This window comes from Xenopus laevis, chromosome 2L (genome assembly GCF_017654675.1).
Source record: "Xenopus laevis strain J_2021 chromosome 2L, Xenopus_laevis_v10.1, whole genome shotgun sequence".
In the NCBI taxonomy this organism is placed as follows: Eukaryota; Metazoa; Chordata; class Amphibia; order Anura; family Pipidae; genus Xenopus; species Xenopus laevis.
In genome coordinates, this window is record NC_054373.1 from 13,967,091 (window position 1) to 14,027,395 (window position 60,305).

Genomic DNA, 60,305 nt, shown 5'->3' on the forward strand with positions numbered 1-60,305 from the left:
CGATCGATCGAAGGATTTTTCGTTCGATCGAATGATTAAATCCTTCGAATCGAACGATTCGAAGGATTTTAATCCAACGATCGAAGGAAAATCCTTCGATCAAAAAATCACAGGCAAGCCTATGGGGACCTTCCCCATAGGCTAACATTGACTTCGGTAGGTTTTATCTACCGAAGTAGGTGGTCGAAGTATTTTTTAAAGAGACAGTACTTCGATTATCGAATGGTCGAATAGTCGAACGATTTTTACTTCGGATCGTTCGAATCGTTCGAATTAGATCGAATTAGATCGAATTTAACCAATTCGATGGTCGAAGTACCCAAAAAATACTTCGAAATTCGAAGTTTTTTTAATTCGAATCCTTCACTCGAGCTTCATGAATCGGCCCCTTAATATAATATTTATCTCCCATGGATGAACATTGCTAAAATGGTCATTTATTTCAGCGGTTCTCGATTCTCTGATCGTGGCATACAATTTTTCTTAACTGACATAACCTGGTCGATGTAGAATTAAAGAACCAATCAGCCAGGCCTCCTCTTCTTGCTTCTGTAACTGCAGCACAATCTGCTGAGCAAAACTCTTCTGGACTATCAGCACAGCCCCAAGGCCACAGTTAAAGTTGAAGACCATCTCCTGTTCTGACAGGGCACCTTCTTTGTACACCCAAGAGTAGATTGTTGGTATCCTCCAACAGAGAGCATCTGAAAGAACACAATATCCTATATTCTGCTCTGTTATGTTCAATCAATAATCAAAATTATACAAACATTAGGTTGCATCTTAATATGGATTCAACTATTTTTCTTAAATGGTCTTCCTCTTAAAGGGCATGTAAAGGCAAAAAAATAAAATCCCATTTTTACTTTCTTTAATGAAATCTAACCCTATCTCCAATATACTTTAATTAAAAAATGTGTACCATTTTTATAAGAAACCTGACTGTATGCAGTGAAATTCTCCCTTCATTTACTGCTGTGGATAGGAATTGTCAGACGGTCCCTAACTGCTCTGCAGGGAAACAATCATACTTATGAACAGCAGGGGGAGCCCCCGCCTTACTTCCCAGCCATGCAGAACTCAAACAGCTTTGTTTGTTTGCCGCACCCCAGTCCAGTAAGGATCAATAAGTGGACAGGTCCAAAATATATGGAAAAGGGAGCCTTTGTCTATATCACATCTCCAACATCTGTCACTGGTGTTTGGATATATATGTTTCAGTCTGGCCGGGGTAAAGTACCACTGTGATATTATTTTGTAATTGGTCTCCTGTATTCTACAGCACCTAGAACTCTTAAATAACTTGGTCATGATATCTCCAAGCTGGTCATCTTGAAAATGAATATCTAGATCTGAGGCCCACAAGTCAATAAATGAGGGGGTAGCAGAGGTATGCGATTGGCATAGAATTTTATATACTTGTGAGATAATATGAATGGGGAAGTTCCGCTGAACATAAGGATTCATATGGAGTCTGACTTCTACCCAATACGGAAGCACCGCCCAGACTATGAAAAAAGTGCTTTATTTGCGCAAATTTCAGATGATCAAGTGTCGAGAAGGGTTTAACAGATTGAAATGCGTCTTTATCAATGAACTCTCCCTTTTCGAGGAAATTAAATTGTAGGTTGTCTTCAACCAGCCAGTGTGAAAAATACTTCGGCTGTTGGCTTATTGAGAATGCCGGGTTATTAATTATCGGCATAAGTGGAGAGGGAAATTGCGTTAATTTAAACTTTTGGCGGCAGCGATCCCAGATCGAGAGAGAGTATGTGGAAGCAAGGGGTGATCTGTGTGTTGAATGCACCTGTGTCTCGCATCTAACTATGACAAATGTAGTAGGTAACTGAAAGTGTCCTGCTGTTCTATCTCGACCCACAATTTGGAATCTAACTGGTGAGAACAATCCATAATTCGACCCAACACTGTTGCATAGTAGTAAATATAATGCATGTAGTATTGCAGAATCTGCTCACATTTATGGGTGGTGCTCTATTTGGGAACCTTGCTGCAATCTTTGGTATCCGTAATCCATACACTCATAGAAAATCAGATTGCACACACATGAGTTTCTATGAGTATATGCATAGTAGTAAAGCCTGCAATCGGGAAGAGATACTCCTCCTTGCTTCTTAGTCTTCATGAGAGTTTTATAGCTTAATCTACTCTTTTTATTTTGCCATATATATTTAGTAATAACAGGTTGCAGAGAAGCTAACATCTGTTCTGGCACTGGTAGGGGGAGGGCTTGGAAGAGGTATAAAATACGAGGGACAATATTCATTTTGATAACATTCATTCTGCCAAACCATGAGAGGGGTTTATCAATCCAAGAATCGAGGTCTCTGTTAATGGTTGTCAGGAGCTCCCTCAGATTTCCCGGCATCCATTTATCGTAATTGTTTGCCTGTTTTGATAATTTATGATGATCCCTAAGCAGCCCAGGCCACACTGAGCATGTGCACAGTCTTGGTCTTGCAAAGATGTTTAACAAAGTTACAAGATGGTGACCCCCTGTGGCCAACTTTGAAAGCATAAATCATTTGTTTGATTAGGCTTGTGGTGCAGTAAGTTATGTTTATGTTTAGTCAGCGCCGATTCTGACTAAGGAGCCGCCTGAGGTGGCTCCTGCAATGCCGCCCCCCCTCACCAACTTACGTGTCGGGAGGGGAGGCAGAAACACTATTGTGGAGAGCGCAATAGCGCTCTCTCACAATAGTACAGCCGAATTTCCGGTTCAAAAAACGGAAATTCGGCTCTTAAAGGTGCAGGAGCGGCTTTTTGCCGCCCCTGGAATCCTTTCAGGCGCTGCCGCCTGAGGCGAGCAGCGCAGCCCGCCTCATTGGCGGCGCGCCCCTGTGTTTAGTATACAAAATACTGCCTTATTCTCTTTTAGACTTGCCCTTTAAGAATAACTATATGATTTTTCTATATGAATGTATTGTCAGAATTATCTCTAATATATATATATATATATATATATATATATATATATATATATATATATATATATATATATATATATATAAATTATAGGTAACAATTCCAATTTCAGGAAGCGAATCATAAAAACATTTAAAGTAGCTTTCAATTAATCTAAATTATGTTACAGTAATAGGCTGAACCAGATTATTTAGCTTTTTGCTTGTATTTCTAAATCAGTTTTACTGCTTACCTACTATTACTCCAAGTGATTGTGGAAGGACTTGTTGAAAACTTCTCATTAGCCCCCCTTCAGTAATAGGAGCAAAGGCTCTGATGTACCCAGACTGGACAATTGAAAGCAGCATATTACTGTAGGCAAGGGATGGGTTCAGTATCATATCTCCTGGAAAGAGAAACAAACTTGTCTTAGACATTCTTCTTCATGCATAAAGGTAAATTGCAGTTACCCATCATCCAGTTCTGAGGTTCACTGAGCTGCAGGTGTGTGTGCTTTTGCTAACAGATATTAAATAACCCTAAATAAAATTTAAGAATTCACTTTAAATATGAGGTCTCGCATTTACTGGCCATCAAGTAACCAAATATGTTAAGGTTATTTATAGCTCTTGTGATTTTGGCAATCCTCATCCTTAATCATTCGCCTGCTCATGATGACATTAAGACAGAGGTTACAAAACTGTGTGGGTGTCCCTGCTCAAGAGCTCCCGAAAGGGGTCCAAGTCTGAAGACCAGTTAGGTTGAAATTTAGGGTGGCCTGATATGTAAAGCAGGTGTTGTGGTGATTACCTCCATCTTTGGTTTTAGCCCAGTGTTTCTAAAACTTTTGCCTTATGATCTGGTTTGGGCATTATTTTAGCTTTACAAAATTCACTTAGGACCAATTGGAAGAACTGGTGTGACAAGAAAGGATTTAGTAATTCAATCTTCATTCTTGAAGTGAGAAATAAGCATTGTACCCCAAGTTTGCTCTCCTCTCCCCACTGGCAACAACGAGGAGTAGTCAAGTGAACATTTTTTCATGATCTTTCCTATAAGTCCAGTATTACAACAGTGCACTCCAGATGCACGTAGCCCAATGATCAAGTCTCCGGCTTTCATTCTATCCAGCTTGGGAAGTTTATGATCTTGTTCTACTATTCCCACTGCACATCCGCTCAGAGTGTAGCTGCCCTCAGGATACACATCAGGCAAATTGGCAACTTCTCTTTCTGTGGGAAAGCAAGAGTGCACTTTTTTAAATTAGATAGCATTTTCCTACATATTTAGCAAAAAAATTATTTTAGAACAATGGGAACAAAAAATTGGAATAAAAACAAAAATATGTATACAGTACACAGTAAATATAACATTAGGTCTATATACAGTACAGGCTATGGTTAAACAAATTTTAATTGTCCTTGGATATGAAAGGCTATATTTGATGGTGCCTTGTTCACTACAAACTGTATCAAAAATCTGTTTGGATTCACCTCAGTTTGCAATGAAAATGTATGTTATGTACAGAAATATCATTATAAGAACAAATCTATTGTCAAAGAAACACATTCAGGAGTTTCTTACCTAATAATCTGCTGCCAGATGTTTTACAAGCTTCAGATAATCCAGTTTTTATTGAGTTAGCTATATCAGAATCAAGCTTTCCACAAGCTATATAGGGCATGAAGAAGAGAGTATTTGCTCCCTGAGCTAAAATATCATTCATGCACATTGTCACCAGCCCCTGGGCCACTTTGCTGTGCTGACTTCTTGTTCTGGCAATCTAAGATGAAACAAAGGCTGAATGGAGCAAGGAAAGCATCAGTAGGTATCTTGTCCCTGTATAGTCTTTTTATTCACGTTGGGCACATTTATAGTGGTGCTTGAAAGATTGTAAACCCTTTTGAATTCAATATATCTGCATAAATATAACAAAAAACACAATATTTGTAAAACAAGTCCTACAACTAGAAAATGAGAGCCCAATTAAACAAACACTATGCTTGTTCATTGAGGAAAATAATCCAAATTTACCTACATGTGTCTGGCAAGAGTATGAGAACCTCAATGATTTGTAGTGCATTTAAAGGGATTATTAGAGTCCCCTTCAAATGAAGTATTTAAAGAACAAAAATGAACAGAAATCTGTCTCTGTCTAATTCTGTTTTTAACAACACAGGTTTGTGGCAGAGTGTCATGGCTTGAACAAAGTAGATTGTTGAGGACCTATAAAACAGTTATTGATGCTTAGCAGACTGGAAAAGGCACTGTCATGCAGATTGTATAAAGTTCAACATCATTGTGTTCTTCCCCAGGAAGATCACAACAAGACTAGGCATGTAATGTTAGATCTGAAGAAGGCAGAGCCACTTTAAGGTACCAGTGGGCTCAAGGCAGAAATTTGATTGGTGGCCCCCACTTGAACATTATAAGGCACACAATAAGAAACCGTCTGTGTTTACTGACATGGCCAACAGTCGTAAGAATGCATAAACAATAACCACACCACAAATGTAAACCTGTAAAATTAAGATGGCTTCATTGTATAGCTCTACCAGAGGGGAAGCTTCAGTGGGGGCCTATTTTGGAGTACCTCCTCTACCCCTCTGATGGCAGCCTAGGGTAGGAACCTACCACCCTTCTCCTCAAACCAACCTGCAACCCACACAGCCAGATTTATAGATGTAAAACTCACACAGGCATTTTTATTGATGACCAACCCACACAGCCGGATATATACATGTACAACTCACACAGCCAGATTTATTGATGTACAGCCCACACAGCCAGATTAATAGATGTTCAACCAACACAGCCAGATTTATAGATGTACAACTCACACAGCCAGATTTATAGATTTACAACCAACACAGCCAGATTTATAGATGTTCAACCAACACTGCCAGATTTATAGATGTACAGCCCACACTGCCACATTTATAGATGTACAACCAACACAGCTAGATTTATAGATGTACAACCAACACAGCCAGATTTATAGATGTACAACCCACACAGCCAGATTTATAGATGTACAACCAACACAGCCAGATTTATAGATGTACAACCAACACAGCCAGATTTATAGATGTACAACCAACACAGCCAGATTTATAGATGTACAACCAACACAGCCAGATTTATAGATGTACAACCAACACAGCCAGATTTATAGATGTACAACCAACACAGCCAGATTTATAGATGTACAACCCACACCGCCAGATTTATAGATGTACAACCCACACAGCCAGATTTGCAGTGGTTGGATCATCAAGGTTCTACCAGAAACAGACAGCACAGAGACCACTGACTGCCTAAACTAATCCTTTACTAATGCATTACATGGGGGGGGGGATGATATAGAATTTGTGGGCTGCCACAGGTTTTTGTAGGGTGGCCTGGGAAAGTTGCATTACCTCACTGATCTGAGAATAATACAATGCATGTTTTGGAATGATCAAAAAGTCAAAGTCCAGGGCTTAATCCTATAGAAATATTGTAGAAGGAGCTGAAGCGGGAGTTCATACAAAAAATCCCACCATCAACCCTGAGTTGAAGCTGTTCTATGAGGAGGATTGGGCTAAAATTGTTCCAAATTGATGTGCATACCAGTTACTAAAAGAAAAAGTTCACATGTTGCCACTCAAATATGTGTAACCTTGGTTCATCTTCTTTGATAAATAAATGAGCAAACATTATGGGGCCGATTCATTAACTTCGAGTGAAGGATTCGAAGTAAAAAAACTTTTCGAAGTGTTTTTTGGGCTACTTCGACCATCGAATGGGCTAGTTCGACCTTCGACTACGACTACGACTTCGAATCGAAGGATTCGAAGTAAAAATCGTTCAACTATTCGACCATTCGATAGTCGAAGTACTGTCTCTTTAAAAAAAACTTCAACCCCCTAGTTCGGCAGATAAAAGCTACCGAAGTCAATGTTAGCCTATGGGGAAGGTCCCCATAGGCTTGCCTAAGTTTTTTTGATCGAAGGATATTCCTTCGATCGTTGGATTCAAATCCTTCGAATCGTTCGATCGAAGGAATAATCCTTCGATCTTACGATCGCAGAATTTGCGCTAAATCCTTCGACTTCGATATTCGAAGTCGAAGGATTTCAATTCCTAGTCGAATATCGAGGGTTAATTAACCCTCGATATTCGACCCTTGATGAATCGGCCCCTTAGTTTTTAATTCATTGGGTTCTCATTATCTAGTTTTATGATCTTGGTTTAGGACATATTCTTGTTGAAATATTAAATTCTAACGGTTAACACAGATCCAGGCAACACTGCAATTGTGTTTATTCTCACCTATTATCATATTTCTTGGTATACATACTTATAGTTATGGAGTTAAAGAGTGCTCTTACAAGACAGACAGGGAAAGAATGGCACAAATGTGTACACGTGGACATCAGGAACTGCTGTGGGAAGCTGCAACAGAGGGTTCAAGAATGATTTGGGGATTTGTTACCTTTATTTTAGCTTCTGCGCTATTAGTGGTGCATACCAACACGGAATCCTTGTACTGACTTGCGTTTAGCGGTAGGTAACCACATTTCTGTCTGAAAGCTGAGGTTTGTACTGTGAATTATAAAAACATATCAAGAAGCCTTCCCAAGACTATAAGCCACATTCTTGCTTCTTTTAACTCAAGTCTCAGGATGCCACAAAATTGCGGGTTATGATAAATTCATATATCCCCTCATTTAATATCTGTTATACGGATTACCAATCCAATAGTTTCCTTGGAGTTTTGCATACATAGGGCGAAAATCAACTCTAAAACTTGGCAAAAAATCTCCATCAATTCAGTATCTCTGGCACCTAAAATCTGTATGTATCACATCTAGTCTTTGTGTATCACATCAAACATTTGTAGTTACTCACTCCAGTTACAGACATGCATTTACTGTATGTGACTTTTTATCCTAGAGTTAATCCTAGAGTCTTTATCATAGAATTGCCACTAGGATTATTCTTTACAAATTCCATTTGCTTTATCGTTGATAGAGCCTCTGACACTGCCTGGGGCCAATGGAGCAGAGCAGAGAGCATTACATTTGCAGAATACAAAAAAAAGAGAAACCCATTACCAGTCTTCCCACTTTGCTGTGCATCTAAATGGACTTCGCTGATCTTTGGGGCAGTGACTGTATAATCAGGTTTTCGTCTGTCCCTTGGGCTAAAGATTTGGGGAGACAAATGCAATGAGTGGTCAACAATGTTCTACAACAAGGGTGGGTATATGGAGATTTCACTTCTCCCCAAGATTGTTAAACTACAGCTTCCAACATCAGTTTTAATGGGTGCTTAGAGCAGTAAATCAGCCACATCTGTAAAATTACGCACAGAGTTTGCTCCAGGTCTGAAGCTGACCTTTTCCCTGTTAAATATATATAATATTAATTCAAAAAAATCAATAATTCACAACCTCCATCTCTGTCCATATAAAGACAACTGCACATATCAAGCTATTCAAGCCAATGAATTGCAATTGAATCTAGAATGAGTTTATTAATATCTAACTGGCTCAGGAATGAGTACAACTTACTGTGTTTCCAGTGTTCTGATGGAACCAGCGGCTGACTTACTTACTTCTGTTCTGTTAAAGCAAATGCAACACAGGACTGTAGCACCTCCAAGCTCATGTCATTCTGTATAAGAGGCCCTAAAACAACAAATCGGTGCAGGGTGTAATAACCTGGGTAATATTTCATCAGTACATCTGCCTATGAGAAACTAAGGATTCTTGTGTTAGAGATCCTGGCACCAGAAATTAAACATGTTTTAATATCTATCATAACAAATATCTTTGTGTGGTATTTGTAACTGTGCCATAAAATGATTTGCCCAATGCATTTACATTTCCCATCTGATCCCCCATGTTCTTCTTTGACGTAGCTGCCATATTTGTGCAGCAGTAGTCTGTAAGCATTAAAAACTAGAACTGGCAGGTTGACAAGAGACAGGCAAGTTGGCAAATCAGCCACATTTAGAAACTTGAAGTAACAATTACTTATCCTATCAGCAAAAATCAACATGATCAACATGACTTATAGATAACTTTTAGGGGGTTATTTTTTAAAAACACTATGTCCAAAAGGATGTGAGGATCTCCAAAAATGAAAAGACAAATAAAAAGTAGAAAAATGTGTTAGGACATAAGGACCTAACGCGTTTCGTGCCTGTTGGGGCACTTACTCATAGGCTCTATATCTCTATAGAGCCTATGAGTAAGTGCCCCAACAGGCACGAAACGCGTTAGTTCCTTATGTCCTAATACATTTTTCTACTTTTTATATTTGTCTTTTCCTTTTTGGAGATCCTCACATCCTTTTGGACATAAGTGTTTTTGGTTTTTGCACCTTGGGACTGAGGTGAACTGTGAGTGTTTTCTCCCTTATTATTTTTCCTATTATATTTTGGTATCTGTATTCACTTAACACTTATTTGTTGAGCGGTACCTTAGATATTCCTTGTTATGTGGCAGTTGCACAAACCAAAGTACTTTCGGTTATTTTTTAAAGTCTGAATGCCAAAAACTTAAAAAAATTCGGAATTCAGATTTTTTTGTGAAAAAAAAACCACTAATTTTTCGGGATTTATTATAACCCGAGGATCGAAAAAGTCAGAATCTGAAAATCCTCAGACCTGCCAAGGTTGTATATAAGTCAATGGGAGAATTCCTGAAGATATCCTGATCTGCACTGGGCTTTGTGGGATAATCCAAAGATTTAGTGGTTTTGGGGCAAAAATTCGAAAAAAAATCTGAGTTTTTGGGCGGAAAATCTGAAAAATTTGTATGATTCTATTTTTTCACTTTTTTTTTTTTGTTTTTTCCCGCACTGGAAATTTTCGGGAAAATGTATTGATAAATAAGGGGTACAAGACGGCTATGGACCTCCCCATTGACCCTGGGATGGCACTCTTATCAATACCTCCTCCACAAACCATTATTGTGCGGAAGGCATTGGTTGCTTTCGCCCTAACGGCGGCCAGATCAGTTATTCCCAGATATTGGAAACAGAGTATTACTCCGCCCGTAGGGGACTGGATAAAGGAACTTAATTCTATCATGCGCAATGAAGAATTGCTCTCTTATTCAAACAAAACACAGGACAACTTTGTCCGTACATGGTCGAAGTGGATCGTATTTAGAGAATCCCCTGAATATACTGCTATGCTTGTCAGTTGACTGTGTAATCTGTTTCTCTGTCCCTCTCACTGTATGCCCAGGACAGCACAGGGTGACCTTGAGATAATTCATAAGATGTTACATATTCGGGTTTAGCGTACCCCCTCGTTTGCTGAGAGGGGAATCAATGGTATTGTGTTGGAACTGTGTCCCCCCCCTCCCCTTGTTATTGATGTATAGCGTGCATACATGACTCTACTTCAAGGAATATGGTTAAAACTTTCTGTACTCATTGCTATGGAAATTGTATAAGTGATTAAGACTACACTTCGATTTTTACCTTGCAAATGTGATAATGCATGATTGATACTCTCAGGTTATGTATGCATGTAACTCTTCCATATCAATCTTGATGTTCATTGTGTGTACTTTGTATTTCAAAAACGGAAAATAAAGAATATATAAAAAAAAAAATAAGGGGTACAAATATGGGAAAATAATCTGAGAAGCTCTATTAACACTGGAAGCAGGGTACAAGGTGTTATTCCACTGGTACACGACTCCTGCTCGAATAGCTAGGATTTACCCACATGCTAATAGCAATTGTTTTAGAGGCTGTTATCTTGCAGGAACCATGTACCATATCTGGTGGACTTGCCCAAGAGTGGTAAGGTTCTGCATCAGGATTTATACCATGATTTTTTCCATCTTATATATAAACTTGAAAATAGAACCATGTGTTGCCCTCCTGGGAGCAGTCCCGGAAGGGGTATGTATCTAAGACTCAAGGTCGCTTGTTGAATACTATTCTTTTGGCAGCCAGACAAGTATGGAAACTGCCATATTTGGGTAAAAACTAAAATAGATTGGATTTTCTCTAATAAAAAAACTAACTAGTATTCATTTAGATAAATACCATACCTTTTGCTTAAATTGGAAGCCATGGATAGATAATAGGCATCTTGGCTCTCTACCAAGTCATCTTTAAGGGCTAGTCCACACGGGGAGATAGCGACGCGTTTGCGGTCGCGGCGACAAAGCGCCGCGACAGTCGCCGCGACCGGCGCAGGCGACAGTTTTGTATGGGCGCCTATGTAAAAACGCCTGTGCTAACCACACGAGGCGATGCGCTTTTCAACAGTCGCCTGAAAAAGCCTGGCGAGGCATTTTCAGGCGACTGTTGAAAAGCGCATCGCCTCGTGTGGTTAGCACAGGCGTTTTTACATAGGCGCCCATACAAAACTGTCGCCGGTCGCGGCGACTGTCGCGGCGCTTTGTCGCCGCGACCGCAATCGCGTCGCTATCTCCCCGTGTGGAATAGCCCTTATCCTTATAAATGTGGATGTCATGGGAATGCTTCCGTGTATCTAGAAGGTAAGGTTGGCCTCTCGAAAATCTGTCCCTTTCGAGTTTAGGATTAAAACTAAATATATTAAGTACCGCTTTCCTTACCCATTTATGGCTAGCACTGTGATCCCAAGATAGAATTTTGTTTTTCATTTTATTTCCTTTTTTTTGTATTATTTTATTGTATTTTCTTTGTATTTCATTGTTAATATTTAGAAACCAGAAAGAAAAAAGATACCCCATATAGTCCCTAATTGAGGTTAAGATGTAAACCTCAATTAATATTTTCAGACAGACCAATGAATTAATTCCCAATCAATTCACTAATGTCATTACATAAGTAAACACCTCATTTGATTAATTTAATTATTCTAAAAAGAGGTATTATTGTTCTTTCATAAACGTAATGACTAAAGTGCTGAGTGCATTATAATTAAATATTTGACTATTAATTAAATCAAATCTAGAAGAAATTAATAGCTAGTATAAATTAAATAAATAGCAGTGATTCTTAGAGAGGAATTTTTTAACTTTTATATACGAGAAAGAACAAAAGTGCAAAGTGCTTATAGTAAATAGAAAAATACCCCCCACAAATTAATGTATAGTTGAAAAAAATGCTATTTGCTTCTTAAATTAATTTAAATGACCTATAATTAATCAATTTAAGCAATTAATGAGCTACAAAAATAAACTGTATATCACCATTAAAGGGATCCTGTCATCGGAAAAGATGTTTTTTCAAAACACATCAGTTAATAGTGCTACTCCAGAATTCTGCACTGAAATCCATTTCTCAAAAGAGCAAACAGATTTTTTTATATTCAATTTTGAAATCTGACATGGGGCTAGACATTTTGTCAATTTCCCAGCTGCCCCTGGTCATGTGACTTGTGCCTGCACTTTAGGAGAGAAATGCTTTCTGGCAGGCTGCTGTTTTTCCTTCTCAATGTAACTGAATTTGTCTCAGTGGGACATGGATTTTTACTATTGAGTGTTGTTCTTAGATCTACCAGGCAGCTGTTATCTTGTGTTAGGGAGCTGCTATCTGGTTACCTTCCCATTGTTCTTTTGTTTGGCTGCTAGGGGGGGGAGGGAGAGTGATTGAAGTTTATCAGAGCACAAGTCACATGACTTGGGGCAGCTGGGCAATTGACAAAATGTCTAGCCCCATGTCAGATTTCAAAATTCTCTTTTGAGAAACGGATTTCAGTGCAGAATTCTGCTGGAGCAGCACTATTAACTGATTCATTTTGAATTTTTTTCCCCATGACAGTATCCCTTTAATATTTACTTTGTTATAAAACAATGTGTCTTATGAGTTAATGTCAACAATATATATAAGAACTGAGAAACATGTATGTTATCTGTACATTCAGATTTGCAGAATTGTCTCCACTGTGAACTATATGGTGTTCATTTTTTGTTCTCCTGACTGACACATTAATAAAAATATTGAAAAAGATAAATAAGAGGAACTAACCCATGTGGATTTGGTCGGAGTTTCAGAAAAGATTGAGATATTTTCAGATTTTGATAAATAACCTCCTCAATGTACATTAATATTGTGAAGAGTAGTTTTTTAGTGTCAGTGTGGGAGGTGTTCATTACTAAATATGCATAGTCAACAATGTCCCTCCCTTTGTTTACAAGAAGCTTAAACCAGCCATTACCATCCTGTTTTTCCCCTGCCATTGTGCCAGAACTGTGCCTCGGAGCATTAAAGAGGCATAACTCTTGTGACCAGACAGGTAAGTGCTGATGAAGATGGCCATCGATGGTTGCTTGCATCACTTCATACAGATCTGTTTCCAGTAGAGGCAGAAGAACCTGCATACAGATATTGTCATTTTATATAGTCCTAAATTTGTTTTACCATATCAGTCAACAGTGAGGAGATATTAGTTCTAGGACTGACAAACTCCCCCTTTTAAACTACCGTATATACTCGTGTATAAGCCGACCCGTGTATAAGCCGAGGTACCTAATTTACCTAAGAAAACTGGAAAAATGTATTGACTCGTGTATAAGCCTAGGGGCCCCATGTCAGATTTCAAAATGTGAATGTGACCCGGCCACAACAATTGGGGGACACTGGGCAGGTACCTGTTAAAGGGTCCTCTGTCTACCCCTATTTCATGTTTGCTTCCCTCTGCCACTTCCCCCCCCTGCCCTCCCCATCTGTCGCTCTCCCCATCTGTCGCTCTCCCCACCCCGGCCCTCACGTCTGCTGCTCTTCCCTCTGTCACAGTAAAACGTGACCCGGCCCCAGCAGGACTGTCTGTGACTGACTGTGTCGCCGCCCGGAGCAGGTCCAGGAGCTCCGGGCGGCGCGTCCTTCCCTGCTGGCGTTCGCTCCCAAAATGGCGGCGCCCATGGGGCCGCGGAAGGAGGTATGACCCGCGTATAAGCCGAGTTTGAGTTTTTCAGCACATTTTGGGTGCTGAAAAACTCGGCTTATACGCGAGTATATACGGTAGACCCAAATAAATCTGCTTTGGCTATTTATATATCAATATTTCATGCCTGCGTAGAACACAAAGGTGTCTGTATTATGCATCAAAATAATTTGCTTATTGGTTGCGCAAAATATGAAATCAGTCTAGTTTAGTGGGATAAGTTTAGTTTAGTGGGATAACTCTGTACTGCTAAAAATTCAGCAGGTGAAATCCTGTTTGAGAAAACTGTATCATTAGAGTTGAGAGAAATATCCCTAGAGGCAGAATCCTGGACAGAATACCCCCCAATAAATCTGAAAAATGGTTTCTACCCTCCATTGTTAAGGTGGCCATACACTGAGAGATCCGCTCGTTTGGCAATGTTGTCAAACGAGTGGATCTCTCCCCGATATGCCCACCTTGAGGTGGGCAATATCAGGCTGATCCGATCGTGGGCCCTAGGGCCCAACGATTGGATCCTAACGAATAGCAATGGGCGGTCGGATAGCGGGACCGCAGCAACGAATAGATGCGGCCGCGATCCGACTGGATTTTTTGTCCCATCCGATCGAGATCTGGCCGACTTTCGGCCAAATCTCGATCGGTGAAGCCCCATACACGGGCCAATAAGCTGCCGACACGGTCTGTCGGCAGCTTTTATCGGCCCGTGTATGGCCACCTTAAATTACTGAGAAGGATGTTTCATTATTTAAACTCTTTAAAGGGCAAGTCAACACCAAAATAAACATTTGCCCAATAAAATAAAACATAATTCTGAGCAACTTTGCAAAATACATTCATTACAAATTTTCTGTGTTTTTTTTAAGTTGTTTGTATATGTATTGCTATTTAAATCAGTGTTTGTCCATTTCTATTCTCTGCACTGGTGGTTTAGACTGTTGATACAATGTAAGACAAGGCAGCTGATTTTGCAACATTGTTTAAACAGAAACAACCAAAAGTTAAGCAAATGCTGCTCTTAATAGCAAATGTTTTTACAAATAGCTTTAATAGAACTGGAAATATATAATAAATGTATATTGAGAAGATAAAGTGTTTTTAATTAATTATATTCATCAATGAATTGTTTTTCTATGGGCGTGTGATTAATGAAGCAATTAATGCTTGTTGTAACAATATAACGTAAATGAAACCAGCACTGGCAATTTAATTGAATGTTTTTTTTTTGTTCCACTATAATTAATTACACAACTAATGAATTACATTAATGTGACACTTCATTAATCTAACGCAATTGTTGAAAGGTATTGCTCGGCACATTGTCAGTGATAATCAATTAAGAATTAGGTAATATCTGAGAGTGTGGAGGTTTACTATCTTTTCCTTCTCCTTCCTTCAATAAATGTATATTGGAAAGTTACTTTGAATTGAGTTTTCTTATATTAGGCAATTTTTTTTATTTTGGGTTGACTTGCCCTTTAAAGCAAACATAGACCCTTGAAAAAAACTAACTAATATAAATTGCTTAGAGTGCTCTTCTGGTTTGTTATTTATATTTATTTTTTCTACTTTTCAAGATATTAGCAGTTTTACATTTCTTACCTGACTTTCATGCTCTTGAAATGTACATTTGAGCCCAAGAACAATAGGGCCCTGTCCTGTAAGCATTATTTTGGCACCAAGTACCCCTGGTATTTAAGCACAACAATATATATTAGTGGAAATGAATCAAGGAGGTTCCATTACATTTGGATAAATTTCATTGACATTTGATGCAATATTGATTTTTATATATATATCCATGTCTACTGCCAGATCAGACTAGCCAAAAAAAGTATAGAGTATAGAGGGCAGATTAATCAAGGGTAGAAGTGAAAATTCTAAAATTTAATTTTGAGCTAATTGTGTGTTCACACTTTCACCTGCATAGGATATTCCTTCCTTCTTCAAAGCACCAGCCACTTGCGGTAGAACTGTATCCCGAACCTTCTTTAATAAAGGCACAGAGACCTAAAAATACACCTATATTACAAATAGTACAGGATGCTGAAAACATTAGATATTGTTTTCCTATTTAAACTGAGATTTATGGTGCATCTTATGTTGTTGTATGGGGGAACAATATACAATACTTGCTGCTATGGCTTCTAAGTACAAAGATTTTCTCAAGTCATGGTTACTTGAGACTTTGAGATGTTTTTAGCAGAGGGGCAAAACAGGATTTTTTTTAAAGAAATGTTGATTCCCCATTTTTATACAAATTCCTCCATTCTTATTTATAGTTCCTCAACAAGAACGTATACATTAAATCTGCATTAGTCTCACCATCTTGTACTACTGCCGCTTCCTCTGTGAGCTCTGGACTGCTGATAACCCCTTTAGGGTTCAGCATTTTATCAGGACCCCCCATTAGATTAAAACAATATGAACAACTGTTGTATTGGCCATTAAATATAGTGATATGCAGGCGAGCCCGATACCCGAAAACCTGTGGTCAGACGGATTCGGGCCAACCTTGCACTATTCTTCGCGGGTGGCTGCCAAGGGAGGGCGGGTTAGGGTCGGGTGTGGGTCGGGGTTTACCCGCAGGCTGGGTTCAGGTCGACCTCGCACTCTTCTTTGCGGATGGCGGACGGGTCGAGCTCTTCTCCTGCTCTCCCGCCCGCCACCGTCAAATGCTGGCTCCCGACTTCCGGGTTCTTCTTTTATAGATGCTGCATCTGCTCACTCCACCCCTTTTGTGACATCATCGGTGGGGTTGGTATAAAAGGAACCAGGAAGTCGTATGTGGGTGGGAACGGGCTAAGGGAGGGTGGGTTAGGGTCGGGTGCGGGTCTGGGAAACCCTGACCCGCACATCACTTATTCAATAGCTCTGTAGGGCACTCACTAAGGGGTTATTTATTAAAATGTGAATGTTAAAATCTCGAGAAATTCGAGTTTTTTTCACTAGAAAACTATAATTTTTGAGGAAAAAAAAAAACTTGAATTTTTCAAAATTTATTATACCCCAATGCTGCAAAAAGCCCGAATCCGAAAAATCCATCATCTCAAACTTATCAAGGTCCTGTGTAAGTCACTGGGAGAGGCACCTATCTCAATTTGACGTTTTCGTGGTCTGTGCTGGTTTTAGACAGATAATCCGACTTGAAAAAATACCTGAAAAATTCAAGCAATTCGGGAAAAACCCCGAAAAATTTTAGCAATTTGGATATTTGCTTAATTTTATTGAGTTTTTCCTCAATCCATGTAGAGTTTTTATTATTAATAAATGAGCTAATATTAGGCATGGCAGTTTGGTTGTGTTTATTTTAAAATAAAATATGAAATAAATTTGGATTTTAGTAAATAACCCACTAAGGGGCCCATTCACTAAGTTCGAGTGAAGGAATAGAATAAAAAATACTTCGAATTTCGAAGTATTTTTTTGACTACTTCGACCATCGAATTGGCTACTTTGACCTTCGAATCGAACGATTTGAACTAAAAATCGTTCGACTATTCGACCATTCGATAGTCGAAGTACTGTCTCTTTAAGAAAAAACTTCGACCCCCTAGTTCGCCACCTAAAAGCTACCGAAGTTAGCCTATGGGGAAGGTCCCCATAGGCTTTCCAAGTTTTTTCTGATCGAAGGATAATCCTTCGATCGATGGATTAAAATCCTTCGAATCGTTTGATTCGAAGGATTTAATCGTTCGATCGAACGATTATTCCTTTGATCGTTCGATCGAACAAATTGCGCAAAATGCTTCGACTTCGATATTGGAAGTCGAAGGATTTTAATTCGCCAGTCGAATATCGAGGGTTAATTAACCCTCGATATTCGACCCTTAATACATCTGCCCCTAAGTGTAGGTCTCAGCCTAAATGGACAGGGTTTGCTGATAAAATGATCTAGGAAAGCAAATAGGCATTTCCCACTGATCTCAGCTCTGTATACCGTAGGTACAACCACATAAGTGCTAAAACGTAATGTACATGCATTCTAGTATTATATATTATTATACATGTAAAGCTGCATCCTTACCAGGGGTTCTGGGTAATTTTCCTGCATTTCTGTTCCTTGTGAAACTTGAGATACATCTCTTTTATGGTACTGGAGCTCAACAGGTGGCATTGAGGCCAATGATGTGCCATCAGTAAAAGCCAAGCACTAAAAGACAATTTGTAGAGCTATTTGCTAATTTACATTTATTATATGGACATTACATACATTATGGGCACAATGTTTTGGCTCTCCCATATATATATATATATATATATATATATATATATATATATATATATATATATATATATATATATATATATATATATATATATATATATACATATATATATATACATATATATATACATATATATATATATATATATATATATATATATATATATATATATATGTATATATATATATTGTATAATACAAGAAAATAAATTATAATAATATAATCATTAACATAATTAATAACTTTAGTGAGCTTAGGGCACATAACTCTACATTACTGAACACTGCCAACCTACTGAAAATTCCACTCCTTCCAGGCGCTCTTCAACTATGAAGGTTTCCATTGGGATGCCAATATTCCAGGTGTCCTGTAAGGTATAAATGTTTGTTAAATACCCAACTCCTCTGCTTGGATCCGGCAACCAACACAATGGTTGAAACACAGTAGATATCTATAGATGGACCCCACCTCACAGTAGTGTAGCGTAGAAGGAGATACTTTACATGTGTGAGCTGCTGTACTGCTCGGCAGGCCCCATCTTTGTCACTAGATATACGGAGCTTTCTTCCTGATGCTGAGGAGCATGGCTTTACCACCAGGGCAGGGAAGTCTGCACTTCATCAGAAACAGAAGACAGGACTTGCTTCAGATTGAAAACCCCCTATTCACTTATTTCATATAAAGGTCCACTTTAATAAGTGGGTAGAATTTGCAAAAATGATGGGGCAGATTTATCAAAATTCAATTCGGTAATTCTCAGACAATTAAGGGGGTTACTTACTAAAATCAGAATTTATCTCATATTTTATTTAAAAAAAACCATGACCTGATTTTAGCTTATTTATTATTCAATTTAAAATAAAATAAATGTAATCAGTTTGCTGAAAAACTTAAAAAAAATCATTGAAAACCCGAATCACCTGAATTTTTCTGGCTTTTTTCCAAATAGCTCAGATTTTTCAGGTTTTTTTCCGGAATTGCTCAATTTTCTGTTGAAAAAATTAGATTTTTTTCCAGATTTCACAATTTGACCATTATTAAATAAACCCCTTACTTAACCTTGGTTGGTATCAATCCAACTGGCTGATCCATTCGATTTCACACCAGTTTGATAAATATTGATCAGTATCAATATTTATAATTTCCAGAACCTTTGTGATTCATCTTTTGCAAAAGTACAAATATAACTTCTGGTCTGGGATGTTAAAGGGATCCTGTCATCGGAAAACATGTTTTTTTTCAAAACGCATCAGTTAATAGTGCTACTCCAGCAGAATTCTGCACTGAAATCCATTTCTCAAAAGAGCAAACAGATTTTTTTATATTCAATTTTGAAATCTGACATGGGGCTAGACATTTTGTCAATTTCCCAGCTGCCCCTGGTCATGTGACTTGTGCCTGCACTTCAGGAGAGAAATGCTTTCTGGCAGGCTGCTGTTTTTCCTTCTCAATGTAACTGAATGTGTCTCAGTGGGACATGGGTTTTTACTATTGAGTGTTGTTCTTAGATCTACCAGGCAGCTGTTATCTTGTGTTAGGGAGCTGCTATCTGGTTACCTTCCCATTGTTCTTTTGTTTGGCTGCTGGGGGGGAAAAGGGAGGGGGTGATATCAGTCCAACTTGCAGTACAGCAGTAAAGAGTGATTGAAGTTTATCAGAGCACAAGTCACATGACTTGGGGCAGCTGGGAAATTGACAATATGTCTAGCCCCATGTCAGATTTCAAAATTAAATGTAAAAAAATCTGTTTGCTCTTTTGAGAAATTGATTTCAGTGCAGAATTCTGCTGGAGCAGCACTATTAACTGATTAATTTTGAAAACATTTTTTTTACCCATGACAGTATCCCTTTAAAGGATCGGTCACTAGTCCAATTAAGTCCAATGAATCCATTGGAGTTAATCTAAAGTGATTCTGTTCAGTAAGATAGATCCTTATATTGTTATTGGATGCATATTTTAGGGGGTTATTTACTAAACTCTGAATGCAAAAATAACGATTTTTTTTTAAAATAAAATCAGACTTTTAAAAAATCATTAATTTTTTAAAATTTATTAAACCCCCAAGGATGGAAAAGTCTGAATCTGAAAATCCGGCACCTCAGACCTGTCGAGGTTGCATATAAGTCAATGGAAGACGTCCCAATGATTTTTTGATGTGCGCTAGGTTTCGTGCAATACCCCAAAGTTTGCTGGTGAAAATTCCTAAAAAATAATCATGAAAATTGTGAAAATCTGATTTTTTTTTTTTTCCTGCAAAGCAAATTTTTGGAAAAATTTAATAATAAATAATCATAAAAAACCTTGGCAGATTTGATCGAAGTTTGTAGCAGAAAATATTGAGATAAATTCGAATTTTAATAAATAACCCCCTTAATAAATCAGCCTCTTTATAACACAATGTTGGTAAGTCAACAAACAATTTACTTACTAGGTGATAAAGCTACAGGCATCATGAGGATTAGTGAATGACTTCCCTTGTGCCGTTGGAATGTGATGTTGGTTCATAAAATCTCTAGCAAAACTCTTACGTGCTTCCAGCTGAGCTGCCTTTGCTGTGGGTCCAAAGCACCTCACTCCGGCTGCAGTCAAACTATCAAGTATTCCTAACATGAAAAATGTAGGGAGGATTAACAATATCCACCCTCCTCTCTAATAAAATTAAATATGCACTAAATAATTAGTCTATATAGTAATGTAGTCTATGCTCAAGCAAAGGCTACAAAATGGGTGACCCCACTTCAAAATTGAATATGGAATATACTTGACTGATCCATTCAGAGCTGCACCTATGGTTTCTGCTATGCCAGACCCTTATATAAGAACCATATTGGCCAATGAACTATTGACTATTCATTATTTATACAGTTGAACAGCTGACAGGCAGAGATAGGGGAACCAAGTGATTTCTGGTCTCCAGAAGAATTTAGGAGTGCAGGTATAGCACCAGGTTTACTTTTCTATCTGTCATGTTCTTCCTCCTCACAGAGCTCAATGTATCTTACCAGCAGCAAGAAGGGAAAATTGACTAACCACCACCAGCGTGATATTGTGGTCTATGCAGAACTGCTTTAATATGTTAGGGTTGCTGATTAGCACATCTGTAGAAAGTAAAATAAAAGCATTTTTAGGGTATTAATACATTCAAACAGCATCTGATACTTACAATAAAAACAGTACACTGTGCATTGCTTTATTTCACCTTGTGAACCATTAAAAGGGATGCACCAAATCCTGGATTCAGTTTGGGATTCGTCTGAATCCAAGCTATTTTTATCGGGATTCGGATTCAGCCAAATCAAAGAGCCTGGTTGAACCGAATTCGAAACCTTTATAACTTTTAAAAAGCTTTACCCATGTGCCGTATTTTACAGTACAGAAGAAGGGTTTGGATTCAGTTCAGTATTTGGCTAAATGCTTAACCCTATATTCTGGGATTCAGCCAAACTAGGGTGTCCACCTTTCACTAGTCCGCACTGGGGTGGGCCGATTGCATCACGGACAGGGTGAGTGCTGCCACCGAGGAGGGGCTATGATGTGGCGATTGGCTGATCGCCCTGTCAATCGAGGGGGGTCCTGCCAATTTAAGATTGGACTGTGCTTAAAAAACAACTAAAAAAGCCAGCACAGTTCTGGAAAATCATTCTTTGGACAGATGAAACCAAGATCAACCTCTACCAGAATGATGGCAAGAAAAAAGTCTGGAGAAGTTGTGGAGCAGCTGATGATCCAAAGCATAGCACATGATGTATAAAACATTTGGGAGGCAGTGTGATGGCTTGGGTGTGCATGGCTGCCAGTGGCACTGGGACACTAGTGTTTATCCATCATGTGACACAGGACAGAAGCACAAGAATGAATTCTGAGCTGTTCAGAGACACTGTCTACTCGGATCCAGCTAAATATAGTCACATTGATTGGGAGGCGTTTCATAATGACATAAAACATACAGCCAAAGCAACCCAGGAGTTTATTAAAGCAAAGGAGTGGAATATTCTTGAATGGCCAAGTCAGTCACCTGATCTGAACCCAATTGAGCTTCATTTCACTTGTTGAAGACTAAACTTGGGACAGAAAGGCCCACAAACAAACAGCAACTGAAAGCCGCTACAGTAAAGTCCTGGCAGAGCATTAAAAAGGAGGAAACCCAGAATCTGGTGATGTCCATGAGTTCAAGACTTCAGGCTGTCATTGCCAGCAAAGGGTTTTCAATCGAGTATTAGAAATGAACATTTTATTTTCAGTTTTTTAATTTGTTCAATTGCTTTTGTGCCCCTGAGATGAAGTGATTGTGTTAAAAAAAGGCTTTAGTTCCTCACATTTTTACCCAATCGTTTTGTTCAACCCACTGAATTAAAGCTGAAAGTCTGCAGTTCAACTGCATCGGAGTTGTTTCATTTAAAATTCATTGTGGTAATGTACAGAACCAAAATTAGAAGAAAAAAAAGTTGTCTCTGCCCAAATTTTTATGAACTTAACTTTTTACTCAAGCATGAATTCAATCTATCCTATCCTACACTTTCGGGTAAGACGTGTTATTTAGGCTCATAGATTAAAGGAGAAGGAAAGCTCCAAGACAGTTCATTGCCAACATATTAGCCACAATAGTGCAAGCCAGAAAGCTATATTTATTCTGCAGAATGCTTTACCATACCTAAGTAAACAGCTCTAGACACTGTCTCTATTTGTTTAGGATAGCAGCTGCCATATAACCTTGGTGTGACATCACTTCCTGCCTGAGTCTCTCCCTGCTAATTTACAGCTCTGAGCTCAGATTACAGCAGGGATGGGAGGAGGGAGGGGGAGAGGAGCAAACTGAGCATGCTCATGCCCTGCCCTGGAGGTTTCAGCTGAAAACAGGAAGTCTGATACAGAAGCCCATGAGTACACAATAGAAGAAAAGAAATTAGGTGTTTCTTTTGACAGAGGACTCAGAGCAGCATTACTCTGAGGGTTTACTGGTGTATTTATATAGACCTTTCTAAAAAAACTTACTTAATTTTAGCCTTTCCTTCTCCTTTAAGAACACCTATTTCAATAATACAGCAAACTCCTTCCCCAAAGAATGATTCTATACATTGTAATTCTGAATGTAGGCATAGAGGATATGCTTCCATTACACGTTAGTGCCATCAGCCATTGACATTAACATATTTTGACAAAAACGCAAGTACAAGAACATATACAATGAAGAGAAAGGGGCATTTCAGACCTGAGTTAGTGATTTTCTCATTGTTGGTAGTCCCAGCATTCCCTGGAGCAACTAGAACCTGTTTAACCCTGGTAGACTGGGCCAGCTTTTGGGCCAGGACCTGCTCTCTGGTTCCACCCCCAACCACCAGAACTTTGTCACTCATAGCTCTGTGAACAAAACAATGATAAAACTGTTACTCAGAAATAGGACACACGGCTGCTGAATATGCTCCTACTTAGAACTTGTTACTAAGAGAGGTTCTAAACCAGTTTTGGGTTGAAGCTTAGTTTAGGTGTAGACACCTTGCTCTATATAAAGAATTCACATATTCTAAACATATAGGAACGTATAAATTGTGTGTTTACATATAGGTTAACTTAACCTATACACAAACACACAAATTTTCCACGTTTTTAATATAATTTACAACAGAAATGAGCAGGCATAAGGATAAGAATGATATTGTTTTCTTCCACAAAGCAGTAGCTGTAAATCCAAATAATTAGCTGTGTCTAGAATGACCTTTACTGTTGTTGTCCTCTTGTAATTATCTGTACTGGCAAAACAAGTTAATAGATCCTTAAAAAATTTGATATGAGGATTGTGACCTTTCAAGTGACACTTTCATTACCAGAATTTGAAACAGACTGGTCTCATAATATAATAACAAAAGGCGCCGCTCAATTGTCTCCCATACTGTTTGGCACTTAAGAGACTAAAAAAATAGTTTTTAAACATGGAAATAGTTTTTTTCAGCACTAATCTAATACACATTTACATATTGTTTAAAGATGTACATTTTTACATTTTCAAATGGCAATATGCTTTAAAATTTAATTCTAAGACAAGAGTGCGGTTAAATATTATGAGAAAAAGAGGAGGATTTGAAGGGCGTTAGTGTGCAAAATGTGCAGAGTAAGAGAAGAAAGTGCCTGGCCAATGTAGTAATGACAGGGCTTCAACTTGAAATTTTATCAAGGACTCACCAAAATCTCCCATATAAACAGCTGGATGTAGACAACTTTCTACCAGTATGTTGTTATTTTAAGTAGGGATGCACCGAATCCAGGATTCGGTTCGGGATTCGGCCTTTTTCAGCAGAATTCAGATTTGGCTGAATCCTTCTGCCCGACCGAACCAAATCCGAATCCTAATTTGCATATGCAGATTAGGGTCGGGGAGGTAAATCGTGACTTTTTGTCACAAAACAAGGAAGTAAACAATGTTTTTGCCTTCCCATGTCTAATTTGCATATGCAAATTAGGATTCGGATTCGGTTCGATATTCGGCCGAATCTTTCATGAAGGATTCCAGGATTCGGCCGCATCCAAAATAGTGGATTTGGTGCATCCCTAATTTTAAGAATGACAGATGTGAATTGTAAAATAAGGGGTTAAATAGGGTTGCCCACCTTCAAATAAAATTTTAGTATGATGTAGAGCAGTGATCCCCAACCAGTAGCTCGTGAGCGACATGTTACCCCCCAACCCCATGGATGTTGCTCTCAGTGGCCTCAAAGCAGGTGCTTATTTTTGAATTCCAGGCTTAGAGGAATTCAAAATTCCCCTAGCAACCATGCACTGATTTGAATAAAAGACTGGAATATGAATAGGAGAGGGCCTGATGAGTAATTAAAAAGTAGCAATAACAATATATTTGTAGCCTTACAGAGCATTTGTTTTTAGATTGGGTCAGTGCCCAGCTTGGAAGCTGGAGTCAGAAGAAAAAGGCAAATAATGAAAAAACTATAAAAAAAATGAATAATGAAGACGTTGCTTAGAATTGGCCATTCTATTACATACTAAAAGTCAACTTAAATTTGAACCACCCCTTTAATATCAGAAAGAGAAGGCACACAGATAAGAGTAAGAAAAAAAATGTCATATAAAATGCATCAATATAATAAACCAGGGGTCCCAGAAATGAGAAAGATAGAAAAGAAAGATAAGGTTGAGACAGACAAGCTACGCACCTTTTGTTTCTTCTAAGATTCTTTCTCTCCTCTCTCCCTCAGCCCAGATTCAGTCGGTCGGACAAATGGCCTTTAAATCAGTGGGCAAATGAGAATTAAACTGTTGTAGAATGTCACATACGCAGCCCTCTTGCCCAATCAGCAACAAGATGTTTTATTAAAGGGGCACTGCCACACCATATTTATTCCTTTTTTTGGCGATACAGGTATGTGACCTGCTATCCAGAATTCTCAAAACCTGGGGTTTTCTAAATAAGAGATCTTTCCACAATTTACATCACCATACCTTAAGTCTAATAAAAAATCATTTAAATATTAAAAGAAAAATTGTTTGGCCTCAAATAAGGATTAATTATATCTTAGCTGAGATCAAGTACAAGCTACTGTTTTATTATTACAGAGAAAAAGGAAATCATTTTTCACATTTTCAATTTGTCTATGAGAGAAGGCCTTTCCTTAATTCAGAGCTTTCTGGATAACACATATCCGGATAACAGATCCTGTACCTATAATATTAATTTGTTTTCCACCCTGTTAATAACATAGGTGCCAGAGGAATTTTAACCATAAGGTAAAGTGAAAACTTTGCCTCAGGCTGTACTTTATTAGGAATGTAATTAGACACCTCCGGTAATTTTTAGAGAAAGATTTGATTTTTTTAACTGAAAAAAAAAAAACGAAATTTGGCTTAATGCAGAGAACAGCACTTACACTTTTTTACTGCCCTCAATTAAACGCAGCCTGAAGCAAGACCCTCCACCTTGCCTCATGACTGAAACAGCATTATGTGTTTTTTAATGGAAACGTAAACCATCATCCGTTTTGGCCATAGATGCACCGGTCATAACATACAAAACAAATTTTCGTATAAGATTTGGTGCGTGTATGGTGGGAGAGGAGCAGACATATATCAGCAGAAGACTTGGATAGCGGTCGGTTCGTCTTTTGGGCTGGCCATATAATTTTGATTGGGCTCCTTTAAAGGCACCTGAATATTGGCCATTGTTAGTGCTAAATCGTCAGATACAGGAAGAATTCTATTGTTTCTACCTTATATCTGACGATTCAACTCTACACGTGTGTATTGAAACAAACAGGGCAGGATTTATATAGAGGGTGCCCCTAGGCCCACTGCTGTTCATCGCCCCATCCCCTCCAGTTTATTCATGGAAATTTTCATCATCGGCACTGGAGCAATGGGGATTGGCGCACAGGAAATTTAAAAAACGATCATATCTCCTGCACATCCGCAGTGTTTCTGAACCAATGTGGGTCAGGTTGGGCAGCATGTCGCCCCCTAAAATCCTATTGCCCTAGGCCAGGGCCTTGGTGGCCTTTCCACAAAAGATGTTTCCAGGAAAGATCATTTGTTTCAATACACATGTGTAGAGCTGAATCGTCAGATATACAGAGAGAAACAATAGAATTCTACCTGTATCTGACAATTCAGCACTAACAATGGTTGATGTTCGGGTGCCTTCAAAGTAGGTTTGCCATCTCACCCCTTCAAAATCAAACACCTATGGAATACCCAATTGGGAATACCCAATACCCCTGCATGGCTAATTAGTAAATGAATCGCTAATTAGCCATGCAGGCTGTGTATTCCATAGGTGTTCGGTTTTGAAGGGGTGAGGTGGCAACCCTACTTCAAAGGTGCCAGGTAGGGTTGCCACCATTTCCCCAGTAAAGACTGGGCAGGAGGCGGGGCCGTGTCATATAGGGGTGTCACAATGACGTGGAGGGGTTGACCGTGACATCAAGGGTCTCCTGCCGATAGTGCTTGTCTCGTCTCCCACCATACATGCACCAAATATCGTACAGAAATTCACTTGATATGATATTATCGGTGCGTCTATGCCCCTTGCTCGCTTGAGCATTTTATGGACTGAGGTATTTTATCCAACACTGTTTTCTGTCAGATGGCAGCAAATGATATTAAACTGTGACAAAAAATAATGTTTTAACGGGAACTTTTATGTTTAGGCGATTATGTGAGGGTATAGGGTGACTAATAGGGTTGCCACCTGGCCGGTATTTTACTGGCCTGGCCAGTAAAAATGATGGTTGATCCCAATATTATTAATAGGGAAAAAAGCTAAATGTATAGGAAGGCCGGTATTTTTTTCCAGAAAAGGTGGCAAACCCTATGGACTAAGCAGATGCTGTTACATTCATGTTTCTAACATTCTCGCTTCTTCACAACTATTTCCTTCACCCTTATTTTCTCAGTCAGTTTTCACTTTTAACACAGGGGGCGCTGAGGATTCCCTATTTATAATCACAAACTACATCCCCCAGAATGCCTCGCGTCTGCAGCTGACAAGCCCGCCCTCTGGAGATGTTTATATGCGGTGCAGTCAGGCTGTAACGCGAACTGCATCATGGGACTACATCCCCCAGAATGCCTCGCGTCTGCAGCTGACAAGCCTTCCCTCGGAGATGTTTCTCTGCGGCGCAGTCAGGCTGTAATATGAACTGCCTCATGAGACTACATCCCCCAGAATGCCTCGCGTCTGCAGCTGACAAGCCCGACCTCTAGAGATGTTTATCTGCGGCGCAGTCAGGCTGTAACGCGAACTGCATCATGGAACTACATTCCCCAGAATGCCTCACACTGGTGATCATGGCCGCTTCCTGAAGGGGGTGAACTGAACAGCTGGTCAGTGTAAACATGAATGTTGCGAGAGATTACCTTACTGAGGCAGAAATATTGGGTGGTAGCAATTAACTACTATATTACTTGTATAGTTTTTGAATTATTTGCCTTGCTTTCCAGCTTTTAAATGGGGGTCACTGACCCCATCTAATGACAAATGCTACAAATGTATTGTTATTGCTACTTTTTATTACTCATCTCTATTCAGGACTCTCCAGTTCATATTCCAGTCTCTTATTAAAATCAGTGCATGGTTGCTAGGGGAATTTAGACCCGAGCAACCAGATTGCTGAAATTACAAACTGGAGAGCTGCTGAATAAAAAGCTAAATAACTCAAAAACCACAAATAATAAAAACCAATTGCAAATTGACTCAGAATATCACCCTCTACACCATACTAAAAGTTAACTCAATGGTGAACAACCCATTTAACTTTGCAATTGGTTTTGATTTTTTTTATTAGAAATAACGTGGCTCAGAGAGGAGACTAGTGTTGCCACCTGGCTGGTATTTTACCGGCCTGGCTGGTAAAAATGGTGCTTGATGCCAATGTTATTAAAGGGGGTTTCACCTTTAAATTAACTTTTAGTATGATGTAGAGAGGGATATTCTGAGACCATTTTTTAAAAATTTTTTAATAATAAACAACAAATGTGTAGCCTTATAGAGAATCAGTGTGTGACAATACATTCAAAGGACTTTTTTTTTTTTTAATTGGGGCCAGTGTCCAAGGGACCAATAACTGGGGCCCGCTTAAGGGTAGAGCCCTTCTAACTCAGTACTATGGGGCCCCAATGCTGGTGTCAACTGACTTTATTATTTAGGAGCAGCCATAGAGGATCTGCACAGAAACCACTTTATTGTGGGCCCCAAACCCATTAAAATGCAAGTGTAACAGCCGCCTGCAGAAAATAGATTATTTGTGTATCATTTTACTGCTTTTGCAGACTTCCATGTTTTGCTGGTCTTGTAGCTTTATTTCTTCCATGAACAATAAGTACAGATCCTGTGCTTGTATATTATATCCATTTACTCTGTATTAGGCATCCCACACAGGCAAAACACCAACACTGAGCCTTGCAAGCATGGTATGTTTGATGCTGTATAACTCTTTTGTGTTTTGTGTGCTTCTCTTCTACCAAGACCTCATTTTTATTCTCTTTTTTAATGTAGTGCCCCTGATTCCCTTTGAGGAAGAAAATTTCAAGATACATTTTAATACTGAAAGGCGACAGCTTCCCTAGGGACTGGTTTCTACAAAGGTAGCTAATGCTTTAGAATGCCTGCACTTATACTTCATTTATTAACTATTAGTGTTTATTATTGCTTTCCATTACTTCTTAAAGGAATTGTTCAGTGTAAAAAGAAAAACTGGGTAAATAGATGCAAAATTAAAAATGTTTCTAATATAGTTAGTTAGCCAAACATGTAATGTATAAAGACTGGAGTGACTGGATGTGTAACATAACAGAGCATAACCCAACTTCCTGCTTTTCAACTCTCTTGGTTTCCTCTGACTGGTTACCCTGGTTACCAGGCAATAACCAATCAGAGACTTGAAGGGGAGCCACATGGGTCATATCTGTTGCTTTTGAATCTGAGCTGAATGCTGAAGATCAAATGCAAACTCACTGAACAGATATGTACCATGTGGCCCCCTTCAAGTCACTGACTAACTCAGAGTTAGAGAGCTGAAAAGCAGGAAGTAGTGTTCAGGCTATTATGTTACACATCCAGTCACTCCAGCCTTTATACATTACATTTTTGGCTAACTAACTATATTAGATACATTTTTATTTTGCATCTATTTACACAGTTTTTATTTTCACACTGAACTATTCCTTTAATGGTCATTGGCTATGGCTTCTGTTGCTGCTCCTCCAACAGTAACACTCAGATGAGGTTTCTCAGATTACCAGACCAATGTCAGGGAGAAAATAAGGATTACCTAAAACACAGAGACTACAAGCTGTCAGTGAGGCCCTTAAAAAAAACTAGGGATGCCCTATTTATAGTTAATAATAGTTATTGTTACCAGGCCTGTATTTGTGGCAAAGAGGCAAAGGCCCAGGCCTAGGGCTGCACAACTTAAGGGGTAGTATGCCACCCAGCCACACTTGAAGTTTGGTCTCAAACTGGGGTCACTGGAGTCTAGGCATGCAGGAGATTTCTGTGTGTCCTGTCCCCTGTACACAGTGCCGTGCCAAGTTGACTGGGGGCCCTAGGAAACCCAGCCGACTACGTCGCCCCCCCTCGCACCTGCAGAGAAGAAGGAATCGTGAGTGTGCATGCGCAGAAGGAGGAAGCGTGAGTGCGCAGAAGAGCAGCGAGGCCACTCCATTAAGCAAGCGCGAGACACTGCAAGAGACGGTGAAGTGAGAGTGCGCATGTGCCAAAGAGCGCACACTCGAGAGAACGGATGCCGCAAGTTCTGCACAAAATGTCCGAACTAGAGAAAGGCGTAAAGAGGTACGTGCCTGGCATCCCTCAGCCCTAGGCACGTGCCTCTTCTGCCTACCCCTAGTTCCGGCCCTGCCTGTACACATGATCCTAGGGTGGCGAGCAGTGGAGGATGCCGCTTCTGGTCACCTGAAGACAAATCCGCCCCTGATTGTTACAAATTGGGAGCATGCTAGATACAATTAAGGCAATTTTGACGAGTCTTCATACATATATACCTGAGGTTAGGAAAAAAATACCATATTGTATATACTGAACTTATTGCAGCAGCCTAAAGTTTCAAACTTGTCAATTAGCAATTCTATAACATATTAAAAGTTAACGTAAAGGTGAACCACCCCTTTAATTACTGAACTGTCATTGTAATTCATTTTATAGGTTATATACTCTTTGCTACAATTATGAAACTGCTGGGCATTGTACAGCTTAGGAATTCAAAGTGCTCTTTCTACACATCAGTAATACCAAGAATAATGTCATGGCACTGGATTCTGTTCTTCAGGAGTCACTCCACTATAAAGTACAAAAGAACCGTTAAAGATTGTTGCAGAATACTAAATGTGCCTGAAGGGTGTTCTGTAGAGGAAGTCAGACATTCGTATCGATGTCTGGCAAAGAAATACCATCCAGATAGCGGCTCTCTTTGTGCAGATGCTGGCAAGTTCATGGAGGTAGATGAAGCCTACAAAGCTTTGCTTACACACCTGGCCAAAGAAATAAAAAAGGGAGAAAGTGAAGCCAATGAAGAAACCACAACAGAATCTAAAGTACCACAGCACAGGCACTACCTCAGCTTTGAAGGTGTTGGCTATGGAACCCCAAGCCAAAGAGAGAAACAATATACTCAGTTCCGTGTAGACCGGGCAACTGACCAGGTTTTGGAATTTAGAAAGCAGAAGCTGGAAAGGCAATATAGCGAGAACTCAATGGTGGCAAAAGATGTGAGGCAAAGCAAAAAGATTAAAATCACTCAAGCCATTGAGCGACTAGTGGAGGATCTGATACAGGAATCAATGGCAAAAGGTGACTTTGATAACTTGAGCGGTAAAGGAAAGCCACTTAATAAATTCTCCTATTGTCCACATATTGATCCCATGACTCATAACCTTAATAGGATATTGATAGACAACGGTTATCAGCCAGAGTGGATCCTCTTGCAGAAGGAAATCCGGGAAACAATCGAGACATTAAGGAATGAAGTGTTGGCTTCTCGGGTAAAGCTGGGAGATCCACTGACTCCCAAAACCAGTAAGAAGTGGGAGGAGACCTGCGATCAGTTTAAAGAGGATATCACGAAGCTCAACAAAAGAATAAATGACTTTAACTTGGTTGTTCCTCTTCTGAACAGGCAAATGGTTCACTTTAATGCGGCTAAAGAGATCTCGCAAGCTGAGAAGAGGTATGCGGCCCAAAGGGAAACCATGCGAAAAGCAGATGAAATCAAAGCAGAGAGAATGGAACTGAAAGAGCAGCAGCTTGAGCCTAAAAAAAATCTTCTTAACTGGATAAAGCAATTGAAAACATTCTAAATATCATTAAAGGGATTCTGTCATGATTTATTATGGTGTCTTTTTTATTTCTAAATTACACTGTTTGCACTGCAAATAATTCACTCTACAATATAAAATTTCATTCCTGAACCAACAAGTGTATATTTTTTAGTTGTAATATTGTAGGTGCATCTCAGGTCATTTTGCCTGGTCACAGGCTTTCAGAAAGAGCCAGCACTTTAGGATGGAACTGCTTTCTGGCAGGCTGTTGTTTCTCCTACTCAATGTAACTGAAGGAGTCGCAGTAGGACATGGATTTTACTATTGAGTGTTGTTCTTATATCTACCAGGCAGCTATCTTGTGTTAGGGAGCTGCTATCTGGTTACCTTCCCATTGTTCTGCTGATGGGCTGCTGGGGGGGGGCAGGGGGAGATATCACTCCAACTTGCAGTAAAAAGTGACTAGAGTTTATCGAACCACGAGTCACGACTGGGGGCTTCTGGAAAACGGACACTATGTTTAGCCCGATGTCAGATTTCTAAATTAAATATAAAAAATCAGTTTGCTCTTTGAAAAACGGATTTCAGTGCAGAAGACTGCTGGAGCAGCACTATTAACGGATGCATTTTGAAAACAAAACACGTTTTCCCATGACAGTATCCCTTTAAAATATCTAAATGATTGTGTCCTTTTGTATTTAATATTATGAAAAATGACTACTTTTCTAGCTCTGACATTACAAGGGCTCAAGATGGATTTTTTTCAGTTGTGCTTACGATAATAAACACCTGGGCTCCATTATCTATAAACCGTACTGCTAAATCTGCAATTATCGCATTGTCTCCACAGTAACAATATACAGTGCTGCACCCTATTCTGCAGTAGTGTGTATGAAACGATCTTTATGTAGCCGCTCCTCTTCTGTTGTACATTGAATAAGCATTTAAAGGGGATCTCCACCCAAAAAAGTGTTTTTTCTTCATATTTAAAAAATGTAATCCTAATTACTATCCTCATAGAACTATAGGGCAAATGTAATGAATCATTGTTGAGAGTTGTAATCCTAAATTGACCTTACAACAGAAGTTGTCAGGAGAAAGAAAGAGGCTGCTCTGATGTTCTTCTGCTTAGTAAAGATGTGAAAAAAGGTTTCTAATTTTATTTCTAATTTTAAAGGTTTACTTATCCTTTAAAAAATCTGCCTGTATATGTACTGTATATATTAATGCATGCTCATGCTCCTACATCAGTCCTGCATCTGTCCACCAGCAGCCCGGTGTGTATTACATTTTACGTTGTAAATACCCGAGCTCTGTATATTATAATGTAACCCCCAGTGACAATAGCACAACTCCTCATTCAAATCTCCATCGCTTTCTACTCGGGCTGTCGTCTTCCGGGGTTGTCACGTGGTATTGTCATACACGTAACAGGCATCAGACACGCCCTCGTGTGACAGCTCCTAGTTCCGCCCATATCTTGGTCACATGGCCGTGACGTCACGCCCTTCTGAAAGCCGCTTCGTTCTAGCGTTTATCCAGAAGGCAAGGTTTAACTCTTTCGGCCACTCTGCTAGAGGCAGTGGAAGAGGTTCGAGCCCAGGGGGATCTCACAGTACGTATATTGCTAGTTCACTTAGTTGTGTAACACTCTGAAGCAGCGTGTCCGGCTCGGTTTCTGGGTTGCGTTTTGCGGCTTTGCTGTCAGGTACTGCCGGGATTGTAGTTTATCAATAGCTGCAGCTGATCCTATAAACGCTGGGACCTCCCACCGGGATTTAACCTTTAGAGCGCTGCAGGGAAAGGGAATACACTGACTGCGCAGCTCTCTAGCTCGGCTGTATTAATGGCTGCATGACATGGCACCTTTACCAGGGTCAGATATTGGACTGGGCCATTGTGGCATGGGGGTGTGCCAGCTGCAGGGTGGTGAGGGAATATTTGCTACCCCCCTACTTCCTTTGCTCAGTCCTGGGGAGGAACTTGGATCTTAAGAGAATTCTACCGATTCCTGTAAGGGGAAGTGGTGCATTCCATTTAAAGGGCAAGTTCAGCTTTACCTTACTTAAAGGGGAACTATTGCGAAAATGAAAATGGAATAGAAGCTTCAGCATACTCTCTAAATACAATCAGTTAAAGGGGAACTCCACGAAAACATTACTTGAGCTTTTTTAAAAGTAAACCTAATTTCAAGCAACTTTGCAATATACATGAATTTAAAAATATGCAGACTTTTCATGATTTTCAATGGTTTCTGACTACTTTGCTGAGCTGACTGACCACTGTTAATTTGTATCAACAGCCATCTGTCCTCAGCCTGCATCCTCCAAACCCCACAATTCCCAATTTCAATAAGGAAGAAAACATCACAGTGCAATGCATTGTGGGTTATGTAGTTCCTGCATGCTGTCTGTAGGCCGTGGAGAAGTTGTTACAATTTGTAACATCAGTGTTTAGTCCCTCCTTCCCTGCCAGGATTTCAAATGACACAGAAAGAGAAGGAATGTTAAACAGCTGGATTTCAGCATAGAAAATGGCATTTATTCATACTTTTTGAAGAAACCGATAACGCTGATGGATATATTAGGTGTTTCGGTGTTATGTGGGCCCACCAGGTTTTTTGCCGGTGCCCCGCCAGCCCAGGCTCCTCTTTCCTAGAAGATATATTAGAGCTCGCTCTATTAAAATCACCAGACATCATGTCTCTCTACATGCAGAATTTGTGCAAAAGCAGTGGCAGAACTACCGGGGGGAGCGGGCCAGGGCCCGCACCCCCTCAGGGCCCCCGGCAGCTCACGCGCCACTGAAATGCGGGCCGAAAATCACGTACGGAGGGGGGCGAGGGGCCCGGCTGCGCGTCACCAGGGCCTTCATCCCTCTAGTTACGTTACTGTGCAAAAGGCAGTTATTTTGTTAGATTTTGTTTGTACTGGAATCAGTTATTTAAGTGAGCGCTAATACATCTGCTAGGAAAGGAAGCCCCCCCCCCCATAAAATACATAGGATCTAACTGTCAATGTCTATCTGACACCCAACTGCTGCATGAAGAGAGAATAAAGAGAAACAGATGCTGAGAGAGGGATAGTGAAGATACACTTGATTATTTCAGAAGGGGTACAGAATATTTAATTGCTTGTATTTGCAAAGTTTCTTATTTCATTATGGTGAAGCTTATATTACATTTTCATTTTCGTAGTTCCCCTTTAAGATCTTCCAAATTCCAGCCCCAGGCTTTGGGAAACTGTAGGGGAGACCCGAGACTCTGTTCAGGATTAGCATTTTATAGGGGACAGTCAAGCCGGAAATGAGAGTTATGTTTGAACAATAACATTTTGCACTGTATTAAATGTACTAGGAATATAATTGGATATACCAATTACTTTCAATTTCCATTCAACACTTGCTAGATGTCCCTGCTCTCCCCACATTCCCCTGTCTCTCTTCACCATTTAATTGTGTAACCAGGACATGGGGATGGACATCAGGTCCCCCATTCTGGTGCACAAACAAGATTCTGAGATGATACAAGGCTTGTCTTAATAACAGTGTCCACAAAATGGCTCCTGCCTGCTTGTTATAATTATTAATTCCCAGACTGAAGGAAACAAGATTCAAATAATTTATACAGTGTAATTAAAGTTCATTTTGCTTGACTTGAACATGATAAAATAGGATTTGGAATAATTTTTTTGAGCAACGGGTCCCCTTTAATGGAATGTGTTAGGCTATTTGTAGCAAAAACCAGAATGTCCTCCTGCAGGTCCTTTCCCTCTGTCACTAATAGTAATCTGTCCCAGTTCCCCAACACAAAGCAGTGATCATATAACTCAGCTTCATCTAGAGATAATTGTGGCTCCCAGGTGACTGGTAGGACACAGATGTCTCTATGTGCAGACCCCCTGCAGGTAATGAAATCAGAAAGGTATTTTGGATAGCGGGAAATAGAATTGAATCTGTCCCATTTCGGTTCGCTGAATAATTTGCAAAACTGTGAAAAATTTTGCGAAACGATTTTGTATTCGCAACTTTTTTTAATGCACAAGACAATTTTCTTACTCAAAATGCATTAAAGGTCCTAATTCGTTAAAGTGAATGGGCGTTTTTTGTTATGGCAACTTTTTTTTTGTCCTAATTCATTAAAGTCAATGGGCGTTTTTTCTAATCTCCCCGAACTGCTTCCACCTGCTAGAATGAAAAATCAACTGCGGCATGGCACTCTCGCGATTTGTTTTCCGAAGTTGCCTCACGAGGAAACTTTGGGCGACTTCAGAAAACGAAGCACCGTGAGTGTCATGCCGCAGGCAATTTCTCATTCTAGTAGGTGGAAGCGGTTCGGGGAGTTTAGTTGCCCCAAAGAAGAGGCGATTAGTCACCGGGCGACTACATCTCCAAATCTCCCAATGTGACCTTGCCCTTAAAGGAGAAGAAAACCCCCTGGGCGCAAAACCCCTCCCCCCTCCCCTGTGTTGCCCCCCCTCCCTCCTCCCCCCTGGCCTACCTGTCCCCCTGGGCAAATGCCCCTAACTTGTTACTCACCCCTCTGCGCAGGTCCAGTCCATGGAGTTCACAGTCGCCATCTTCTCCCACGCATGTCTTCTTCCTGCTCTGACCGGCGTCTTCTGGCGCATGCGCAGTAGGAACAGTTACCGGTACGGATCTACTGCGCATGTGCCGAATGTCACAAAGTTTTCCGATTTCACTTCGTGACATTTGGCGCATGCGCAGTAGATCCGTACCGGTAACTGTTCCTACTGTGCATACGCCAGAAGATGCCAGTCAGAGCAGGAAGAAGACGCGCATGGGGGGAAGATGGCGACTGTGAACTCCGTGGACAGGACCTGCGCAGAGGGGTAAGTAACAAGTTAGGAGCATATACCCAGGGGGACAGGTAGGCCAGGAGGGAGGGGGAGGGGTTTTGCGCCCAGGGGGTTTCCTTCTCCTTTAAAGTCAATGGGCGTTTTTTCTTATGGCGACTTTTTCTGTTCTAATGCATTAGTCAATGGGCGTTTTGCGGAAGAATTTGCATATGGCGAAATTTGTAATTTCGCCACAAATTCATGGCTGCCAAATAAATTCAATCAGACGGATCATGTTAAAAACAAATATAGTTCCCTTTATGTGGCAGTGAGTAGGAAGTTGTACATGAGATGAGCAGATTTTATTATGATTTTCCCAAGGTATCTTTTCCAGTGCCGGATAAACCTCTTTTCTATACTAAAGCCTGTGGGCTGGTTTGGAGGCTCTGAAGGAAATGCCTGATGGGGTTGTGCCTTGAAGTTAGTTTTTAGGCGAATTTGTCCATTTCCTGTCCAGGGCCCTACTGGGTCCTCCTTCATCCAGTGCCATTGCACCCACAAACCCCATATCACTGCTGAGCTCACTGCATCCCTGCTAGCTATTCCTCTGCCTTACTGTGTGTGATAGTTTTTTTTGTGTAAACTCCACAGGGGTCTCTGTGATGTGCAGAGTATGAAGGGTCGATAATGGAAGTGTTGACCACTCCCTTTTTTTTTAAACCATACCCACTTTAATCCACACCCATGTTACTAAAAGACGTTTTAAGACCATGTCCACATGGACGGAGGTAGCACACCAAAAAACCAAATGGTTGGGGCTCACGGCAGGGATATCACTCATCATTCGCATGTGAAAAATGTAAGTCATATTAAAACATAACGTTATATCCATATACCTCCTCCTCCCCTGTGGATAACAAAGCACCCCCTCCCAGCACATGATTAAATACCTTAGGGGCTCCTAACAACAATTTATAAATGCTAACAAACCCCCAGAATAAATACCAGGCCTATGTTCCACAGGCAGGGCACACACATGGAGCATAGGGCTGGCAGAGTATGACACACACAGGGAGCATAGGTCAGACACATACCTCCCAACTGTCCCTTTTTCAGAGGGACAGTCCCTCTTTTGACAGCTCAACCCGCAGTCCCTCATTTGTACTGGAAAGTCCCTCTTTTCTCTGCACTGAACAGCCAGAAAACAAAGTTTCTCACTTAATTGGCTTTTAGCAGAGAGCCCAGAACAGCTAACAGGTGCAAATAAGATACTTTGTAACAATTTTGAGACACAAAAACACAGTTTAGATAAGGAGAAATATTTTCAAACTTTCATAACCTGCCAAATTTTGTAAAACAAACATGGTAATTAGGGGGTGTGGCAACAGAAAGGGGTGTGGTCAAAAAATTGCTGCGCTACGCTCGGGAAAAAATTTTTTGTCCCTCTTTTTACTTCCAATTTTGCAATGCAGGGGCTAGTTGATCTCAGTACTGATACATCTTAAGATCTCAGTACTGATACATCTTAAACAAGGTAAGCAGTTACAGCAGGCAGACTTTCATACGGGGGGCCACACACGGGGGGGGGTGGTCACGGGCCGGATGCAACCTGCTGGCTGCCAGTTGGACAGCACTGTTACAGACTATACAAGATACTATAATACTATTCTAGCATAGGTATTCATTGCAATAATTACATTTCTGCAGGAAAAATGTGAATATGGACACTGCTGAATTATAATTTCAATAACACTCTGAAGAGATATGAATTTTCAGTTCAGAACACTCATTTCTGCTGTAGCTGTACAAGTGACATGGATGTTCCTGCAGGCAATACAGTAACATGCTGGGGTTCATTTCCAGTTGATGTAACGCCCCGCGTAGAATCTGCTAGTGAAGGAGACATCACTGAGCCCCGGAATGGCCGGCTTCTTGGACAACTTCCGATGGCCTGAATGTGAGTGCATCGACTGGGGAGAGAAGCGGAACACGATCGCTTCGGTGGTTGCAGGCGTGTTGGTGAGTTGGTGGCGATTTTTTTTTTTTATTTAACCTTTTCCTTTATGGACTTTGTGCCTTAAATAAAACATTGGCTGCATTCTTTCTACTTGCTCCTCCGCAGGCCCGGACTGGCAATCTGTGGGTTCTGGCAAATGCCAGAGGGGCTGCTATAAGGTCCCATAGAAAGTCAGTATTTGGTGGGCTGGTGAGGGCTGTTTGGGCCTCTGTGTACCTGAAATGCCAGGGCCTATTTTAATTCTCAGTCCGGACTCCTCTGATATACTGACACAGACCATGACTGATATTAGCCAAGCTCAGTGCCCAACACTTACTCTCCGCTTACAAAACTGATCCACCTAGTCTAAAGTCTTCACCCTGTTATAGTTTCACTTCCAGATATTTGTTATTAATGTTGCTTTTATGTACCCATAGCTTTCAGGGGCAGCATTCCCCCTTTTCTACATTCATTCAATGAATAGTGCTTCTAAGTGAATCCTGTACATTTTGGGAGTGGGGGAGGGGGGTTGGGAGTTTACCCCTTTAAAGGAGAATTCAACCCTAACGTTAAAAAAAACCCTACCCTCCATAGACCCCCCCTCCCCCCAGCCTAAGTGTTACCCCCAGGCTAATATCCCTAACATTTTACTTACCCCTGCAGATTCAGGCATCTGAGTTCACGGGCGCCATCTTCTTCTCTTCGGAAATCTTCGGAATGAGACATGGGCAGAAAATTGTTCCAACTGCACTTGTGCCGCCACGCGGGTCTTATTTCGAAGATTTCCGAAGAGAAGAAGATGGCGCCCGTGAACTCCGATGCCTGAATCTGCAGGGGTAAGTAAAACTTTAGGGGCATTTGCCCGGGGTAACACTTAAGCTGGGGGTGGGAGGAGGGAGGGGGTCTGTGTATTGTAGGGGGGTAGGGTTTGTAAACGTTAGGGTTGAATTCTCCTTTAAAGGGGTTGTTCACCTTTGATATAACTTTTAGTATAATGTAGAGAGTGATATTCTGAGACCATTTGCAATTGGCTTTCATTTTTTATTATTTGTGGTTTGTGAGTTATTTAGCTTTTTATTCAGCAGCTCTCCAGTTTACAATTTTAGTTGCTATGGTCCATATTAACCTAGCAACCATGCACTGATTTGAATAAGAGACTGGAACATGAATAGGAGAGGCCTGAATAGAAGGATCTGTAATAAAAAGTAACAATAACAAAAAATTTGTAGCCTTAAAGAACATTTGTTTTTTAGAAGGGAGTCAGCGACGCCCATTTGAAAGCTGCAAAGAGTCAGAAGAAAAAGGCAAATAACTATAAAACTATATATATATAAAAAAAATAATGAAAATCAATTGAAAGGTGAACCACCTCTTTAAGTGCTTTCCAAAATATGGATCTGGATCCATTAGGGGGGCACAGAGCAGGAAAAGCCAGGATGGATTTATGTATCTATAATGTTATTCATAAACCGCTACATGAATATGCAGCGCTGCTCAAGCCATGTGCTAAAAGACACAGTAGGAAGGAGGGCTCTGAACCGCAGAGCTTACAATCTAAGCAGGTGGCTAATATGCAGACACAAATGAAAAGGAAAAGTGTACAGGGATTTGGACACTGCCCTTAAGTGCCAGGACTGGACTAGACAAGATATGTTCTAGTGCTCTAAAACGTAGGATCTGATTTTCGTTTTACCAGCCAGACTGGTATTTTACTGGCCTGACCAGTAAAAATGGAGCTTGATGCCAATGTTATTCAAGGGGTTGTTTGCCTTTAAATTAACATTTAGTATGACATAGAGAGTGCTGCTCTGAGATAATTTGGTTTTCATTTATTTTGTGGTTTTTGAGTTATTTAGAAATCTGGTTGCTAGGGTAAAATTAGCAACTTTTCCTTGCTATGAATAAGAGACTGTAATATGAATTTTTCGAGTTTTTTAGTAAAAATTTTCATTTTCAAGGTTTTTGTTTTTAAAAAAACTTGAATTTTTCGAGATTTTTTTTTTTTTTACTGACAAGGTCATGTAGGAGTCAATGGCAGAGGTCCCTTGAATCATCTGAAGATGTTAATATCCTCCATAATGTACGAGTTTTTTTCTGTGACTTTCGCTCGAAGATTCCTTGTATTTTTTGTGGTTGAAAACTTGATCAATTTCAGTTTTCAGATTTCTCAACTCTAATTCACTGATTTGAGTTTTTTACATTCAAGTTTTTTCTTAAATTACAAACCATTCGAGTTGTGAGTTCATTCGAGGTCTGAAAAGCTCACAAACCTCTAAAATTCGACCTTTGATAAATAACCCCCTTAAAGTTGAACCACCCCTTTAATAGGGATGAAAGAAAAAAATATAGGAAGGCTGATATTTTTCCCCAGAAAATGCGGTAACCCTAACTGAGATAAGTGGAGAATTGTAGGGAGGAGCAGAGGAGGGAAGGGCTTTATTAGCATTATATATATATATATATATATATATATATATATATATATATATATATATATATATATATATATATATATATATATATATATATATATATATATATATATATATATATAAATCCAAACTGGTGCACTCCACAATGAAAAAGTTAAATGCCTAGGTGCTGGTAAAACTTGCATATATTCAAAGAAAAAAGACCGCACTCACAGGACTTGTATGGAAAAAAAAGCCACAAGGGCTGTGATTTATATATGTATAGAATTTTTTTTTTTGGCCACAGTTAATTTGCAGTGTTATTTGTCTCTTCTGCCTCAGTTTTTCTCAGGTTGGTGGATAATGATCGATGCTGCCGTATGTTACCCTGACCAGAAGCAACTCAACCATGCGTTTCATACCTGCGGTGTCTTCTCTACAGTCGCATTCTTCATGTAGGTGTTTAAATCTCCTTTACAATTGCTCTTTGTCAAATTAGCCTTCTATAATATTTCATGCACGGGAAGTGGCCAAAAAACCTCAGTTTCCACCTGTTCGTATGGTGTCGCACTTTGTAGTACGAAAAGCGTCAGGCATTGGAATGAAACTATTTATAGTCAGCTGCACAGTCTGTATGGTAATGGATTGTAAGAAAGCAAAAATGTTGGAGCAAGGCACTCAAAAGGTCACGCAGGGATCAGACGAATGTGGAGTAAAAATAGAAATCTTTATTGGTATAAACTACTCATGCCTGGCGCATTTTGTGTCGAAGACACTTAGGGGTATATTTATCAAAGAGTGAAGTTAATAGTGAAGTTCCGCCACTAGAGTGAAATTACGCCACTTTCCATTAATTTCTATGGGGGTTTTTAAATGCGTATTTATCAAAGGGTGAAATTTCACTTTCACCCATTGATAAATATGCCTTTCAAAATCCATAGAAATAAATGGAGAGTTGCGGAATTTCACTCTAGTGGTGGAACTTCACTCTTTGATAAATTTACCTCATAGTCATAGGCATATATGTTTGTCATGTAATGGATTATACCAATGGTGGCTACAGCCAGTCGGGATCCTAGAGGGGGGTGGGCCCTGGTGCGTGACGCGCAGCCGGGCCCCGCCCCCCTCCGTACGGCCGCATTTTCAGCGGCGAACGGACTGTCGGAGGGGGCCCTGAGGGGGTGCGGGCCCTGGCCGCAGATCTTCTCAATAGCGATTCTCAATTTTACTCCTTATTTCTGATCTTGTCTACTTCCGATGATGTCACTTCCAGGTTACGGCAGCACTTCCTGTTTTACTCCTTTTTCCCTGATCACGCCTACTTCAGATGATGTCACTTCCTGTTTACAATGACCACACTTCCTGATTCTTGATGGTCAGCGGGTTGCGGGTCCGGGTTACGGATAAGGTACTTGCAGGTCGGGTAGCGGGTCCAAGCGAGTAAGAATGCGTGTTACGGGTCCGGGTTGCGGATTGCAGGTTGTGTGTACGGGTCGGATTCCAAAAAATGGACCTGCGCAGGACTCTAGCTGGGACCATGTTTAAATACATACATTGCTCATGGAGTTTTTTCCCCTTCTTCCCTTTTTCTATTTTTCCCTCTTACCCCCATTCCTTCTTTGCTCTGTATCCAAGTAAATAAGAACGACAGCAGGTTGACTTTATTCAGTTTACTAAGCGCATAAAATTAATATAATTAATACAATCGACTGAATAAAAGAACTTTCTGCTTATATAGAACACCACTAAATCAGTGTACACTGTATTGGATGATATACAACAACTTTGTAACCTTTTCATACATACAGTATCTGTAAGCCGTATTTCATACTGACTACCTACCAGAGATAGTCATAATAGTCTTGTTACTTGCCTGTTTTGTTTTTTCATTTTGTAAATTTTATTTTGAAAAAAGATGATAACTCAATTAAACATAATTGCTAATTTTTATTTAAACCATTTTTTTCACTTTCTCTTGTATGTTTTATATTTCAGGATAAATGCAGTGTCGAATGCGCAAGTGAGAGGAGACGGTTACAGTGATGGCTGTATGGGAAGGACAGGTAATTAATTGCTATTGGGGGTCGGTGACCCTGGATGATTGACTTGCTATGGCTTTTGTGACAGTGCAGACAATAGGAGTCAATGCAAGCAGGGCGAGGCTGCACAGGAGTTGCCTGACCTATAGAAGCAGGTTTAGTGAGCAGCCGATATTTCCACTTGCCAATAACTGCTCTTCTCACTGTTCATAATGGGAAGAGACAGAAGAGACAGGCGCCAGTTCCACCAGGTTTTGATGTTGCTGCTCGAGAAAGGTCACAGCAACAAAATGTGAGGCAGTTGCTGGTGGGACATTTCCCTGACTCAAACAACAAATAAATGTGACAGTGAAGTCATCCTTATGGAAAAGTCCACTGCAAATGATATTTTTATATAGTACATAGTTAGGTGAGCTGCATGTCTTAAAAGGAGAACTAAACCCTAAAAATGAATATTGCTAAAATGTCATGTTTTATATACTTATAGCACCAGTCTAAAGTTTCAGTTTCTCAATAGCAGCAATGATCAAACTTGTCACAGGGGGTCACCATCTTGGAAAGTGTCTGTGACACTCACATGCTCAGTGGGCTCTGATTGGCTGTTGAGAAGCTAAGCTTAGGGCTCGTCACTAATTATCCAGCAGAAAATGAGCTTCCCCTGTAATATAAGCTGATGCTACAGGATTGCTGATTATTAAATTGCACTGGTTTCTGTGCTGCCATGTAGTAATTATCTGTATTAATTACTAATCAGCCTTATATTGTGACATTTCTATTCTATGTGTACTGTATATTGTGAGTGGGTCCCTAAGCTCAGTAAGTGACAGCAGCACAGAGCATGTGCAGTGAATCAGCAGAAAAGAAGATGGGGAGCTACTGGGGCATCTTTGGAAACACAGATCTTTACTGCTAAAGGGCTGTGGTTGCCTTGGGCTGGTACAGAAGCACAAAACATCATGTACAACATTTCTACCTACTTCTTTAGTTAGACTTTAGTTCTCCTTTAACTGCTTATAGACACTGTCACTCCCCACCTGTTCTCCCATCAAACCATTGGACTTGGAGCATGTGCAATACCCCCTAAAGTCCTGAACATGTACATATTTGCTTAAAGGGAAACCCGTTTCACCATGTCTCTGGTGTTTGAGTCTGGCAGCTCAGTAATTCAGGTGCAGACTCTGAACTGTTAAAATTTTGCAACATTAAGGGGCAGATTTATCAAGGGTTGAATTTCGAGGCGATCGAATAAAAAAAGACCAACCAAACCTTATTAAAAAATATATATTTTTTAAATTTGCGTGAACAGGCTGTATTCAATCATCGAATTTAATTCAGATCGTTTTCGATCAAATTCGATTAGAAGTATTTTCAAAATAAACTGTCGATTTTTTTAAAGTCAAATGACTCCAAGTAGGTTCTAGGAGGTCTTCCATAGGCTAAAACAGCAATTCGGCAGGTTTTAGATGGCGAATAGTCAAAGTCGAATTTTTAAAGAGACAGAACATGATAAATTTCTATATTCTAATTTTTCTCAAATTCTAATTGAATTTGGACTATTCCCTAGTCGAAGTACACTAAAATAGCTTGAAGTTCTAATTGAAAAATTCGATTTTTCAATTCGAACCTTAATAAATCTGCCCCTTAGTTGGTACACTGCTCAGCAGCATCTCTGGAGTATTAGCAACTATTGTATCAGTTCTAACAGCTGCCTGTAATGAAACCCAGAGATTCTGCTCAGCAGGGACTAAGATAAGAAATGTATCAACGAAATGTATCAATGTAGAAAAGTTTAGAGGGTCGGCGACCCCCTCTACCCAGAGCTGCTTTAGAAGGTGAAAAAATTTGACTTTACACTTCAATGTCAGAAGAACGGTCACATAAAGATAATAGAAAGTAAATGGAAAAAGTCTTCATTTCTGCTGAAACCAAGTGAACCGAAATAAGTGTTGGAAGCTGACAACCCCTTTAACACAGGTAATTTATTATTAACACATATTTGTAAAGGGCCAACATATTCTGCAGCGCTGTACCTTGTACACACAGATTACATGGAAAAAAAAAGAGGTAAAGTGGGCACTGCTCAATAGATCTTACAACCTCAGTAGGATCTATAGAGAAGCTTGTGGCCAGTGTAGGACTGGCCCACCGGGATACCAGGAAAACTCCCGGTGGGCTCAGGTGTCGGGGCCCTTGTGCTGCTAAACATTTGGCCTATTTCATGGCCATTACCTATTTCTATGAGAATAAAGAGGCTAAATAGATGGAATAATAGATTATAGTATGTAAAGAATAGAGACTAGGAGAATAGAGGTTGAGTGAGGAGAAGAAGAATAATAGTACTGAGAGTGGGCCCCTGGCCTACGGTTCTTTGGTGGGCCCCTGGTCTAAGGTTTTTGGGTGAGCCCCTGGTGTCCCAGTCCGACACTGCTTGTGGCTGAGTCACTAACACCTTTACAGAGGACACTAACATGGTTAAACTACAGCTGAGATGCTTATCCTGCACCAAGCTAAACACATGCCATTTTTCTGATCCTCAGGTGCCCGAATTTGGCTCTTCATTGGCTTCATGTTGATGTTTGGATCGCTCATTGCATCCATGTGGATACTGTTTGGCGCTTATGTTACACAAGGTCAGTGTCACAAGGTGTTAGTACAGGAATGGGACATGTTATCCAGAATGCTTGGGACCTGAGGGTTTCCGGATAACGGATCTTTCTGTAATCTGGATCTTCATACCTTAAGTCTACTAGAAAATTGTGTGAACATTAAATAAACCCAATAGGCTGGTTTTGCCTCCAATAAGGATTAATTATATCTTAGTTTGGATCAAGTACAAGCTACTGTTTTATTATTACAGAGAAAAAGGAAATAATGTTTAAAAATGTGGATTATTTTACTATAATGGAGTCTATGGGAGGGGGGCTTTGCGTTATTCGGAGCTTTCTGGATAATGGGTTTCCGGATAACTGATGCCAAACCTGTATTTTAATACGTAAAATGGAAATGACAAGCCGTAAAATGCCAGGCCTGTATTTTAGTGATGTGCGAGTTAACCTGAAACCGGTGTTGACCACCAATTAGGCGGGTTTAGGTTGAAATTTGGCCAACCATTGTGGGTTAGGGTTGGGTGCAGGTCAGATGGGAGAAGTACACTCCTCTTCTGCTCCTGAAGGTTTCTTGGGGGTTCTATAATAAAAGGCACTAAGTTTGCCCAGGAGCAGTAATCCATAGCAATCAATCAATCAATCAATCAGAAGGTAGCATTTACTGGTCACCTGTTAAAAGGAACAGTTTAGTGTAAAAATACAAACTGGGTAAATAGACAGGCTGTGCAAAATAAAAAATGTTTCTAATACAGTTAGTTTGCAAAAATGTAATGTATAAAGGCTGGAGTGGCTGGATGTCTAACATAATAGCCAGAACACTACTACTACTGCTAAAGGACAGTGGTTGCCTTGGGCTGGTACAGTAGCACAAAACATCATGTACAACATTTCTGGCTACTTCTTTCGTTAAGCTATAGTTCTCCTTTAATTGCTAATTTCTGATTTTATACATATTGGAGACTGGGTTTAAGGCAATGGTTCTCATACTTTCTCAACTCTAACCCGCCTTTGATGTCCCATATTCTTTCAGAGCTCCCCATGGTTCCATAAATATCTAGGGCAAAAAAAAAAACAAGGGATCACCCCAAGGGTGGCCATACACTTGAAGATCCACTTGTTTGGTGGTCCTCTTCCAACAGTCTGTATTTACCTTTGAATCATAAAAAAAGTAATTGCAGGCCAACTGGAAAAAGAATTGCATCAATGAGCAGATGCTCTCCTCACCTTAAGGACAGGGACACACGGGCAGATTCAGGGTGATTAGTCGCATGGCGACAAATCTCCTCTTCTTCGGGGCAACTAATCTCCCTGAACTGCCTTCCTGCCTGCTAGAATGAAAATCACCGGCCGGGCGACTTATCACCCCGAATCTGCCCGTGTGTCTCTGCCCTAACAGGGTTTTTAAATATGCCCAAATAAGATCTCTATTGGAGCCCAGAATTAAATCTCACAGTATCTTGAAACTTTTTGTTATAGAATCATAAATTAAAACCAGTACAGACAATTCTGCCCCATAAATTTCCCTCATACAGAGTTTTAATGATTGCTGCTTGTTGTAGTTATCAAAACACAAGCTGATCTGAATAACTGTAAAGCCCAGGGTTATTACTGTTATTGTGTTGCGTCAGGCCATGTTAGATCTAGACCACTAGTCACAATAAAGGATTTCTCATTTTAACCCGGAGTGCCGCCTGATTTTGGGACTGAGCAGGTATATATATATATATATATATATATATATATATATATATATATATATATATATATATATATATATATATATATATATATATATATATATATATATATGTATATACATAATTTGTTATAGAATGGACAATTTCAAGCAACTTTTCAATTTTCTTTTTTTATCGTTTTTGAATTATTTGCCTTCTTCTTTCCAGCTTTCCAATGGGGGTCACTGACCCCATCTAAAAAACAAAAGCTCTGTAATGCTACAAATGTATTATTGCTACTTTTTATTACTCATCTTTCTATTCAGGCCTCTCCTATTCGTATTCCAGTCTCTTCAAATCAATGCATGGTTGCTAGGGGAATTTGGACCCCAGCAACCCGATTGCTGAAACTGCAAACTGGAGAGCTGCTGAATAAAAATCTAAATAACTCAAAAACCATAAATAATAAAAAATGAAAACCATTTGCAAATTGTCTCAGAATATCACTCTCTACATCATACTAAAAGTTGATTTAAAGATGAACAACTCCTTAAATTTCGTATAAATCAGCCTTTGAATTAAATTAGACATGTACCTTTTAAACTGTTGTGACTGGTATGCCTGTAAGCATTATGGGGTTTTATATAAATATAAAAGCAAACTTTCCACATACCTGTATCTGTTTTCATTTCCTCCTGCAGGACTCAATGTGTATCCTGGTCTAGCTGTGTTTTTCCAGAATGCTTTAATATTTTTCAGGTAAGTGGGGAGGTAGATCCTTGTGATTCTGGAATTTTACCAACTCATTTATATTTTTATCTTAGTTCCTGCTTCTTTTGTTTTCAATGTCCCTGTAGTCTCTCTGCTCAGGTCTTTCTTCCTGCATTATCAAGGGGATATTTATAAAAGTATAAAATAGTAAACTTGTTGTTTGCTATGCTAGTAATTATTGAAAGGAGAAATATGCATATTTGAAAATAGGGGTTTATTTTGACCTTAAATTAGAACCAAACCCTAAGGGTAAGGGCACACCTGGCGATTTGGGGAGATTTAATCGCCTGCTACTACCGTATATACTCGAGTATAAGCCGATCCGAGTATAAGCCGAGGTACCTAATTTTACCTACGAAAACTGGGAAAACTTATTGACTCTAGTATAAGCCTAGACACAACTACAGCCCTGTCTCCCAGCAGCGCACCTTCCGCCAAAGAGACTCCCCCAGCGATCGACCGGACTTCTTTGCAAAGTTGATGGTGACAGAGAATTGTGCAGAGAGTGCTGTGTGTCATAAAACCATCACTGATCTTTCGTATAACCAACAGATGGCGCTGTGTGATATTGCAGTCACTGTTATTCTTTGATACAACCAACAGATGGCGCTGTGTGATATTGCAGTCACTGTTATTCTTTGATATAACCAACAGATGGCGCTGTGTGATATTGCAGTCACTGTTATTCTTTGATACAACCAACAGATGGCGCTGTGTGATATTGCAGTCACTGTTATTCTTTGATATAACCAACAGAGGGCGCACTGTTATTCTTTCATAAAACCAACAGAGGGCATTGTGGGATATTGCAGTCTCTCCCCAAATGAACTGTTGGTATAGGAATGATTAAAAGTGACTGCAATCTCGGCTACTGCCCGCTGACCCGAGTATAAGTCGAGGTAGACTTTTTCAGCACATTTTGGACGCTGAAAAACTCGGCTTATACTCGAGTATATACGGTAATCGTCTCTTCTTTCCTGCGACTAATTTTCCCAGAACAGCTTCCCCCTGTCTTCCGCCGTCTAGAATGAAAAATCTCCTGCGGCATGGCACACACGGCGCGTCGTTTTCCCAAAGTCGCCCAAAGTAACCTCACAAGGAAACTTCAAGCGACTTCAGAATACGAATCGCTGTGTGTGCCATGCCGCAGGCATTTTTTCATTATAGCCGGCGGAAGACAGGGGGAAGCTGTTCGGGGAGATTAGTCGTCCGAAAGAGGCGATTAGTCGTCGGGCGACTAAATCTCCCCAAATCGCCAGGTGTGCCCTTACCCTAAAGTTAAAAAAGCTCTAACCCCTACCCTACATAGACCCCCCTCCCCCCCCAGCCTAGCTGCTACCCCAGGCAAATGCCCCAAACTTTTTACTTACCCCTCCATGCAGATTCTTAAAAAAAGGTTTACTTTTTAATTGTTTATTATTCAAGGAAATGTATATACTTATACGTACAATCTATTAGCCAATGGATGTGCCACACTTCCTTCATGGAAGAGGGTGACCGTCTTTGAATGCTATAGGTATGGGACCTATTATCCAGAATGCTTTGGACCTGGGGTTTTTCAGATAAGGGATCTTTCTGTAATTTGGATCGTCTACTAGAAAATTATGTAAACATTAAATAAACCCAACAGGCGGGTTTTGCTCCCAATAAGGATTAATTATATCTTAGTTTGGATTAAGTATATGGTACCATTTTATTATTCCAGAGAAAAAAGTAAATTGTTTTTAAAAAAATTGGATTATTTGGATAAAATGGAGTCTATGGGAGACAGACTTGATGTAATTTGGAGCTTTCTGGATAACAGGTTTCCAGATAATGGATCCTATGCCTGTTGTGACAAGCTTGGCTGCCTGTACACGCCGTTTTTAGGGGAAATTTGGGGAAAATCTGGTTATTTCCGGATAATGGATCCCATACCTGTATGTCTTACCTGTTCCGTAGGATTTTCTGTCTGGTATTCTATAATACAGTAGATATTTTATATTATACTATATATAAATTACATTTTATATATAAGTATTGGCTAATCCTTAAATGTGGGTGGTCATATAAATATATTTGATTATTAAATATGTAATTAATGCTGCCTCTTTGTCTTTCCACACAGTACACTGATATACAAATTTGGAAGAACGGAAGAACTGTGGTCATAAATAATAGTTTGGAAGATTCATCGACCTCTACTTCCCCACCCCCATGCCCCGTGAATATTATTTTCTATACTTGCCAATCCACCCAGCTTCTTTATGTACATTTGTTACCCCTTCCATGTATAATTATTGCCATACACTGTAGTATAACAGAGGATAATGTATAATATTAAATTTAGGTAATTTATAGTAGAGATTAGTTATTTTTAAGGTACGGACAGTTTTCATCTGATCTAACATGGGGTTGAGAAAATTTCAGGGTTTGGTTTTAAAATCTGGGGGAAACTCCATCGGACGGATTTGTTTTTGTCTGAAAAATATAGAGCATTCATATTTGAGTATCTGCACTTTAGTACAGGTAAGGGACCTGTTATCCAGAATGCTCGGACCTGGGCTTTTAGAATAACGGATCTTTCCATAATTTGGATCTTCATACCTTAAGTCTACTAGAAAATCATATAAACATTAAATAAACCCAATAGGCTGATTTTGCCTCCAATATGGATTAATTATATCTTAGTTGGGATCAAGTACAAGCTACTGTTTCATTATTACAGAGTAATAGGAAAGAATTTTGAAAAATTGGATTATTTGGATGAAATGGAGTCTATGGAAGATAACCTTTCCGTAATTCCGCGCTTTCTGGATAATGGGTTTCCGGATAACGGATCCCATACCTGCATTAAATCACAACTCTGACATAGCAGCGTTTCCAAGTTCTGAGTTTTGATTGAGGGAGATGGGAGCTGTCATTGAACAACGGCTAGAAATCGTGTATGTGTTTATATGTGTACAGCTGGAATCTGGAGATATTGTCCCTGATACTGTCACTAAAGATCCATTTCTTTCTGTTTCTCATGGAGATTATTATTCCTTTGTACCAAATTTATATTGATCATCACTTAAATAAGCCTAGAGCACACTGAGCATGTGCAGTGCTACTGATGTAGCAGATACATTAGATAAGTATACAGGCATCAATCTTTTATGCCATAAACACCTCATGATGGGCCCGTCCAGTGCAAGGCCATTGTCTTTTTTGGAGCGGCCTCATTAGATATCTGGTATGTGTTCTGGGTCTCCAGGGAGTCAAGTAGGCCTAACAAGCAGCTAGTTGGATTGAGCACTTTGGGTAGTGCTTGTTCATTATTTGTTCATTATTTGTTCATTATTTGTCCATAATTTGTATACGGCAGGGCTATTCCCACATTAAATGCTCTTCCATCCATTTTAGCTGCATTTCACCGAGTGCATCTTTGCTCAGTGTGTATGTCTATAGGCATTTCAAAAAAGATGGGATGTTAACTGAGCTTTAAAGGGATACTGTCATGGGAAAAAAAAAATTCTAAAAAAAACCACATCAGTTAATAGTTTTGCTCCAGCAGAATTCTGCACTGAAATCCATTTCTCAAAAGAGCAAACACATTTTTTTAATATTTCATTTTGAAATCTGACATGGGGCTAGACATATTGTCAGTTTCCCAGGAGCCTCCAGTCATGTGACTTGTGCTCTGATAAACTTCAGTCACTCTTTACTGCTGTAATGCAAATTGGAGTGATATCACCCCTCCCCCCCCAGCAGCCTAACAACAGAACAATGGGAAGGTAACCAGATAACAGCTTTCTAACACAAGATGACAGCTGCCTGGTAGATCTAAGAACAGCACTCAATAGTAAAATCCAGGTCCCACTGAGACACATTCAGTTACATTGAGTAGGAGAAACAGCAGCCTGCCAGAAAGCAGTTCCATCCTAAAGTGCTGGCTCTTTCTGAAAGCACATGACCAGGCAAAATGACCTGAGCTGGCGTCTACATACCAATATTACAACTAAAAAAATACATCCTGGTTCAGGAATGAAATTTTATATATGGTAGAGTGAATTATTTACAGTGTAATTTAGAAATAAAGACTACATCATAAAAATCATGACCGAATCCCTTTAAAGGAGAAGGAAAGCTCCAAGACAGTTTATTGCCAACAGATTAGCCACAATAGTGCAAGCTAGAACGTTATATTTATTCTGCAGAATGCTTTACCATACCTGAGTAAACAGCTCTAGACACTGTCTCTGTTTGTTTAGGATAGAAGCTGCCATATAAGCTTGGTGTGACATCACTTCCTGCCTGAGTCTCTCCCTGCTCGCTTACAGCTCTGAGCTCAGATTACAGCAGGGATGGGAGGAGGGAGGGGACCAACTGAGCATGCTCAAGCCCTAGCCCTGGAGGTTTATGCTGAAAACAGGAAGTCTGATACAGAAGCCCATGTGTACACAATAGAAGGAAAGAAATTCTGTGTTTCTTTTGACAGAGGACTCAGAGCTGCATTACTTTGAGGGTTTACTGATTTATTTATATAGACCTTTCAGATAAAGCTTAATTCATTTTAGCCTTTCCTTCTCCTTTAACTAATGAAAGCATTAAAATGTTGTTTCCCCAACTATGAAACTAGAACACAATGTAGTGAAATATTCCGCAATATAAAGCAAAGTTCACAAATTCCACTTGTTTTATAATGTTAGATCGGCTCAGTACATTCCTCTGTTTGAGCTCATTTTCCCTTTGGTGCATAACAGGCAATGTGCAGACTTTCCAGCTATAGTAACTCTGATGAGTGAGAGGCATACCTCCCAACTGTCCTTTTTGGAGGGACAGTCCCTCTTTTGACAGCTCAACCTGCAGTCCCTCATTTGTACTGGAAAGTCCCTATTTTCTCTGCACTGAACAGCCAGAAAAAGAAACAAAGTTTCTCACTTAATTGGCTTTTAGCAGAGAATCCAGAACAGCTAACAGGTGCAAATAAGATACTTTTGTAACAATTTTGAGACACAAAAAAACAGTTTAGATAGGGAGAAATGTTTTCAAACTTTCATAACCTGCCAAATTCTGTAAAATGAACATGGTAATTAGGGGGTGTGGCCATATAAAGGGGCATGGTCAATCAAATTCGCTGTTCTACGCGTGAAAAAGATTTTTGTCGTCTTTTTACTTCCAAAATGTTGGGAGGTATGGAGAGGCACAGAGTAAGGGGAAATGCAAAAAGCTGGTTTTTCCACCTGTCTGTCAAGTAAAAGGCAAGCAAGTCTCTGGTATGTTCATTATTTTTCCGTAAGTGATATTTCCAGTTTTTTGTTACTGAATGTGATTCAGATCCCTCACCTCGACTGCCAACATTTTTTTGTGTGAGTGATAAAGTTACAGGGCAGTAATACCTTTAAATATGTATGAGTTTTAATTTGTATAAAAGCTGAAAAACATTGGATCCCTTTGCTAAAATTATGATTAAGATGTATTTCTAAAGTGCCAACATATTCCTCAGCTGTGTACGAGGAAGGGTGTACAATTGTACATGAAACTAATTCGGTGTAAATACTGACTGATACAGGAGGCAAAAGGTGCTTGTTCATTAGAATTTGGAAGAAGGGGAGCTATTGAAATTATTAATGTTGCTGAACAACCATACTACTACCCTGATTAAACCTTGTTCCCTTGACTTAGACTAGGGCCACACAGTTCAAAATCCGCTAACTGAAGTCCGCTGGCTGATTTCAGCCCTACAGTGGGCAGTAGCCTTTTCTGCATTGAATGGGCTCAGTGTGAACAGACTTCAGTGAATTTGGGCTCAAAATGCAGAGACACATGGTTCTTTGCCGAAACCTGCCAAAGCCAGCAATGCTCTAATGAAATGCCTGGGCCAATTCAAGATGGCCGCGCACAGTGCTCTAATGAAATGCCTGGACCAATTCAAGATGGCCACACAGTGCTCTAATGAAATGCCTGGGGCGAAGTGTTTTTTAAAGAGAGGAGCACAGGCCTGGGGTTCTGGGTTAGGAATCTGTCATTGTGGGGTGCTGAACAAATTGTAATGGCTGGAGCAAAGTAGGGCAGCAAAAGGGAGCTAGAGGCCGCTTGGATCCACCTAGCCAGGCAGCCTGACTGGGGTTGATTAAAATTGGCTAATGTTAGCCAAAGTAAACTAAAGCTGGGCATAAACAAAGCTGGGCAAAAACAAGAGTCAAAAGGTCATTGACCTGTGCATGAGGGAAGGCCCAGATTTGTGGCTTTGCATTCCGTCCAGCCTCAATTTATGGAGCGCTGGGGACATGTTCCCCTGTACACGTAATCCCCAGTGCTCCGGCACAAGCCCGGGGGGGGGCTAGGGACACCTAAGCCTGAAATCCAGGCCTGCATGAGGGTTGGAAATTGTCCAGATATATAGCAAGTAAGTTTGATGCATATCTAGGGTTGCCGCATGATGTGATTTTGAGCCACAGCAACTTTGCCAAATGAGCTGCTCTTTAAATGTATGACCAGCTCTCCCTATTACTGTTACAGTTTGATATTCAACTAATCGGGACAGCACTAAATGCCAGTGTGTGTGTGTGTGATAGGCTGTAATAATACTGAGCACTGTTGTCATTAATGCCATAAAAATCCACATTAAATAACACCATGCTATAGGTTTTATCATCGCTGAAATCACTCACCGTAATTATGTCACATGATCTAGAAAATCTGCTGTAACCCACTAATTCATCGCGGAATGACAACTGTCAGAACATATAGGTGTCTGCTCTGTTTTTTTCCCTTTGTGCTAAAGCTGAAATTTTCCAAATCGAGGGCACGTGTTATTTTTTGCTCAAACATTTCCTTCTGTACATACCAGTACAGCTTCATCACTAGTGACTGTGCACAGATATATGCACTCATATCTATACACAATATTTCTGCTAACTCCCAGAGTCATGTATACTTGTAAATAGAGAAAAGAAATTGAGGGGAATCTGGTGTTATGTTGCAGTATCTTTCTGAACTTAAACCCTGCCTTTATATGAACAGATACACTTTGCTGCTGACTGATAAATTCCCAGTCTAAAGCCATTAGAATTTATTCCAGACCACCATTTACTTGCCCTGAACACAATATACAACACATTTTACCGCTTTGTTTGTTTCCCTGTAGAGCAGCCGGCGAACCTGTCGAGATTTGTAGCTGCAGCCGTCAGAGCAAGTAAACGAAGGGGGGATTTCACTGCATATACTCAGGGTTCTTATAAAAACTGTACAGATTTGTTAATTTAAGTATATTGGGTATAGTTTTCTTTTTCAGTATATTTTATTTTTGCTTTTACATGCCCTTTAATGTTTCCAACTCCAGCTGCAGGGACAAAGATCATGGAGCCAGATTTAAACAGATAAACTGGGATTCTATTTGGAGGATTGTTTTGCTGCAGCCACTGGTTCTGCAGAGTTGGAAAAAGTTTGTATTAAACAATACAAAAATTATAAAATCCACATTAGATTGTGTCTTGCTGTATCGGCTTCTGGCAGATATTATTTGACTTGTGCTGTTTTGATAATTTATGACGATCCCTAAGCAGCCCAGACCACACTGAGCATGTGCACAGTCTTGGTCTTGCAAAGATGTATAACAAAGTTACAAGATGGTGACCCCCTGTGGCCAACTTTGAAAGCATAAATCAGTTGTTTGATTAAGCTTGTGGTGCAGTAAGTTCATGTTTATGTTTAGTATACAAAATGCATTATTCTATTTTAGACTTTAGTTTCCCTTTACTGAGCACTGCTTTCTAAGGTATAGGAGGTGCTGGCCTGGTGGGCCTTTTCAGATAGAGAATTGCCAGTACTGGTGCCCCATCTACCTAAAAACATTCAGAGGATTTACCAAAAGGGCAGTCACAGGATCCAAGAACCTTTGGGCTGATCTGTGGTATAATGAATAGTATGGCACCTCCTGCAGGTTTATAGCAGAACCCATTATGGCAGAACTCTGCAGGAAATCTATTGGGTAAACTTACAATAACTGCCTATCCCACGTTCCTTTGTTTGTGTCTCAGCCCAATATGCAGATGTAGCTTTATCCTTTGCCCCCAGCATTCACTGTGTATGAAGCAAAGAGCTGATTGCTGTGAGCTGGTGGCCTGTTCTCTCTGCATAAATTCTGTATAATAAATGATACATGCATGTAGATTTGTATGTACTCAGAAATGCCTGATAGCTTGCAACATGTAATAAAAGACTGTATTTTAATGATCCACAAAATGTGTGTGTTTTTTTGTTTTTACTGCTGACAGGGGAATGTTATTACAACGGCCTCGGAGGGAAGGTGTAATGATGAGCTGCAGGATGGGCACTTAAAGGAGAACCAAACCCTTTATATTAAAATACCCTACCCTACATAGACCCCCCACCCTGATCCCCCCCCAGCCTAGGTGTTACCCTCGGTAAATGCTCCTAACTCTTTGCTCTTTGCAGATTCAGAGCATCAGAGTTCACGGGCGTCATCTTTTTCTCTTCGGTAATCTTGCTGTATCGGCGCATGCATAGTTGGAGTCGTTTTTTTAACAACTGCACATGCGCCGGAAGTCGCAGAAATTGCAGAAGCGCCGGAAGAAGATGGCGCACGTGAACTCTGATGCACTGAAATCTGCATTCAGATTCACGAAATTGGAGTTTTCAAGTTGATTTTTTGGTCATAATTTCTTAACGTTTTCAGGTTAAAAAACATTTTTTCAAGTTTTTAAAAAAAATGTTTTATACCCCAACCCTGTAAATAGCTTGAATCTGAAAATACACCATCTAAAACCTGTCAAGGTCATGTCGGAGTCCATGACAGAGGTCCCTTGAAACATTTGAAAATGATAATAGACTTTATGATGTTCGAGTTTTTTCGGAGGGTTTTGCCTGAAAATTTGATCAATTCAAGTTTTTTCCCTACGAAAATATATAATCTATCTGTAACTTCCTGATTTATTGCCCATGGATTCCTTTCACTGATCTAACAGTATATATGCTGTGCCTTTCCAGCTATCGTGTATTTTGCCTGACGAAGGGGCCTTGGTGCTCCGAAAGCTTCCAATGTATTTTTTATTGTTAGCCAATATAGGTATCACTTCCACAATACCTTTTGGTCTAGTATTTAGGCACCCGACCTTAGCCTGCCCCTGGCTCCAGAGATCAGCACAGACAATCTTTCTGTCCAGTGTATGTGTCGCTCATGGGACATGCAGGTACCCCCCCCCCAGTTCTGTTACCATATTTGGCAGCAAGTATCCAGTGGTGGGCTGGGGGGAATATAGATTTTTTGGAATTGTTCTGTTTACCATATAGGCACCTTTGTGCTGCCCCCCTAGGCACATATAAGTATCTACCATACATGCCTATATGCTACATATGGTCCTGCTTGTATATAGTTACATAGTTAAATCGGGTTGAAAAACGACAAAGTCCATCAAGTTCAACCCCTCCAAATGAAAACCCAGCATCCATACACCCCTCCCTACTTTCACATAAATTCTATATACCCATACCTATACTAATTATAGAGTTTAGTATCACAATAGCCTTTGATATTATGTCTGTCCAAGACATCATCCAAGTTACTCTTAAGCTGGCCATAGACGCAAAGATCTGATCACTACTCTGCTGTACTACACACATACCCACAACTGTAGACGCCACAATTATACCTCCCAACGGTGTGTTTTTCGCTGGACAGTCCCGATTTTGACAGCTCAGCCCACAGTTCTGGCTTATTACTGAAATGTCCCTCTTTGATCTCCTGCACTGAACAGCCAGAAAAAGATACAAAGTTTCTAAAACTTAAATGACTTTTGGCAGAGAGCCCAGAATTCTTGGCAGGTGCACTTAGATACTTTTGTAACAATTGAAGATAATCAGGTCTCTTGGGGGAAACTAACTTGCAGCTTAAAGGGCAATTCACCTTCATTAGCAAAACTGCAATACCACATAAAAACCACAGAAATGTGTTCAAACTTTCATAACCTGTCAAATTTTGGAAAATGAATATGGTAATTAGGGGGTGTGGCCACAAAATGGGCATGGTCAAGAAAACTTTCTCCGCGCTCTGCGCAGCAAATCTTTTTGCCCCTATTTCATACATACCCACAGTGATATTTTATATGTCTCTAAAGGTTAAAAGGGAGTAAAATATAAAATATAATGTAAATATCCATCAAGTGATCTTCTGAGCACTTCTGTAATGTACTAACAAAAAGTTATGCTGTCCCTTTTGCACAATTATTTAAATAGCTCCAGCCTGTTTGCCTAAATTCTATTCCCTCCTCTTTATTACACATCGGTTAAGCAAATGGCATATAAATACTGTACATATTTGCTTTCAAAAGAAAACCCTGAATTCTCCTTCCATTGCCCCTTATCAGAATCACCTTGTTATGTCCTCATGGATGATTGCCACGTGATTTCTTTTTGGCTAGAAAATGGGCCATGCCCTTGTAATTTCCCCGTTTTGCTGTGATAAAAAACATAAAGCAGCTGTCAATATTAAGGACAAAGCAGAATGGTTTTTCATAAGCCTTGATAAGTGCCTGCTGGACCTGTAGACAAAAGACACAATGTTTTTTTAATAACACTGAGGGGCCCATTTACTTAGCTCGAGTGAAGGATTAGAAGAAAAAATACTTCGAATTTCGAATGGTCGAATAGGCTTCTTCGAATCGAATGATTTGAAGTAAAAATCGTTCGACTATTCGACCATTCGATAGTCGAAGTACTGTCTCTTTAAAAAAAAAACTTCGACCCCCTAGTTCGCCACCTAAAACCTACCGAGGAAGGACCCCATAGGCTTCCTAACAATTTTCTGATCCTTCGATCGATGGATAAAAATCCTTTGAATCGTTCGATTTAAAGGATTTAATCGTTCGATCTAACGATTATTCCTTCGATCGTTCGATCGTAGGAATATCGCTAAATCCTTCGACTTCGACCCTCGATATTCGACCCTAGGTAAATCTGCCCCTGAATCAATTTCCTTTGTTTAAAAAAAGTTCTAATTCCCACAGTGCTGGTTTCAGTCTCTGTAGTACTGACTACTGACAATATATAGAAGGCCTTCCAAGAGTGTAAAAAGAACATGAATCACTTTACATCATGTGATAGTTTCCCAAAAATTGGGGCACGATATGCTATATCTATCATGTTGAGCATACCCAGAATTCATGGATTTTGCTGTGTAATTGCCCATGTACTCAATAAATATGCTTACTTAGAGAGTGAAAGAAATCAGAAATACTTCATTGCAGTTGGTCAGGGAGAAAAGAACAAGTCAAAACCCGGGCTGACAAGGACATTTGGGATGGTTGGCAGCTATGAATGAGATTTACTAGGACAGAAAAGTGAATTTGGATATGTAATCTAGAATAAACCTGTACAATGGAAATTCAACACTGGAAATGCAAAAAAAAAAGTCACAAAACTTCATGGTTTCATAGGAAGATAATTATCACTTTGTTGAGTTACATTTCATGTGAATTCCCAAGATCGAGGTACAAAAGTAAGAGTTTAAAGGACAAATAGGAGAACACGGCACATGCTTGTAGGATATATGTTACAGTCATCAGCCTGCTTCTCGTGAAGAACAGCAATGCTACATTTATGCAATTAATATTTCCTGAGAGGGTTTCATAAAATATAGTACAGATTAAAAAAATACAAATAATTATAAAAGTTATAATAAAGCTGTAAAGAGATGGAAATCTGGGATGCTATGTTGGGAAAAAGGCAGATGAACATTGCAGCACCATGAAGGAGTGGTTTAAGGGTTCTATGCAGAGTTCTATGAAAGATCTTGTAAATACAGTCACAGAAACAGTGCTTCAGAAAGTGGCTATTTCTAAACAAACTCAAGGGTGTTCATCCCAAGACTCCGAAGCTTTAGGTGAGTCCGATTGGAAGAGGATAATTCTTTTTGATAGTGATTGGTGGAGCCATTCCTAAAGATGTCAGCCAGGAACATGTATTTTGCGGTTGCAGTAAGAAGAATTCTCTAGTTAAGACACTGACAAGCTGATACTCCATCAAAATGTAATCTCCCGTTTGAAGCCAAAGCTTGATACTATCATCTCAAAGGCCTCTGCTGGGAAAAGTTTCTTCCTCCCTCAAAGGAAAATAGATACACTTCAAGCTGGGAGAAACGATGGACCATCATTTAAGGAATTTAAAAGTTACAGGCCTGACAAAGGCTATAATAGACAATCCTTTTGAATGAACACA

General features: G+C 39.9%; 3 protein-coding genes across 3 annotated transcripts; 2 read left to right on the forward strand and 1 right to left on the reverse strand.

Moving 5' to 3' along the window:
* Positions 1-436: 436 nt before the first annotated feature.
* LOC108707418 (trifunctional purine biosynthetic protein adenosine-3) lies at positions 437-23,393 on the reverse strand. Its single transcript, XM_041581167.1, has 10 exons — positions 23,249-23,393; positions 21,042-21,137; positions 20,468-20,642; positions 18,542-18,653; positions 18,334-18,405; positions 17,837-17,962; positions 4,507-4,705; positions 3,903-4,154; positions 3,176-3,328; positions 437-704 (listed from the first exon to the last, which is right to left on the reverse strand). Exons 1-10 carry the CDS (start codon positions 23,391-23,393, stop codon positions 484-486), a joined length of 1,551 nt encoding a protein of 516 aa, XP_041437101.1. The 3' UTR covers positions 437-483.
* Positions 23,394-27,806: 4,413 nt separating this feature from the next.
* dnajc28.L (DnaJ heat shock protein family (Hsp40) member C28 L homeolog) lies at positions 27,807-31,852 on the forward strand. Its single transcript, NM_001096606.1, is given in 3 exon segments — positions 27,807-27,864; positions 29,036-29,124; positions 30,701-31,852. A coding segment is annotated over 1 exon segment (1,128 nt). The 5' UTR covers positions 27,807-27,864; positions 29,036-29,124; positions 30,701-30,723; the 3' UTR covers position 31,852.
* A 1,479-nt stretch (positions 31,853-33,331) lies between these two features.
* On the forward strand, positions 33,332-51,600 carry tmem50b.L (transmembrane protein 50B L homeolog; the record flags this gene model as incomplete). The annotated part of the gene is given in 8 exon segments (NM_001086370.1): positions 33,332-33,427; positions 38,439-38,627; positions 41,358-41,470; positions 43,011-43,078; positions 45,592-45,684; positions 48,038-48,095; positions 50,215-51,262; positions 51,263-51,600. Coding segments are annotated over 6 exon segments (477 nt in total).
* Positions 51,601-60,305: the final 8,705 nt, after the last annotated feature.

What these genes read in the sequence shown, in the direction of transcription:
- LOC108707418 (XM_041581167.1), bottom strand. Translation starts at nt 23,393, where the DNA reads ATGAGTGACAAAGTTCTGGTGGTTGGGGGTGGAACCAGAGAGCAGGTC. An exon ending in TGAGAAAATCACTAACTCAG is followed by an intron (nt 21,138 to 23,248) that starts GTCTGAAATGCC and finishes TACTTTCTACAG; the next exon opens with ATGTGCTAATCAGCAACCCT. An exon ending in CAGTACAGCAGCTCACACAT is followed by an intron (nt 18,406 to 18,541) that starts GTAAAGTATCTC and finishes TATACCTTACAG; the next exon opens with GACACCTGGAATATTGGCAT.